General features: G+C 35.9%; 6 protein-coding genes and 1 pseudogene across 7 annotated transcripts; 4 read left to right on the forward strand and 3 right to left on the reverse strand.

The window, feature by feature from the left end:
* Window positions 1-746: 746 nt before the first annotated feature.
* LOC142633702 (uncharacterized) lies at window positions 747-1,604 on the reverse strand. Its single transcript, XM_075807947.1, has 2 exons — window positions 1,077-1,604; window positions 747-974 (listed from the first exon to the last, which is right to left on the reverse strand). The coding sequence occupies exons 1-2, from the start codon at window positions 1,602-1,604 to the stop codon at window positions 747-749; spliced, it is 756 nt and encodes a 251-aa protein (XP_075664062.1).
* A 2,091-nt stretch (window positions 1,605-3,695) lies between these two features.
* LOC142622343 (uncharacterized) lies at window positions 3,696-21,070 on the reverse strand. The gene is made up of 4 exons (XM_075795792.1): window positions 20,941-21,070; window positions 20,300-20,781; window positions 15,479-16,082; window positions 3,696-4,323 (listed from the first exon to the last, which is right to left on the reverse strand). Exons 1-4 carry the CDS (start codon window positions 21,022-21,024, stop codon window positions 3,865-3,867), a joined length of 1,629 nt encoding a protein of 542 aa, XP_075651907.1. The 5' UTR covers window positions 21,025-21,070; the 3' UTR covers window positions 3,696-3,864.
* Window positions 21,071-25,741: 4,671 nt separating this feature from the next.
* LOC142644505 (uncharacterized) lies at window positions 25,742-28,810 on the forward strand. The gene is made up of 5 exons (XM_075819096.1): window positions 25,742-26,017; window positions 26,159-26,208; window positions 27,352-27,478; window positions 27,571-27,678; window positions 28,022-28,810. Exons 1-5 carry the CDS (start codon window positions 25,855-25,857, stop codon window positions 28,636-28,638), a joined length of 1,065 nt encoding a protein of 354 aa, XP_075675211.1. The 5' UTR covers window positions 25,742-25,854; the 3' UTR covers window positions 28,639-28,810.
* A 2,750-nt stretch (window positions 28,811-31,560) lies between these two features.
* Window positions 31,561-36,842, forward strand: LOC142616101 (uncharacterized). The gene is made up of 5 exons (XM_075788987.1): window positions 31,561-32,077; window positions 32,214-32,263; window positions 35,227-35,350; window positions 35,449-35,556; window positions 35,962-36,842. The coding sequence occupies exons 1-5, from the start codon at window positions 31,903-31,905 to the stop codon at window positions 36,576-36,578; spliced, it is 1,074 nt and encodes a 357-aa protein (XP_075645102.1). The 5' UTR covers window positions 31,561-31,902; the 3' UTR covers window positions 36,579-36,842.
* A 2,612-nt stretch (window positions 36,843-39,454) lies between these two features.
* Window positions 39,455-42,118, forward strand: LOC142633723 (uncharacterized; annotated as a pseudogene).
* Window positions 42,119-47,674: 5,556 nt separating this feature from the next.
* Window positions 47,675-54,904, forward strand: LOC142622618 (uncharacterized). 2 transcript variants are annotated; one of them, XM_075796131.1, is made up of 10 exons: window positions 47,675-47,813; window positions 47,989-48,249; window positions 48,862-49,028; window positions 49,756-49,854; window positions 49,993-50,061; window positions 50,130-50,270; window positions 50,370-50,459; window positions 51,240-51,407; window positions 54,331-54,409; window positions 54,515-54,904. In XM_075796131.1, exons 1-10 carry the CDS (start codon window positions 47,738-47,740, stop codon window positions 54,640-54,642), a joined length of 1,278 nt encoding a protein of 425 aa, XP_075652246.1. In that variant the 5' UTR covers window positions 47,675-47,737; the 3' UTR covers window positions 54,643-54,904. The 2 variants fall into 2 exon arrangements, with proteins under 2 accessions (XP_075652246.1, XP_075652247.1); XM_075796132.1 differs by lacking the exons at window positions 54,331-54,409; window positions 54,515-54,904 and adding an exon at window positions 53,333-53,472.
* Window positions 54,905-68,500: 13,596 nt separating this feature from the next.
* On the reverse strand, window positions 68,501-69,460 carry LOC142633730 (uncharacterized). Its single transcript, XM_075807984.1, has 2 exons — window positions 69,143-69,460; window positions 68,501-69,031 (listed from the first exon to the last, which is right to left on the reverse strand). The coding sequence occupies exons 1-2, from the start codon at window positions 69,458-69,460 to the stop codon at window positions 68,501-68,503; spliced, it is 849 nt and encodes a 282-aa protein (XP_075664099.1).
* Between the last annotated feature and the right edge of the window lie 2,009 nt (window positions 69,461-71,469).

A 71,469-nucleotide genomic window follows, 5' to 3' on the forward strand; every position in this document is an offset into this window, starting at 1 on the left:
ATCATCCTTTGATAGGTAGCTCCTACGTTTTTCAAACCAAAGAGCATTACCTTATAATGGTAGTTTCCTGTGGGAGTGAAAAATGCAGTCTTCTCCTAGTTCTCCACAGCTAAAGGTATTTGGTGGTAACCTTGGAAAGCGTCAAGAAAACTCATCCGAGGATGTCCAACAGTAGCGTCCACCAATTGATCAATCCGAGGCATTGGGAAAGAGTCTTTCGGGCAAGCTTTATTTAAATCTGTGAAGTTCACACAAACTCTCCATTTCCCATTTTTCTTTTTCACCACTACCGTATGGGCTAGCCATTCAGGATAAAAAACTTCTTTGATAGCACCCGCCTTTTTGAGTTTCAGCACTTTCTCTTTCACAGCCTCGGAACGCTTTTTGGAGGACCGCCGAGGTGGTTGCCTCCTTGGTACCACAGCTGGATTGACCTTTAAATGATGACAAATGAAACTCGGATCAACCCTAAGGGCCTCATAAGCATTCCATGCAAATACATCCATGTTTTTCCTCAAAAACAAAATCAGCTCTACCTTCTCCTCCTGTGGCAATTGAACCCCTACCTGAAAGAACTTCTCAAGGTCGTCATCTATGAGAATCTTCTCCAATTCCTCACATGCAGGTTCATCTACCTTGGCTGCGCCAAAAGACTTTAATTGCTATACCTCTTCGCTAGCCGAAGATGAGGATTCCGGCTCAGGTTGACGCAGAATTGCAGCCGTGACACACTGTCGAGCCACAGACTAACTCCCAAGTAGCTCCACCACTTGGTCTCCAGAATGAAATTTAACTTTGACATGCAAGGTTGAGGAAATAGCTCCCAACGCATGTAGCCAAGGTCTTGCCACAATAGCCGTGTAGGGAGAGTAGGCATCCACTACGATGAAATCTACGTTTACCACCTCTGGTCCTGATTGCACAGGCAGTCTAATTTGCCCTTTTGGAACGACAGTCTTTCCCTCGAAGCTTATCTAGGGTGAGTCATACGCCGTAAGATCTTCAAGCTTTAATTTTAAACCTCTAAACAGGTCAGGGTACATAATATCTGTACCACTGCCTTGATCGACCATCACCCTCTTCACATCATAATCCTCTATTCTCAGGGTTACCACCAAGGCATCCTCATGAGGCTGGATTGTCCCCATTTTGTCCTCCTTCGAGAAACCCAAAACCGGTAGGATATTTGCCTTAATTCTTTTTGGCTGATCCTTTGACTCTTCGGCCAAAGTCCGAGCCACTAACATCACCCTAAAAGGAGCTAAGCTAGTCCTTCTAGGTGCCGCGAAAATTACATTGATTGTACCTAAAGGAGGCCTTGACGAAGGGCCCCCGTGGTTTGCCACTCCTGATTGGTTTCCTTGCCTATTAGGCTGATACAGGAATTTCTTTAGCTTTCCCTCCTTAACCAACTGCTCCAAATGATTCCATAGAATGCGACAATCCTCAGTGGTGTGACCCCTCTCCTGGTGATAATGGCAATGGAGTTTTTGGTTGCGTCGCAAAGGGTCCCCTGCTATCTTATTTGGCCATTTGAAGAAAGACTCATGCTTGATTTTCTCCAATAGCTGTTGTACTGGTTCTTTGAAAACAGTGTTAACCATATGTGGGGGCATATAACTAGCTTATCTGGAAAAATCTCTTGCAGGCCTATTGTTGTTGTATCTGTCCGACCTGAAATCCCTCATTTCTTGTGGGATAACCTTCATCTTACCCTTTCCCAGCTGCTGATCTTCCTCAACCCTTTTGTACTCGTCGATGTAATCCATGAGCCGGTGCACGCTTCTGACAAGTTTCTTTGTTAAAGACTTCCTCAAGTCATGCTCCGTCGGTAGGCCGACCTTGAAGGTCCTTATCGCCACATCATCGAAGTCTCCGTCAATTTCATTGAACATCTCCCAATACCTATCCAAATACATTCTCAGGGTTTCCCTATCCCTTATGGTCATGGATAATAATGAATCCAATAGCCGAGGAACTCTACTGCATGTGATGAAGCGGGAACCAAATGCTCTAGTAAGCTCTTTGAAAGAACTAATAGAGCCTGCCCTAAAGCCATCAAACCATCTCATGGCCACGGGCCCCAAGCTAGAGGGAAAGATCTTGCACACCAAGGTCTCATTCCTGGAATGTACTGCCATTCTCTGGCTGAAATGGCTCACGTGTTCCACAGGATCCGTCCAGCCATTGTAAATAGTGAAGGCCGGTTGTGTGAAGCGTCGAGGTAACCTTCCTTCCTCCAGTCTGCGCGTGAAGGGTGACTTGGAGATTTGGTGCAACGCCCTACCCATCGCATCATTTCCCAAGCCCTTCGAAGAGAAGTCCCTGCCATACCTCCCATGCAAGTTGTCCTCCTCGGAAGAAAAAGATTCACTTGGGGGAGTCTTGGACCTCTGCCTGTATTTGTCATCCTTAGATCCCTCCGAAGAGGGGTCGAATTCCGAAGGAGTTCGCCTTCACCTTTCGTGACGCAACTTTCTTTTCAGGCCGTCAATCTCCTTCTGCATGGCCTTGGTATTCCTCTCGTGAGGACCTCTACTTCCTCCTTGTGAATGACTCGTACTTCTGATAGTGTGCGTAGTATGTACACTACCTTCCCGGTTCTCTCTGTGATCAGGACGCAAGGAGTGATCCTCATACTGGGAGCCTACAGACTCCGCACTGCGTTGTGGTCCTGAGTCCACCATGATGTTCTAAACCTCCTCAAAGACTAAATTTTTACAGACGGCGCCAATTGTAAGGACATAAGTCAAACCTTCAATCCATAATTGAATGGGAATGGGCTTAAAAGACCCTTTGCAATAAATTTGTAGAGAGTGGGCTTGAAATCTAGATTTTGAAGGTGGTTCAAACAATTAAAAATAAACGAGCCTCGGGCCCAATGGCACAAACAAGGAATCAACTATAAGAATATAAATGAAAAATCTCTTCCTTGGACACAATCTGAAGATAGTTTATAGTATTGCTTCTCAAGGGTGATTACAATTATAGATCGTTAGATTATCATATACTATTATCTTTCTTCTCCAAAGAAAGAGCCTCCCTCTTCCGAAGGACTTTTCCTTTCTTTATACTCCCTCTTCCCCCTCTCTATCATCCTCCACCTCATGGTTATAACGCTGGCTTTGGATACTTGTCCCATCAAATTTTTCCAAATTCGTCTAGGATTAGGGACCAAGTTTCAAAACCCATGCTTAGGTCTCCTTCCTCCATTAATGTAGTCAGTATATCAATTGCAGAGTTTTTAATGTGTGGGCGGTGGTAGCAGTTTTACCTTAGATATTCCACCGCCCTTCTACTGTCTTCCACGTGTACTATATCTTCCCGTAGCCATAAGATTGTTTATAACATAGCTTTGAGGATATTAAACCTCCTACCTATGGCCTCGGCTTTAATATCCGAGGACTAATATCTTCCTCGAACTCAATTGTTCACTCTTTTATCACATCTTTACCTGGCATTTCCTTTAAAAGGTACACTAATGTACTCCTAGTTCGTTTGATGTCCTCGGATTGAATTTTTAGCCCAATAGACTTTGTTAGGCCATCCTTTATAAATTACTGGGCCCAACGTCCCTACAATTGGCTACAATAACATTTTGAAAAAATATTTTAAAATAACTGGTGGTTGTAGCATTACTCCTTATTAGTTTGATCATTTTCCCAAAAGCACCATTACAAAGAAATTAAGTAGCACCAAATGTCCAACAAATCCATATGTTTCTATAAATCCATCAGGTCATAAATCATATATATGGTCCACATTTTCTTTCTTATCTGGGTTCTGGGACTGTCGAAGACAATAGCAAGTTTCATGCCTCATAAAAGTTTTATTCGTATGTTTTTATATTTACTCAATGAGTAATCACTTGAGGCAAAAGGCATAGAGTGATGTTCCAGCAGTGTAAGATGGACTAAAGCTACCCAACCCTAAACTGTATCCATTGCCAACATAGACACATCCATCGCTCACTGACATGCCTCCGAACACAGTGGCACCAGTTTCATAAGACCATAAGATATCTCCAGTTTTAGCATTCAATGCATAAATGGGTCCTTTTGGATTTGTGGATCCAGCAAAAAGCACATGATTAGCCACAGTAACAGGACCGGAGGCGGTAGCGTTACTTGGATCGGCCGTGGACCATAGGATTTCACCACTATGAGCATTCATTGCCACCCATCCACCAGCTTTTGTGGTTGCCTGAGACGGTTTGAGAGTGAAGTTCATACCATCAGAGTTGATAATGTTGGTGTACACCCTTTTGTTGTCAGTGGCCGATCCCCAGCTACCTCCTCCACTAAGGCCACCAGGTCCAGCTTCCTGCAACAAAATCATAATTAGAAACTGGATAAGGAAGATTAATTGTATACTTCGTATCATTTAAAAATGGTGCTAGTGACATTTTATTTAACCTTTTTGGTTAAAAAGGCATCCTATAAGCTAAAGGTTCAACGGTATAAGATTAGAGTTTTATTAGGGATATTACAATTTTATTACATAAGTTTTACAAATTTTTGATACCAACTAAAAAAATAATTCAAATTCCATCAATAATAATAATAATTCATATATTTATTTGTATATTATGTTTTTTTTTATACAATTTATATGTTATGTTATTGAAATGATGCTAATCATATTTATTATTATGGGTTGTGTTAATGGGTACCTTAAGGTGCTCGTTAACAACACATTTTGGGTAATTTTTTGTGTAATGTTTTTAACTTTTGACAATTTTTCAGTTTTTAGCAAATTTTTTTACAGTTTTTTTTCCTCTTTTTAAGTTAAACACAAAAGAGGAAATGTTAACCAGCACCGCACGGTGCTGGTTAACATTTCCCTATTATTATATATATTGTCAGGTTTTTTTTTTTTTTTTTTAATGGTAAAATTTGTTATAACTTTAACATTTTCTTTAAGATTAATGTCATTTAAGAGCATCCGTAGCAGCTGGTGCAAAAATTATGCCATTTTGCCACACCAAATGCCTACTTTATTATTTTACCACATCATTTTATAACATCTCATTTATCATATGTTTTATAATTCAATTCTATACATTAAAATAATATTTACTACATATTAAAATACATTATTTTGGTTTACCACATCTGTTCGTACCGTTGCAAATTTGCAACGGTACGAACACAAAATAGTATATGTGCCAAATATATGCAACATCTGCTAGGGAGCTATCTTTTGTGTTTGGTGTGGGATATGTGCCAAATATTTAGCATTTGACACATATCCCACATCTACTATGGGTGCTCTAATGCTATATATATATATATATATATATATATATATATATATATATATATATATATATATATATAAAAGATGAAGAAAAACCCCCATAGTTAACCTCAATCTCCATTCTTTTTCACACTCCCTAGTCTCACGGTCTATAGACTGTCACTTTTATATACATACATACATACATACATATATATATATATATATATATACATACATATATATGCTCCTGATACTGACTAAAGCATCCTGACTCAAGCAAATCAGGATAAGATTTCAGTACGGTTACTATTCAATATCAGCACCAGCCACTAATATGAACAGTACCCGCATTATCAACAGTACCAGCGCCCAGCAGATTCCTCGACAGGAAAAGCAAGGGGACAAAGCACTGTAGCATGAACAGTGAAAGTTTTACTGTTCACAGACAATCATTCCGAGATACTATTGCTTTCGGTGGAAACAGCTTTCACCTAAGTAAAAGCAATTTACCCTCCGGATTTTCAGCAATCATCCAGCAGCATCCAAGGCTCCCTCCAGTCTATATAAGGCAGCCTCATCTCCATTCATCGGCAGGTCCAATTTTGTGAGATAACAAGGTCCAGTCTTGAGAGCACCGGCAACTCCAAAATCCCTCACAGCAATAGTTTAGGTTTACTTTACTTGCAACAGCATAGCCTTAGTCGGCTATTTCTTTTGTAATATCTTCCGCACATTGGCCTCAACCGGCCTTAGCCTGTAACTTACCCCCTTTTGGTATCAGAGCCAAGTTTGGCCCAGTCGGATTGTAAGTTACTGTTTATCATATAATCAAGTTGGTCGGCACTGCCGCCATAGTTATCCAGATTATTTTTGGCATTATAATTATTTTGAATTATTTTCATATCTCCCATACCCCATATTTGGTTTTACATCTATTTCATGATAACTCTTCCGTTCCGATTCATTTTATTCTTCGTCTGCTATTACTTCATTATTTCCAATTACATCTGTAAATGGTAGGCTGAGCCTCCTTCTAACCATTCTATTTGTTCTTCTGTGATTACTTGTTCAAGTTAACCTTTACTTCCCTGTTGTCCCGATTCTTCATATTCCTGTTTTTAGCCCCTAAAGTTTGTTGCAGATTTATATACCTGTGAGATTTGTTACCAAAGTCTGTTGGTTGCTCCGTTTTCTAAAGAGGCCGAAAATCTTCCTAGGTTTGGTTTGGTCAGCCCGTTGAAGCCGAGAGAAGGCGTGTAAGGGTGGTCCCCATTATTGGAGGAGAGTCCGGCGAAAAGGAGTTTACAGATCAGGTGTCTATCCCATAGTTGTATATTTGTGCTTCAGATCTAAAGGTTAGATCCAGAAGTTTGAGGATAAAGGTGACTAGGTTGTAATCGTTGATTTAAACTCTTAACCCCAGAATCATGAATAGTTTGTTCAGAAGTTACTCATCCACCAGCAGTAGATGTTCTCAACCCACATCCATACCAGATATCCCAGCAGACGTAGGAGTAGTTAATTCGGAGTCTTTTGAGCTATCTGACTTAGATTTAGACATAGGAGATTGGAATATACCTAAAGTTTCCACTAGCCAATTCTATAAGTCTTCATGGTCTTTTAAAACAGCTTTTAGAACAGATTACCATGTCAAGACCATAGAACAAGTCTATGGAATCAACAAGGAGTACGAAACGTGCTACTTGTTATCACCCTCAGCTATCCAAAGACACAAGAACAAAGGACATAATTTCCTGCACATAGGATTAGTCCAAGTTGGAGTGAAACCACTCACCAGACGAGGTTTGAACAGCTCAATCCTCATGGCCCTTAGAGATGCTCGTCACATCAGATTCGACGATAGCCTCCTAGGAACCATAGAAACCAGTCTTAGTGACGGTCCCATCCATTTTAACTGTTTTCCAGATTTTAGTATCTACCTCCATGACAAAACAGTTATCAAAGCCCTCACCCTAAATATCAAGACACATGGAACCCTCATGACACAGGGAACCAGTCAGATCGCCTTGATATACAGAGTATACTACAAGTGCATGAGAACGAACATGAATATCGGAGCACTTGATAGGAGACAGAAGGGTGAAACAACCCTCATCCAGACTACTGACCCCAGAGCTAAAGTTAGGGTACCTAGAACCCTCAAATGGTCAGATGTCACTTTCCCAGCCAATTGGATGTTAGAGAATGAGAACCATACTCTACAGATCCAAAACCCAACCCAGAATCCAGATCTAGAATTTGTCCAGCAACTAGCCGACGGCACGGTTAGGTTAAGTTTCGACAGATCTAGGCTTAGCACTCCTCTAGACTATGAGTGTAGGCAACCCCTGGATATATCCCAGTTTAGATCTACAGCAGATCTAAAACAGTCACCTGTCTACCTTAGAGACAGACCAGTATCCCAGTGTAGTTCAACCAGACCTCTAGGATCACCATTCCCAAGGTCTAGAAGAGATATAGGTGTTCAGCTTCAGGGAGTTAGAACCAATTCCCAACTCACCACACCTTGCTACACAGCCAAAAAGGATTCGATTGTCGATGAAGAAGACAATCAATCTCCACCATCCCCATCTGGAACTGATATGGAACAGCCTCCAGATCAGCAAGAGGATTCTCTGAACCTTTTGGTTCTTAACAGAGAATTCGCTCCTGACCTAGAAGAGTTAGGCAAGGAGTTTAGTTCTGAGGAAAACAGGACTAAAAGAGCAGCCTACAAAGCCAACTATACCAATGAGCAAAAACAAAAAGTATTTGATTCATGGAAGGCATTCATGAGGGAAATGTCCCGTAATGTCCCCTTTTTCATATACTTCGAAAGGTATTTTGGCCAGCAAAAGCAGTTCTGTGTTCTCACCAGAACATGGACCATAGAAGGACCCAACGCAACTAAGGAAGTTGTTAGGTCTAGTCACCCACCCCTAGAAGCCATAACCTTCAACCATCGGAGAACGGAGATAATAGCCTCTCCTTTCAAAGCAGTCACCGATAGACATCAACCAGTTGACAAGGTTATTGAGCAAAACAACTATACCAACCAGTGTCTAGATGTTATAGGAAAACAGCTTGACAGGATAGAAGATAGGATCGAAAACAAAGTTATCCTCCAGCCAGGAAACTCTAGTGAACCGATCCAAGCTTTAGAAAAGCCTTTAGTCAAGTTACCTAAAACTAGACACACCAGTCTCAGTCATCCTAAGGATAAGTCAGCCTTAGAGATAGTCAACCAGAAATTGGATGAACTTGTGAAGAGGGAACCAGCCACCCCTTCATCAGTTAAAGTTCTAGAGGTCCAATTTTGTGAGATAACAAGGTCCAGTCTTGAGAGCACCGGCAACTCCAAAATCCCTCACAGCAATAGTCTAGGTTTACTATACTTGTAACAGCATAGCCTCAGTCGGCTATTTTCTTTTATAATATCTTCCGTATACTGGCCTCAACCGGCCTTTAGTTTGGTAGCTTACCCCCCTTTTGGTCTCAGAGCCAAGTTTGGCCCGGTCGGATTGTAAGTTACTATTTATCATATAAATCAAGTTGGTCGGCACTGCCGCCATAGTTATCCAGCTTATTTTTGGCATTATAATTATTTTGAATTATTTTTATATCTCCCATACCCCATATTTGTTGTGCATCCATTTCATGATAACTCTTCCGTTCCCTTTTATTTATTTCTTCGTCTGCTATTATTTCATCATTTTCTATTACATCTGCAAATGGTAGGCTGAGCCTCCTTCTAACCATTCTATTCGTTCTTCTGTGATTACTTGTTCAAATTAACCTTTACTTCCCTGTTGTCCCGATTCTTCATATTCCTGTTTTTAGCCCCTAAAGTTTGTTGCAGATTTATATACCTGTGAGATTTGTTACCAAAGTCTGTTGGTTGCTCCGTTTTCTAAAGAGGCCGAAAATCTTCCTGGTTTTGGTTTGGTCAGCCCGTTGAAGCCGAGAGAAGGCGTGTAAGGGTGGTCCCCATTATTGGAAGAGAGTCCGGCAGAAGGTTTACACAGTTGGTGTCTATCCCATCGTTGTAGTTGTGCTTCAGATCTAAAGGTTAGATCCAGAAGTTTGAGGATAAAGGTGACTAGGTTGTAATCGTTGATTTAAACTCTTAACCCCAGAATCATGAATAGTTTGTTCAGAAGTTTCTCATCCACTAGCAGTAGATGTTCTCAACCCACATCCATTCCAGATATCCCAGCAGATGTAGGAGTAGTTAATTCGGAGTCTTTTGAGCTATCTGACTTAGATTTAGACATAGGAGATTGGAATATCCCTAAAGTTTCCACTAGCCAATTCTATAAGTCTTCATGGTCTTTTAAAACAGCTTTTAGAACAGACTACCATGTTAAGACCATAGAACAAGTCTATGGAATCAACAAGGAGTACGAAACGTGCTACTTGTTATCACCCTCAGCTATCCAAAGACATAAAGATAATGGACATAACTTCCTACACATAGGATTAGTCCAAGTTGGAGTGAAACCACTCACCAGAAGAGGTTTGAACAGCTCAATCCTCATGGCCCTTAGAGATGCTCGTCACATTAGGTTCGATGACAGCCTCTTAGGAACCATAGAAACCAGTCTTAGCGACGGTCCCATCCATTTTAACTGTTTTCCAGATTTTAGTATCTATCTCCATGACAAAACAGTTATCAAAGCCCTCACCCTCAATATCAAGACACATGGAACCCTCATGACACAGGGAACCAGTCAGATCGCCTTGATATACAGAGTATACTACAAGTGCATGAGAACGAACATGAATATCGGAGCACTTGATAGGAGGCAGAAGGATGAAACAACCCTCATCCAGACTACTGACCCCAGAGCTAAAGTTAGGGTACCTAGAACCCTCAAATGGTCAGATGTCACTTTCCCAGCCAATTGGATGTTAGAGAATGAGAATCATGCTCTACAGATCCAAAACCCAGCCCAGAATCCAGATCTAGAGTTTGTCCAACAACTAGCCGACGGCACGGTTAGGTTAAGTTTCGACAGATCTAGGCTTAGCACTCCTCTAGACTATGAGTGTAGGCAACCCCTGGACATATCCCAGTTTAGATCTACAGCAGATCTAAAACAGTCACCTGTCTACCATAGAGACAGACCAGCATCCCAGTGTAGCTCAACCAGACCTTTAGGATCACCATTCCCTAGGTCTAGAAGAGATATAGGTGTTCAGCTTCAGGGAGTTAGAACCAATTCCCAACTCACCACACCTTGCTACACAGCCAAAAAGGATTCGATTGTCGAAGAAGAAGACGGTCAATCTCCCCCATCCCCATCTGGAACTGATATGGAACAGCCTCCAGATCATCAAGAGGAATCTCTGAACCTTTTGGTTTTAAATAGAGAGTTCGCCCCTGACCTAGAAGAATTAGGTAAGGAGTTTAGTTCTGAGGAAAACAGGACTAAAAGAGAAGCCTACAAAGCCAATTATACCAGAGATCAAAAGGAAAAAGTATTTGATTTTTGGACGGCATTCATGAGGGAAATATCCCGTAATGTCCCCTTTTTCATATACTTCGAAAGGTATTTTGGCCAGCAAAAGCAGTTATGTGTTCTCACCAGAACTTGGACTTTAGAAGGACCCAACCCAGTTAAAGATACGGTTAGCAGTCCAACTCCTAAGCAGCCTCTTGTCAAGTCTCCTGCAATCAACTTCAGTTACCCTAAGGACAAAACAGCCTTAGAAATAGTTGCCCAGAAACTTGAAGAGCTAGCAAAGAAACCAGCCGTTCCTTTATCAAAATGTACAAGTCAAATTAAGGTGTTAAAAATCCGTACAACCTCTAGCAGTTCCTCCTCTGACACAGATGATGAAACCCTAGAAGCCAAATGGAAACGCCTAAGATTGAAAAGACCTGAAAGACATGCTAGCAGAGTCCACCGACCCATTTCCAAAGCTTACAAGGAAACTAAGAAGAATAAGCCTGGAAAATGTCATGGTTGTGGCAAGCGTGACCATTTCAAAAGAGATTGTAAGTTCAAAACCTCTCACCTAAAAATAGGTGACCCCATTACCAAGCCTCAGGAGCCTAGCCTAACCCACCAGCCTTCGGTTCAGAAACCAAGTGACCATCAACCCAAGGTAGATTTGGACCAATCCCACGATAGGTCCACCAAGCCCAAGAAGGAAGTCAATATCAACGACCTCCATAGAGAAACCAAAGAAACAGGGTGTGAAATTAGGACCTTAAGGCAAAATCTTAAAGCCCTCCAGGAAACTCAACCCTTTGGAAGCACTTCTCATCAAAGCAATGAAGAAAGTCCTTCAGATGATGAAGTTAGTCACATAGCTAACCCTACAGCTGATCTCATCTATGAACCCAGTAAAAGATTGTTCTTAGATACTATCACCAGGATTAACTTCCATAAATGGCATTCCAAAGTCAGGATTGTCATTAGCAAAGATTTTGAATTCGAGGTCATAGCCTTAATTGATTCAGGTGCTGATCTCAACTGCATCCAAGAAGGTATCATTCCCTCCAAGTACTTTAAAAAGTCTAGAGAACGTTTGACATCCGCAAGTGGCGGAAAAATGCAGATTGAATTCAAACTTCCTAAAGCCCATGTTTGCCAAGATAACATGTGTTTCAAAACCACATTTGTTCTTGTCAAAAATATGACAGACAAGGTCATTTTAGGAAATCCTTTCCTTTGCATCCTTTACCCTTTCACTGTGGATAGTAAAGGAATCACTACCCAACCTTTTGGCCAAACCATCAAGTTTAGGTTTATCAGCGAACCTGTTCCTAGAAACATTAGCACCATCCAAGCTAATGCAGTCTCCAAAACGTTAAACCTGATTTGTGCCAAGTCCATACATCTCAAGTACCTTCAGGAGGAAATAAGATACAAGAAAGTTGAGGACCAACTAACTTGCAAAACCCTCCAAGAAGAGATCAGAAAGTTTGAGGAAAAACTTAAGCAGGAAGTCTGCTCTGATCTACCCACAGCTTTTTGGCATAGAAAGAGACACGAGGTAGCTCCCCCATATGTCAAAGATTTCAGTGAAAAGGATATCCCTACCAAAGCTCGGCCTATCCAAATGAACCAGGAACTTTTGGATACTTGCAAAGCTGAAATAGAGGACCTCCTTAAGAAAGGAATCATCAGGAAATCTAGATCACCATGGTCTTGTCCAGCCTTTTATGTCCAGAAAAATGCTGAGATTGAGAGAGGTGTCCCTAGGTTAGTTATCAACTACAAGCCCCTTAACAAAGTCTTAGAATGGGTAAGGTACCCAATTCCCAACAAAAAGGACTTAGTTAACAGGCTTAGCAAAGCAGTTGTCTTCAGCAAGTTTGATATGAAAAGTGGATTTTGGCAAATACAAATCAGAGAGCCTGATAGGTATAAAACAGCCTTCACCACACCCTTTGGTCATTATGAGTGGAATGTGATGCCTTTCGGTCTCAAAAATGCACCTTCTGAGTTCCAAAATATCATGAATGAGATTTTTAATCCATTCTCCAGCCATGCCATTGTGTACATCGACGATGTACTCATTTTCTCAGAATCTTTGGAAAAACATCAGAAGCACTTAAGAGCATTCCTCAATACCATCAAACTCAATGGTCTTGTTGTTTCAGCCCCCAAGATCAAACTTTTCCAAACTAGAGTTCGTTTCTTAGGTTTTGATATTTACCATGGTGTTATCAAACCCATAGACAGAGCTATCCAGTTTGCAGACAAGTTTCCAGATGAAATCCTAGATAAAACTCAGCTTCAGAGATTTCTAGGTTCTCTCAATTACATCTCAGATTTCTATCAAAATCTCAGGCAGCAATGCAAACTCCTTTTTGATAGACTTCGAACCAATCCATCCCCATGGACTCCAGCTCATACCTTAGTTGTCCAGCATATCAAACAGTATGTCAAAACCCTTCCTTGTTTAGGAATCCCTGCTGACAATTCCTTCAAGATTGTCCAGACTGATGCCTCAAACATAGGTTACGGTGGCATCCTTCTCCAGCGTGCTAGTCCCAATTCCCCTGAACAGATAGTTTGTTTCCATTCGGGAATATGGACTCCCACCCAGATTAATTATAGTACTATCAAAAAAGAAATATTATCTATAGTACTATGCATTTCAAAGTTTCAAAGTGATCTTTTAAATCAAAAGTTTTTAATCAGGATTGATTGCAAATCTGCAAAACATGTTTTAGAAAAAGATGTTCAAAACATTGCATCAAAACAGATTTTTGCACGATGGCAAGCCATCCTTTCAGTTTTTGACTTTGATTTAGAATTCATTGAAGGACGCCAGAACAGCATCCCTGATTTCCTAACCCGTGAATTTTTGCAGAGTCACAGCCAAGATGTCCGGGAAAAAACCCGTACAACAACCCCAACCCCCTAAAACCTCTAAACAGCAAAACCCTGTTGGTTCCAGCCAATCACAAACCACAGGAAAGATTGTTCCAATCACCCCCAGTCAAATCGTCCCTAGACAGAATAACCTTGCCTCACCATCAAGCATTGCCAATCGTTATTTGGTTTCATCAATCCCAAAACCAAATTATGAGAAGCCACCATACGGTCAGCCCAGCTACAGCTTAGCCTTAGCATCCCCAGCACCCAAAGCAAGCAACCCTTATCAGATAGAAGAACATTTTAGCCATATCCAAACCCAGAGGCCTTCTTTCTATCCAACACAGAAAGGAGGACAGTCCTCTTATGTCAAAAAGACCTTTACCCAGCATATCTCTTATATTGAACCCCACTTGGTTCATATAGCAGATCCGCTAGCCCTAGCCATGGAAGTTTTGCCACCAAACTGGCATTTCTTACCCAAACACCCAGAGAAAAATATCCAGTTCTATAAGAGCATCCTCTCCCAGGAAAAGTCTGCTCTGATAGAAAACATCTACAGCAAAGGGGACCCCCCAGTAGTCCTCTATCACAAGTTCATCATCACAGGTTTTATCAGTAGTAAAGAATGGGGACAGCATCCTTCTTTGTTAAGGATCCTCAAAAGCTACAAATCTCCATCAGGCTCAGTACTCCATTACAGTTATTATGACTACATGGATGCCTTTGAAAAAGTACTCTTCTTCCAGAACCAGAAATTTAACCATTCATGGTTCTTAATGTTTAGCAAAGATTTTGACAGCCAAACCTCCTCCTGGTTCCTTAAGTGGTGGGAAATGTTTGGATCCATCCCCCAGATCTTCCCTGAACCATTACAAGATGCTTTGAGGTACTTTGATTCAAGGTGCAGCTCTTCTAGGCACAGGTCCCAGTTCCCAATAATCTTGGTCTTCTCTCAGAGGTACAAAGTCCACTGGATTAGTATGTGGAAGTATGCAATTAACAGCAACCTCCTAGACCGAGAATTCTCAGTTAAATGGTGGGACAGCCTGAGGATAAAGCTAATCATCAGCCAGGTTTATAAAGATTATCCTCCTGAAGTCCGGAGACCTATTGCCCACAGGACAAGATCTCAATCTAGCTTAGATTCTGTCCAGCTTGTTGGAAAATCCAGCAAGGAGTTAAAAGAATTAGCCCAGCAACTAATGGCTCATTCTCAGCAGCTAGAGTCAGAAGAACAGGTCTCTCCTACTGCTTCTGAAGGCTCAGTTAACCACAGTCCAATTGACCCTTTCCAGGATTCCCAAGATCCTTACAGCGGGTATAATTTGGATAGTGATTAAAAAAGGCATCCTGACTCAGCAACTCAGGATAAGATAGCAATCCGGTTACTATTCAATATCAGCACCAGCCACTGATATGAACAGTACCCGCATTATCAACAGTACCAGCGCCCAGCAGATTCCTCGACAGGAAAAGCAAGGGGACAAAGCACTGTAGCATGAACAGTGAAAGTTTTACTGTTCACAGACAATCATTCCGAGACACTATTGCTTTCGGTGGAAACAGCTTTCACCTAAGTAAAAGCAATTTACCCTCCGGATTTTCAGCAATCATCCAGCAGCATCCAAGGCTCCCTCCAGTCTATATAAGGCAGCCTCATCTCCATTCATCAGCAGGTCCAATTTTGTGAGATAACAAGGTCCAGTCTTGAGAGCACCGGCAACTCCAAAATCCCTCACAGCAATAGTTTAGGTTTACTTTACTTGCAACAGCATAGCCTCAGTCGGCTATTTCTTTTGTAATATCTTCCGCACATTGGCCTCAACCGGCCTTAGCCTGTAACTTATAAAAGTGGCCGGGGGAGGGTCTGTTAGAGTTTAGATATCAAGTAAACTTACCGTACTCCATATGAGGCTGCCATTGTTGCGGTCCAAAGCCCATGCAAATCCACTCTTTTGAACAGCAACGATTACATCTAGTTTGGTATTATTATTATTATTTATGCTAACTATCAATGGTGCCTCTCCGAAATCAGCATCTGGGTTTGGACCCGAAGGACAATTAGGAGTCGAAAGATTGTTACATGCCAAGAACCATACATCATAGCCTCCTAGTTGGTGATACCATTTGATCTTTCCAGAGTCTAGATCAAGAGCCAAAACTGAATCAAAATGGTTATCTGGCTCGATACATTGGTCTGGGTGAGTTGGTACAGTTTGATTATTCTCTTTTGCTTGACATTGGCTTACATTTAAAGGAACTGAGTATAGATTTCCAGTGGCAATGTAAACATGTTTCCTTGGAATATCAATGGAAGGGCTACTTCCCCAAATAGCAGCTCCAGCATATCCTCCAAGTTTGCCATAGTTATCGGGCAACATAAAGGTTTGCCACAAGACGGTGCCATAACGAACATCTAACTTGGAAAAGCTGCCACGGAAGGTGCAACATTGTTCAACACTAAGAGCTTCTTCTAGTGAAGATGTACCAACATAGAAACCCCTACAAAAATCAGGTCACATACATCAGGGTTGCAATTTTTATCCATATCCATGAACCTATCCATTACCCACCTAATTTGGAAAAGTCTTAACCCAACCCATTTGAATATTTGGGTTAAATGGGTAAAGACCCATTAGGTTATTCAACTATATGGGTCTTACTAGATAAGCCCACTAAAACTCATCTAAAATTTAAATAAACAACATAAAATCTAAATTTATAGAAAATGACTAAAATACCCCTAAAACCTTAAAAATGACCAAAATACCCCAAAAACCTAAAAATTACCAAAATACCTCAAAACCTAAAAATGACCAAAATACCCCCAAAACCTAAAAATGAACAAAATACCCCCAAAAACCATAAAATGACCAAAATACCCCTGAACCCCAAAAAATGACCAAAATACACCAGAAACCTAAAAATGACCAAAATACCCCCAAAACTCAAAAAATGACTAAAATACGCCCGAAATCTAAAAATGACCAAAATTCCCCCAAAACTCAAAAAATGACCAAAATACCCCTTAAAACCCCAAAAATGACCAAAATAATCTCAAAACCTAAAAAATGATCGATAAAAACCCCTAAAACCTAAATTATGACCAAAATACCCCTAAACATGTAAGATGACCAAAATACACCTGAAACATCTAAAATTACCAAAATAGAGGTTTAGGGTATTTTCAATGTTTTGGGGATATTTTCGACAAATTAAAGGTTCTAAGAGTATTTTAGTCATTTTATAGGTTTTGAAGGAATTTTGGTAATTTTTTAGGTTTCGAGAGAATTTCAGTAATTTTTTTGGTTTCGGGGTTATTTTGATAATTTTTTAGATTCTAAGGGTATTTTAGTCATTTTTTAGGTTATGAGGGCATTTTTGTCATCTTTTAGGTTTTAGGATTGTTTCAATAATTTTTAAATTTTTTGGTTATTTCAATAAATTTGTAGGGTTTAGAATTATTTTGATAATTTTAAGGTTTTAGGGTATTTCGGTAATTTTTTAGGTTTTGGGAGTATTTTGGGTTTTGGGGGGGTAGTTTGGTCATTTTTTGGGTTTCGGGGTAGTTTGGTCATTTTTTGGGTTTTGCGGGTATTTTGGTAATTTTTAAGTTGTGAGGATATTTTGGACATTTTAGAGGTTTTGGGGGGTATTTTGCTCATTTTAAATATTTTGGAGGTATTTTGGTCATTTTAGTGGTTTTTAAACATATTTGGTGAATTTAGAGATATCGGGGGTATTTTGGTTATTTTAGAGGTTTCATGGGTATTTTGCTCATTTTAGAGATTTCGCGAATATTTTGGTCATTTTAGTGGTTTTTAAGGGTCTGTTTGGTTGTATTATTTAAACAACAGTTTTCGTTATTTAAACAACACAATACATATCTCCACAACACTTTTTAAAACTTCAAAACATTTTGGAACAATTTATAAAATTTTGATATAAATGACAGAAATAAATAACATTTGGTTCACTATACATTATCCTTAATTTTGTAACTCATCTGTGTTACCATCTTGAATTTTTATTTAGAGATACGATCGATAGGAATTAAACATATAAAAAATTTGTTATGTCCACAATATTTTCTTAACACTTTCCAATAAATTTTAAATGACATGTTGTTATTAAGGGTGGACAAAAAGATAATTTAAAAAATAGAGTCAAAAGACCCTCAAAAAAAATTATAGATTCAAAAACACTCTCAAACATATAACATCTACTTTTCTACTTTATAATAATTGAATTTGAATTAAATATACTAGCCTTTGAGCACGCATGTGAGTGCGTGCTCGGAGACTCTTCTATTTTTTGGGTAAAGATTAATAATTTGCATTTATTATAATTTAGAATTTTTACTTTTTCCAATAAAAAAAAAATCTAAAGGTGTGATGAATACATGTGATGAGTTTTGTAGATTGGAGGAGTTTTAAAACTAACAAAAGAGTGATCCTATTTTTTAGGAAATTAGTGATTAAATGTAGGAATTTAAACCAAAGTAAAAGTAGAAGTTTATTAGAAATAGTAAGGCATTTCAACGTAGATGTAAGAATTTATTATTTTTGTCAATTTACTATTTTAACCCCATTTTTAAGTTTTAGGTAGGGGTATTTTTGACAATAAAAAAAGCAATAACTAACTTTCTTTTTCCAATTTACTATTTTAACCCCATTTTTAAATTTTTGGTTAAATAATTTAGGGGTATTTTGGACAGGAAAAAAAACAATAACTAATTTTCTGAATTCTCTTAATATATACAGAAGATAACATCTTGAATTTGAATATAGATGTTTTATCCAATGATAAGATACTTATCAGTTATCACATATCAATAATTATCAAACCGTATTCTTTAGTAAAAAAATAATTATCAAACTGACTTCTTTCTCAAAAAAAAAAAAAAAAAATTGATCATACCGACTTTATTTATCTTCTATTGACTAAAATAAAATATCTACTTTTTTTTTTTTTTTAATATAAAAAAGAGAAGAAAGAAGTAAAAGTGTACTCAAATTCTACCCTAAAACACAATATCCCCCGGGTCCCTCGGGGCCAATCTTCTTGTTTGGAAATGGAAATAACTTGCACGTTAAGTAAACGTATAAAATATTTAAGAGCATGCTGTGTGTGATTAATACTTTGATAAGTCTGCTTTCAAGTTGACTTTCCGTAAAACTCTACTACAGACCAAATCAATCGAATCCTTTGGTCCACACCCAATTTTTCTACTTGTTTCAGCTTCTTTATTATTATTATTATTATTATTATTATTATTATTATTATTCTTTTGCTATCTTATCATTGCTAAAAAATTCAGCCTGGCTTTGAGTTTTCATGGGGAATGGATAACGAAATTTTAGCAAGGAGAGCTTAATGCGGTAATGCCAACTCAACCACGCAAATACACCAATCGATGTTCAATATTTTCAGACTAGACTTAAGAGAATGAGAGGCAAATCAAGCAAGGTATGTATTTTACATTGATTGTATGATTTTTTTTTTTTTTTTTGCTAAATTGCAAATTACACCCCAAACTAGTTTGAGGGTATTTAAATTTTACGTTCTAAAATTTTAGAATTATAATTTTACTCTTTTGAAGTTTGGGGTATTTGGATTTATACCCTGAAATATCAAAACTTGAATTTTATCCTCTAAGCTTGGGAGTGTTTAGGGTGTAAAATTCAAACACCTCTAAAATTTAGGGGGTAAAATCCAAATTCTGAAATGTTAGGATGTAAAATCCAAACACACCCAAACTTTAGGGGGTAAAATTTAAATTCTGAAACGTTAGGGTAGAAAATCCAAACATTCCAAATTTTAGAAGTGTAATTTGCATTTTACTATTTTTTTATGCAAGATAGAAATTCTAATCTAGTCTAATATAAGTGTATATAGGTGTGAAGTTCTCTCATAGAGACTTGAACCCTAATCCTTTTTTCCCAATACCCCACAAACACTTATATTTGTGGATGATTGAAATGCTGGTAAGCTTGGAGCCTTAGACACGTAATTGAAATAACTTATTTTGAAACTTAATAGTCATAACTTATTTCTTTCATTTCAAAACACACACACACACACACACACACAGATAACTCACCATGTTAATATGTACTAGCTTCATCGCACGCGCCTCATCACACAGCAATTCACAATGTATATAGTTGATAAAGTACAATACACAATATAATTCAATTGAGAAAATAGTATATAAATTTCGTTCAAAGACTTACCAATTTTGATAGGAAAATGCCTTACCATTGAGAAGAATTCGGTATATAAAACAGTGAGTGCAGAAGAAGATAGTATCAGTTGGAAATAAGATAAAAGAATGAAGAAGAAACTGAAGGAATATTGTGGGTTTGTGTGGATTCCACAAAGTTAGAAAGGGAAAGAGAGAAATAACTGAAAGGGGAAGTTTTTTTTTTTTTTTTTACAGGAAGTTGTAATTAGTTTTTGTGTGGATTTGTCTTTTTTTTTTTTTTTTTTTGTGTTTTTGATATAACGTGGGAATATTTTATTACCTAAATTATACAAACAAATATGTCATATCAATAATACAAAAGTATAATTCAAGTATTTATTTATTATGTGATTGAAATGAAACTATGTTCTTTAATTTCTACTTCAGTTTATAGGCATGTTGGAATAAAATCTATAGTAATTTTAGTATTTAATTTCTAGTCATATATATGCTTTATAAATGATTTACTAACCCTTTGTAATAAGTTCCTGACATGGTGATTAGTCCAGCGGCATGGCTGTCAAGCTGGGTTGACCAAACAAGCTTCCCAGTTGATCTTTCAACGGCAATAACCACAGCTGGTCCATAGATTCCAATGATCAGGAGGTCATCAGCTATAGTTGGTGTTGATCTTGATACTGTCCAATTGACCTTAGGCACAAACCCAGTTGCATTAAGGCCAGTTAACTCTTGCAAGTTCTTCTCCCAAACAAGAGACCCATCAGACTCTTTGATTGCATAGATATAGCCATTCCAGCTTGGAAAATAAAGAGTGCCATTGAAAATTGCTGGTGTTGCTGTTATATCTTTGCCTGCATAGAATTTCCACTTTAGACTTAGTTTGGAAACAGTTGTGGGGCTGATTTTGGTCTCCTTGTTTGCGTATCTTCTATTACGCAAATCCCCACCATGATTCAACCAATTTTGTATTCCCTTTGGTCTCTTCCCATGCCACTAAAACCAACCAAAATTGAAACTTGGGGTTAATTATTTTGACATCGAAACTAGTGATAGTTTTATATGGATGCATGCATTAATTGCCAAAAAGGAAAATTCTATCCATTGATGCATGTGTGCGTGTTTGTACATGTGATGGAGACAGATGTATATTACATTGGAATCTGCAGAAGCTGTGAAGGTTAGGAGACAAAAGACACAGAGGAGAAAGAGAATGCCATTGAATCTATGAGTTGCCATATTTAAGTGAGCCTAATTTGTTCTTAGTGTATGGACTCGGGGATTACATATTTATAATGGGCAATTTTAAGCTCTTTCAACTTTGACTACGAATGAAGCGTACTTATCTGTTTAGTGTTCTTATTCCCTAGCTAAAAGATATCCTATTCCAAAAAAGCAATGACACTATCCAGCGTCAACTCAATTATTGGTGAAGTTATTGTCAAATAAAGCAATCTATTAAAATTATTCTATTATCTTTACTCTTCCAAGTTCCAACTAATAATGCCTCTAGAGAATATACCATTTGAACAAGAGGCATTAGTTTAAAAAAAAAATCCATTTATTTATTTATTGTTCAATATAGTGTATGACAATTAAACATCTAGCAATAAGTCTATAACTAGATAGCCATTTGACGATTTTATCTTAGATACGTGACACACGATTTTATTCTCAAAATATGTATGGTGCGTCCCATACTTTGACATACATGACATAGAGGATGACCAAGCACCAAGCTGTACCTAAAGAAAATTCAATTTGAAAAAAGTCTCAAGATATATCATACATTCTTTTTTAGAGATCTTTGAAAACAATGTACACTTGGGGACATAGATGGTTAAATCCGTTTTAAATATTAGAAACATTTTCTTTGTTTTCTAGTATCAAATTTCAAACTTAAAGCGTATATATATATATAGAGGATGAAAAAAGTCTATCCACCCGTTTATTTTATATTTATAATTATACTTAAGTCAAGTCTATTGTCTTCTCAAAAAAAAAAAAACAAAACTTACTTTAAAGTTAAGTTCAAAAGTACTATTTAACTACAATTAAGTATCAATTAAAAGTTGCTAGACCTCTACATTCAATCATAATTGACCTATAGTAATTATTCAATTCAAACAAAATTTAATCGAAGGAGAGAAAATTTAACATTTTCATTAGTATTAAAAATATCTTATTAATTAAGTAAATTTATTGGATTTGTCAATAACTATTCTAAACTTGTGTTGTGTCCGGACACTTATAAAAAACTCCTAATACATCATGAAATTCACTCAGCTCATCTCGCTAGCTGTCTCTGGGCTGTAGGGGGTCTTATCCGAACTTATGGGCATATCTAATGGCAAACTTTTTATTGGGCTAAGAGATTCACAACATTCCTTCTCAAAAAAAAAAAAAGATTCACAACATATAAACCATGGAAGGTGGAATGTTCCCATGTCCTCAATGGTTGGTACATGGCCCAAATTGGTCAAGCTATCGTTTTATTATTCATACTATTCTTGATCCAGTTTTTTAATTTTTTTTTTTTACAAGATAGAAATTCCACTCTAACTCAATCTAAGCGTATATGTATGTGAAACTTTCTCTTGAAGACTTGAACATCGGGTCTTGCCTCCTCACAAACACTTATACTTGTGGAGTGACTATTGTGCTAATGGTGCGATAGTTCTAATTTTTATATATGCATGTGTTTGTTTTTTTAATCTTTTTTTTGGGGGGCGGGGTAAACTCTAGATGTATCCACTGGGAGACACAGGAAGGCACCATTGGACCATTAAAATCGGTGACGAGTCAATTTTCTGATCAAGAGAGAAGAAATGTCTGACTAAAACCAATCAGAAAGAAAAGAAAATGTACTACTACCAACTTGGTAAGTTGATCTTCATAATGGACCTCTTCTTTGGAGATGATGTAATCTAGCAGGACAATTCCTTTGGGCAACATTTTATATATTTATTTATTTATTTTTAAATTTTAGCAAGGCAACATTGTTTCTGTTTAATGTTTGTTTGTTTGTTTATTTTTTCTAACAACATCCAAAATAAACAGGTTCAATCTAGTGATATTCTATCTTCATAAAACGTATCTAGTGGATACCATTTGCCACACCTCTCATCTTTATTATATCATAAAAAGGAATAGTTATGTCACAGTTAGTGATAGCTCAGATTTATCTAGCAAATAGTTAATATAGGCTATCACACATATGCAAAATACATATTCAAACAATCTAAACCAATCAATTTAAATTCACACAATCTAAGCCAAGCCACGTTATCGTAATTTATGACCTCTGGATTATGTGCTTTGGTTTGCCAATGTCCATAAAACAAAATGTAAAATTAAGAGGGAGTTTTTGGAAAGTTGGACTGTGATTTGGTTTTGCCGACTTCTTGTTTTTTTTTTTTTTTTGAGAAAGAGAAAGAGATTTTCAACGTATGATATTCATTCTTGATAATAGTTTTTTATCATCAGATCAAGACACCAAATGGCTTTTGGTGTAAGCGGAAATTAAATCTCAAATCTCTTATTCCATTATATGGATACACACAAGCAAAACCAATTTAATAACTGTATTAAAACGCTTCCATCATATCAGAATTAATTTATTAAGTAGGTTGATTCGACATACGAGCCATGTAACACAATAAATAGTTTTTTGTTGGGTTGATAGTAACACATACATAATAGAATTGGTCAGGCCATTTCACGACCCATCAGACTCTTTAATAAATATGTTATAGTGAGTTGGCATAGTCCAAGCCCATTTCATTTTGTTTAATAAAAATGACCAAAAAATTGACAAGATTAACATTTTTTTCCATATTTAAAAAGCACATACACAATAATCATTATAACATTTAAATTTCGTACAATTATAATGTCATAATAACATCAATTACTGTCCTAACCGCATACAATCAAAAAGTTCTTCACACCTTCCAGACTTGGTCAGGTCAAACATTCAACTTCTCCAAATCATCTACTTATTTTAGCAAAAATTTGAGGGAAGATTAATGTAAGTACTAAAGTCCAAATATCTTGAGCTTCCTATGTTCTTTAACAGGCGTGAAAGGGTTATAATATTAAATACGATTCATGGCAGTCTTTCAATTTGGGTGGATAAAGGTCAATTTTGACGCAGTAGTTCGACCTCAACATACTTTTATTAGTAGCTATTAGTTGTAATGGCAAAGGTCACATTATGAATGTTTGTTCAAAGACCTAGCCCAATAAAAACTCCTATATGGAGTGAAGCATTAGCGGCCCTTTCGGTTGGGACTTGGGACTTGACTATTGCCAGGGTTTTAAGTACTTTTTCTTTTTTTTTGCTGAATGCCAAGGTTAATTTAAGTACCTAGCTTTTGAAGAGGATGCTTGGGGAATTATTGTTGCTATAAATGAAAGGATGCTAGAGTTGTTCAAGTTAGGCATGGTATAATTTTAAGGAATGTCACGTAACCGAATAACCTTTTATTAAATTAATAATTTAAAATTTTGATTATGTATTTTTTATATTTTTAATGTGCATGCCAAATTTCATGTCATTTGAACTTTATTTACTATTTAATCTATAATTCCATCTTTTATGCAGAGTTTTAAATAATAAAAACTTGAAATTTAAACATTAGATTGATCACATAATTATTGATATTTGATTGTTTTGAAATTTTGCAAATATGGAGAATATACGAAGATATTGTAATCTAAAGATGAATTTATCAAAATCTACATTCAATAAAAAAAATATCAAGTGGTTTTTAATTGGATTAGTAATTTGAAAATTTCACTATTTGATTATATATTTTATATGTTCTTAAGACGCATATCAAATTTCGTGCCAAAGGAATTTTATTTATCATTTAATCCATTAACCCATTTTTGATGCATAATTTTAAGGACAAAGTTTAGCTACAAAATTGGTTGTATCTAAGGTTATAACCTATTCAATAAAAATAAATATTACTACATATTTTGAAAATCTAACCGTTGAATTACATATTCTTTACACTCTTAATACACATGTCAAATTTTATATCAATCTGATATTATATATTATATAATCTATAAGTCTATATTTTATATATAATTTTAAACTACAAAAATTAGTAATTTAAACAATTTATTGATGGCATAGCTATTGATTTTTAACTTTTTAGAAATTTTGTAAGCATGGAAGATATAAGAAGAAGATGTAATCCAATGGTAGAATTCTTAAAATTCACCTCCAATAAAAAGATATTGAATAATGTAGTAGCCTTAACCTACAACCAATTTTATTGCTAAACTTTGTCCTAATTTTAAACAATAAATTTTTTTTTTATACAAGATAAAAATTCAACTTTAGTCTAATTCAAGTGTATACGTGTGTAAAACTACCTTCTGTAAACTTGAATCCTAGCTTTTGTCCTCATACCTCACAAACACTTATATTTGTAAAGTGACTATCACACCAAGGTATACAATGATAAACTATAAAAATTTGAGTTTCAAACATTTAATTGATAATATAATTATCAATATTTGATTTTCTTGAAATTTTAAAAGTAAAATCCATTTACAAAATTTGAGCATAATTATGTTGGCATCTTGACCACAAAAAAAAAAACAAAAATCTAGAAATTTGACTTTTTTGGGACCCCTTGAGGAAATTAATGGATCTTGTGGACCACAAACAAGGCTAAAGTAACAACGCTTGACTATAAAGTATCTTCTTTACACGTCATGCCTTTACCTAGTCAAACTATTCGCTTTAGAAATTCCAACTCCTATATGAGCAAATTGTTGCATTTCTCTAGACCAAACCAGTCTTTGAATTATTATTATTTCAGTCCCTGTCAGCTTAAACCAATCCTATTCGTACCTTTCATCTCTTTCTAGCACATACAGTATCCTAACTTTGTACATGTATATATTCCTATCAACCCTTCAGCTATCTGGTCCAAAAAAAAAAAAAAAAAACCCTTCAGCTATTTATTAGGAGAAAAAAAAAAAAAGATTTTCTCCAAAAAAAAAAAAAAAAAAGAGAGAAAAAAGAAAAGACCACTGTCTGAAAACATGGCCAAGATCATTGTGCTATGCTGTTTAATCATTCTTGCTGCGATTGGGTCTGTCAATGCGCAAAAAATTGGGTTCTATGAGCTGAAAAAGGATAATATCACTTTGAAATTCACCAACTGGGGTGCAGCTATTGTCTCCGTCATTCTTCCTGACAGAAATGGTATGTATATTATATTATATTATTCTGGTTTTTCTGTTTAGCTTTTTACTTTTGGCTCTTCTTCCTCAAAATTTTGTTTCTCATGCTATACATTATTATTCTCCATCTCTAATTTAGTATAGCATTTGTGTTTCTTTTCAGGAAAGCTGGCTGATGTTGCTCTTGGGTTTGATTCAATTCAGGAGTACGAGGTAAGAGATTTTGGTTCATATATATCCTGCAATGTTTTATAATTTGTCTTTCTAGCTTAGTTTTCTGGTACCAAAATCTCACATGAACACATTTTCAAGTTCTGCAAAACAAGTTTTTGCCTTTTTGCTTAATCTCTCTAACAAATCCCAATCAAAATTCAGACAGAAATGTGATTGCCACATTAGCTCTAGATTTTGTTGTTTGTAAGTACTTTTCTCGTAGATAAGCTGATCCAATTTGACCCCAGTTTTGTTGAGGTGACCGTCCTGTATATTTCCGAGCTCCAATCAAGGAGCTTAAATTCCACAAAGACCTTAATAAAAGGAAAAGTTTGAAATTGTGTATTTTGAGGGCCATTTGTTTCGCTTAACCTTACATCATGTATAATGTTATCTAATGACCAAATTATCTGCAAAACTTTAAAATGATCAAAATTTTAAAATTATTATTATTTTTTAAAAAGCTCATTCTCAGTATCATTAACTCCCTTAAAAAAAATAAATTTGTTTTTTTTAATATTTATGCTCAATTTGACGTTATTTTTAGATATATATATATATATATATATATATATATATATTATTTAATAAAATATTAAATGCACTTTTTAGCTTCCGTCCTTGGGCCATTCTATAACAAAACTTTTTTCTTACTATGAGAGGACAATATTGACATTTTCTTTTCTTTTTTTGTTAAAGTTATCTAAAAGTTCTTTTTTTTTTTTTGGGGGGTTGAAAAAAGTCCCTTTCGTTTTTATGTCATTTGCAATTACGCCTTACCTTTCGGGATATTTCACCTAATTCTTGTCTTTGAAAAACTTTTTTTTTTCCTTCTTCTTTTTTTATAAGTTTTTGGGTCAAGAATTTTGTAATGTAACTGGTTGCAGTTCTTAATTACCTCTTGGCATCACTTATGAATCCCTCTTCCTCTTGCAATTGGAGCATCCTGTTGTTCTCTCAATATTAATTGACAGTGCAGAGGTCTTATGCTAAACTCTATCGCATGCCGCTATATATTGTTCTTTTTTTTTTTTTTTTTTATGAACGCCACTATATATTGTTCTTATTTTTTCTAATTTGTTCTTTTTTGTATTTTTAATTCTCACACAAAACTGATATCTTGGTGCAAATTTTAATCTGTAGACGAATAAAAGAAACTTTGGCGCCGTTGTTGGACGAGTTGCTAACAGAATTAAAGGCGCTCAGTTTACTTTGAATGGAACGGTTTATAAATTAATTGTTAATGATGGACCAAATAACACAATTCATGGTACATTATTCTTATTTTAGTAGCATTTTTTCCTGGAAAATTATGGTTTTTTTTTTCCCAATTCCCATAATAAAATACTTTTTTGATCATAGGTGGTCCTCAAGGATTTGCTCATGTTGTTTGGAACGTGACAGCCCATAGTAATGTAGGTCATACTCCTTACATTGTTTTCACCTATCACAGCATTGATGGTGATCAAGGTATGTTCAATCATTAATTATTTTCACTAAACTCTAGATTCTTATATCAATTATTTTGATATGACTATAAATCCTTAACAGACTAATCAGAGTAGTCGTTTAAATGTATTCTTTTTCGTTATCTTATTTTATCCGAAATCATATTCTTTGCTAGTTCTTTAATTGACATGATTTTTTTTTTACTTTTTATATTGGTTTTATATGACTTTGACACTTCCATGTGTAAATAAGAATGTAGAAAGTGATGAACTTCTTTGTTGTATAGACAATCTCAAATGATAAACTGGTGAGCAATTCTTTGGTTGAAATATTAAGAACCGCACTTGACATGAATATTCTGCAGGATTTCCTGGTGATCTCCTTGTCACTGTCAGATATGCACTCATTGGACACAACAAATTTAGTATCACAATGAAAGCCGTAGCTCTAAACAAGCCTACTCCAGTGAATCTGGCACAACATGCATACTGGAACCTAGGCGGCCATGACAGTGGAGATATTCTGTCTAATGTGATCCAGATATTTGGATCCCAGATCACAGCTCTTGATAGCGAACTTATTCCCACCGGAAAATTTGAACCAGTGAAAGGAACACCTTATGATTTCCTTGAACCGCGCCCAATTAAAAGCAAGATCAATGGGCTAGCCAAAGGTTATGATATCAACTATGTGCTTGATGGTGGTGTTGGCAACAAGTTGAAAAGGGTAGCAGTGGTTCATGATCCAAAGTCAGGAAGGGTGTTGGAGCTGTCAGCAAGTGCTCCTGGTGTGCAGTTTTTTACAGCGAACTCTCTAAATATGACGGGAAAAGGAGGATTTGGGTACAAACCACATGCAGGACTATGTTTGGAGACTCAAGCATTCCCTAACTCAGTCAACCAACCCAATTTCCCTTCCACTATTGTGAGCCCTGGAAAGCCTTATGAGCATAACATGCTTTTCAAGTTTTCAACCAATTAAACCTCCATCTGATTAGACCAATGTAATAAGGTTTGTAAACGACTAAATTTCAATTTTGAAATAAAATCAAACAAGTAAAATAGTTTTACAACTGTGAATTTGTATTGATCAATATGTAATACAATTCTCTGTAATTACGAAAAAGTGATCATTTATGTTAATAGAAACAAAAGGGTGTATGGTAGGTATCCATGATATATGAATGTTAATGGGATTCTGAGGAGAAGGTAAATGTATAAAACTTAAGAAGAAGAATTTCGTGGCACGGTCAATGTCTTTTTGTCATATCATTTATAAGGTTATGTTTTAGTTATTAAAAATAAGAGAATTTTGACCTAATCAAATGGACCATAGAGTAAAAGAAAACAGTATTCCAAGGAAGATAATTAGTAGTGGTAATAGCAGTAGCAGTAGTAGTACAATTCATTTTACACCAGGTATGTATTGGAGTATGAAAAAAAATTGTTTTTTAGAGCAATGTGGGGAAACGTAAGCCAAATCTGTGTAGCAAAAAAGCAATCCCACAAGATATGGATTGGACTTTCCAATTCGTTGCAGCGCGGACATGATTGTTGAGGGAGGGTAGAAAAGGCGAATATGATGGATCGTGTAGGAGCTTTATTATGAGCACATTTCCAGATAAAAAGTATGATTTTGGGAGGAATTTTGAGTTTCCAAATCCATGTCCAAGATTCAGATTGTCCTAAAACATCATTAGTGCTCAATCTTTGTGATAAAAGGTAAGCTGATTTTACTGAACAGATTCCTGAATGGTGCCTCCATATTAATTTGTTGATCTTGGACTGAATTTGATTGTGTATAAGATAGGGAATGGCTTGAATAAAAGTGGCAATTTCCGTAGGCAATTGCATACTAATATAGCAGAGATCCCAGTGATTGTTTTCAGTGATAACAGCTGCTACTGTGAGGTCAATTTCATGTTGCTTGAGGGGACCTTGAATTTTTTTTTTTTTTTTTGAGAAAATGAGGGGACCTTGAATAAGATATCTAATTGGACCCAAAATAAGGTATATATGATTTTGTGAGGCTGTGTCTACCCACAAAAAGTGGCGAAGAGCCCTATCTATTTGATCAGATATACCTCTTGGTAAAAAGGGTAGTTTGCATCTGATAATAAACTATTGGTGAGTAAGGGCATGCCCAAGTATTTTCCTAAGTCAGTTACTATTGGCATCGGGAGTTGGTCAGCAATAGTATGTTGAGTATGAGCTGGTGTATTTCTAGAGAAGAAGATTTTAGGTTTTTCTTTACTGCATATTTGTCCCAAAATGGTGCAGAAGTCATTAAATATGTTGATGAGCGTGGCATGCGCGTCTTGAGTTGTAGCATGAGAGAATAAAATAACGTCTCAATAACTTTGCTACTTTTGCCCCACACCATCATGGGCTCTAATACTACTTGTCAAGGAGATAAACAAATTAGGAAGCTTTCTTAAATAATTAATATAACATATAGAGACACACTTTAACCCAAAGGCCTAAGCCCTATGGATATGTGCTCGATTATGTTATATTAATACTCATTCTTTTCATAATTATTCAATGTAGAACTTTACTCACATATGTATACTTAACAATAAGGTGACAAGGTTATTGAGATTCTTTTTACAGTGGGAGTGGGAGTGGGGTGTATGTACTTAAAGCCCTTTCGCAAATAGAGCAGGGCGGGTCCCTTTCATAGTTGAAGCGGGGATGGTATATTTTACCAAGAAAGCCATAAAGCCCACTTGAAAAAGGCCCAACAAAGGAGCATTATTGTCAATGGTGCTAGACAAAAGATGATGTGCGAAGTTCCCATGGAGGATAAAAGACGTGCGGGGTTGACACGTGAAAACCCATGGATGATACACCAGTGAAGGGAAAGACCCATTAGGTAAGGGGGAGCGAGTAGGACTTGTTCATAACCCACAGAGAGATCTTGAAGCCCACAGAGAGGTAAAGACTCACACGTGTGGGGAAGATTGTTGGGTATACATGTGTGAGTGAAGTTCCATATTGAATAATGATGAGAAGAATGAATAACTAATATAACATAATTGAGCACATACCCAAAATAAGTTTTTATATATTATATTAATTATTCAAGAAAACTTCCCAACGTGTTTATCTCCCCAACAGAGTTGTTTTGTATGAAGGGATTGATCTAATATGAGGGATAGGTGATTTAAACAAAGGATAAATAGATATGGAAATAATGGATCTCTTATAGTTACAAAAAGATTCATTAATTATTATTATTATTGTTATTGTTGTTGTTGTTGTTTCTAAGCCAAGCACTTTCATTTGTGGGATTAGAAAACTCTAGAACATCTATGGTGCGTTTGTATAAATTGTTAGAATATTATGTTTTGAGTTTAAAATGAGTATTTGTAAAAATAAAAAATAAAAAATAAAAAAATAAATAAAAAATAAAAATAAAAAGCTATTAAGAGTTGTGGTTGCAAAATAAAGTTTTGGGTTTTAAAAAAACTTTGTTAATCTCCCAAAAAGTTTAACCAAACCGGCCTATAGTTTAATATAGTTATAGAAAGATTCATTACTTTATTTGTTTCTAAACCAAGGATTTCCATTTCATGGGATTAGGAAACTTTAGAATTTTTAGTGCAGTCCTACATTTCTGTCAATTATTTAATAAATGCTAAAATTTTACCAGTCCATATATAGTTAAATAATTAAAACATAGAAAAATCCAGTTTACTCCATTCAATATTTTAAAATTGTTTTACACTTGCAAGTAGAATTATTTTAAGAATTTTAGATGATGTTGCTTAATCCTCACTTGGGCTGTCTAGTGGCAGTGACTGCATGTGAAACAAAGACCCGGACCATAAGGCTAAGATCAGTGAAGTAATCCTCTTTGAGTTCTCTTTTAATTGGCATCTTGACCAAAATCTAGAAACTTGATTTTCACGGGACCCTTTGAGGAAAAAAAAAAAGGATCTAGTGGCTCACAACAGGCTAAAGTAACAGCACATGGCTTTCAAGCATCTTCTCACATTATGCCTTTACCAAGTCAAATTATTGGGTCTAGCAATTCCAAGTTGAGCAAACTGTAGCATTTCTTTGACTAACATTAGTCTTTAAATTATTGTTTCAATCCTTACCAGCTTAAACAATCAAATTTTACACCTTTCATCTCTTTCTAGCACAAACTATATCCTATCTTAATTTGTGCATCTATATAAACCTATCAAACATTCAGCTATTCATTCAGAGTAAAAAGAAAAGACCACTGTCTGAAAACATGGCCAAGATCATTGTGCTATGCTACTTAATCATCCTTGCAGCATTTGGGTCTGTCAATGGCTCTTCAAAAAAGCAAGAAGTTGGGTTCTATGAGCTGAAGAAGGGTGATATCTCCATGAAATTTACCAACTGGGGTGCAGCTATTGTCTCCCTTATTCTTCCAGACAAACATGGTATGTTTTTCCTCATTATAATGTTGGTTTTTCTGATCAGTAGCTTTTCACTTTTGCTCCTTCCTCAAAATTTTGTTTCTCATGATACATATTATTCTCCATCTTTAATTTGTATAGTATTTGTGTTTCTTTTCAGGAAAGCTGGCTGATATTGTTCTTGGGTTTGATTCAACTAAGGAGTACCAGGTAGAGTTTTTGCTTCATATCCTGCAGATGTTTTATATTTTGTCTTTCTAGCTTACATTTGTGGTACCAAAATCTCATATGATCATAAAAATGTGTTCTTGATGTTTTATATCTTGTATTTTTATGACTTGAAAACGTGTTCACGTTTTCAAGTCATAAAAATACACTATACAAAACAAAATTTTGCCTTTTTGCTTAATCTCTCTCACAAATCCCAATCAAAGTTCAAACTTATGTGATGCTCATATTAGCTGTAGTGTTTTTGTCGTTTGTAAGTACTATTATTATTATTATTATTTTTTTATGAAAGTTTGTAAGTACTATTCTTGTAGATAAGATAAAGCTTATCCAATGCCGACCAATGGTAATATTCATTGTAATGTGTTACACAAGTTGTGTTTAGGTGACCGTCCTGTATATCCAAGCTCCATAAAAGGAGCTTAAATTCCACATAGACCTTAATAAAAGGAAAAGTTCAAAATTGATGCATACTTAAGGGTAGGATGTAGTGAAGAAACTTGTAGTTTAATCGCATAATTCAATCCCCTTCTTAGAAAAAGTATGGTCGGAAATCGGAATTACCCAACTACTACTACTATTATTATTATTATTATTTAAAAAAAAATTTATTTTTAGAAAAAAATGTATAAAAATATTTTTTAATAAGATATTACGGTCACTCCTAACAAAAACCTTTTTTCTTATGGTGACGAGTACAATATTGACATTTTGTTAAAATTATCTAAAAGTTTTTTTTGTTGAAAAAAGCCCCTTTCCTTTTTTTTTATTTAAATTTTTTATGTCGTATTACATTTTTCCTTTTGGATCTTTTCACCTAACCATCATTTTCAAACAACTTTTTTATGTTTAATGTTTTTAAAGTTTTGTGTTAAGAGCTGCAGTTTAATTAATTGATATTTTTCAATTTTTTTTAATGAAAACTTTCAAAGTTTAAATCACTCGCTCCCAATTAACTAATTGGTGTTTTGATCTAATGGTAATGAATAATCATCTAAAGCATACATTAAGTGAAAATTGTCTCTAAAAAATAATGATTCAAATGAATTTCTACCAATTAAGCAATAATGTCAATAATAAATGATTAATTCAATCATCTTCATTACTAAATTATAATAATGATTGCAAACAATTTGTTATTTGTTTGGCAAGATTAACTCTTTAACTTGTCAGATGCTGTAGTATAGATGAAGGATGTTCCACCATCAAATTTTTTTTTTGTTTAAGCTGATTTAGCCTTTTTGTTTGAATTAATATATAAGCAGATTTTCTTCTAAAAAAAAAAGAAAAATGTTTTTTTCTCAAAAGGTGTGATAGCCATTTAGCCATGTAGGAACTAGGAACCTTGCCAAAAGTACGTCATTATAAAAAGGATTTTGTTAATATGTGCTCTTAGAACACATAATAATTAATTATTTTTAGAAATTTTTTTTTGAGAATTGAAAAAGTATTGACAATTTTTTTTAATTTTCGAGAAAATTTTACCAAAAATAGATGGCTTAATATGTGCTCTAACCAAACCCTTATAATTTTTTTTTTCGCTGAATAACATTATAAAAAAAAGTTGAAGGCGTAGAAACCTAGATATGGTATGTGCTGTACCTATCTCTATCACACGACATTATAAAATGCCGCCTCCAAATTCTATTTATTTATATGAAATAAGGATCACCATGCTCGAGAGTATCCATCGATAACTTTTTGCTATGGGTTTCCTAAATGAACTGTAGGTCAATATTACATTTAAAAAATTGATTACTAACGGTAGAATATGGTTGAGATGTTTCTTATAGGAAAATAAGGGTCAAAATTAAAAGAGAAATGATATGTCCACAACTTTTTCACAATATTTTTACAACAAATCCTAAGTGGCAGGATGTTACTGGTTGTTATTGTTGGGGCAAAAAAGTAATCTTAGTGTTATATTCAAATTTGAACCAATAACAACTAACCACCTATGATTTGTTGTAAAAATATTGTAAAAATGTTGTGGACGTAGCACCTCTCAAATTAAAAAATAAAGTGGAGAAAATAATGGCAGAGGGAATTGAATAATAAATGTATGTATATTATTTCATATGTAAATGTATGTATATTATTTCATATGGCATGTGATTCTTATTTCTATGTATATGCAAGGTACGTTGTCACTTGGTTCGAAAAGTTTTTATATGTATTATTTTTATTCAGAATTTTTTTATCCTCATTTTTAAAATTAATTAAGTTTAGTCTTTGTTCCATTAAAATAAGTTTTTGGTCTTTGCTCCATTAAAATAAGTTCGTTTGTTTTTAATTATAAAATTATATCAAACCAATAAAAGTAAATTCATCCTAACACAAGGGGAACATATTTTTAACTCTAAAATTTCTTGTGGACTCCTAGGAGCTGTTTGAATCTATTCCAATTTAAGCTGGTGGAGAATGTTCACAGAAAAATTTCAATTAGTTGTGTAATAGTAACTCATAATACGTCCATAAATAATAAAAAAATAATAAAAACAAAACCCTCATAACTCATGCAATTACTTAGATGTTTCATGGTTCCCATGTGAATTCACTATTTTAATAGTGAGAGCTATCCTTGGTCACATGTAATTGCTAGGTCTTAAACTTTACCGTGATAGATCTGATCACTTCACCGATTCACTAACCAAAGTAGTCATGATTTTTTTTTCTTTTGATTTATAAAAAAAAAGAAATTAAGATTTTGAAATTGGGTTTTGCCTGCATAAAATTTTCTTAAATAATAATACATACATTACTTATGACTTCCTCTTCCTCCTGCAATTAGAGCATCCTGTTGTTCTTTCAATTGATAGTGCAGGGTCTTATGCTAAACTCTATAAATGCCACTATATATTGTTCTTATTTTTGCTAATTTGTTCTCTTTGTATTTTTAACTCTCACACAAAACTGATATCTTGGACCAACTTTTTAATCTTTAGACGAATGCACCAAGCTTTGGTGCTGTTGTTGGACGAGTTGCTAACAGAATTGGAGGCGCTCAGTTTACTTTGAATGGAACGCATTATAAACTAATTGCTAATGATGGGAACAACACACTTCATGGTACATTATTCTTATTTTAGTAGCATTTTTCCCTGGAAATAATGTTTTTTTTTATAAAAAATTCTAATTTCCATAATAAAAGACTTTTTTGATCGTAGGTGGACCCAAAGGATTTGGTCATGTTGTTTGGAAGGTGAAAAAGCATAGTAATGAAGGTCATACTCCTCACATTGTTTTCACCTATTACAGCGTTGATGGTGATCAAGGTATGTAAAATCATTAATTATTCGCACTAAACTTTTCTCCATTAGTGTACTCTAGATTCTTATATCAATTACTTTCATCCTTCTTCAACAAATACCAATCAAGTTTTAGTCCCAAAATTTTAGAGTGAGCTATCGATCCCCAACGAACTAGTCAGAGTAGTTGGTCACATATATTCTTTTTCACCATCCTAGTTTATTCAAAATCATATTCTTTGTTATTTCTTTAATAGATATGTCATTTTTTTTTACTACTTTTATTGGAAATATTTGACTTTGATACTTCTATGTGTAAATAAGAATGTACAAAGTGATGACCTTTGTTATATAGACAATCTCAAATGATAAGCTGAAGAGCAATCCTTTGGTTGAAAATTTAAGAACCCCACTTGCTTCAATGTTCTACAGGATTTCCTGGTGCTCTCATTGCCACTGTCCGATATGCACTCATTGGTAACAACCAATTGAGTATCACAATGAAAGCCAAAGCTCTAAACAAGCCTACTCCGGTGAATCTGGCCCAGCATGCATACTGGAACCTAAATGGCCATAACAGCGGAGATATCCTGTCTAATGTGATCCAGATATTTGGATCCCAGATCACACTTCTTGATAGCCATCTTATTCCCACTGGAAAATTTGAATCAGTGAAAGGAACACCCTATGATTTCCTCAAACCACACCCGATTAAAAGCAAGATCAATGGGCTAGCTAATGGTTATGATATCAACTATGTGCTTGATGATGGTGTTGGCTACAAGTTGAAGAGGGCAGCAGTGGTACATGATCCGAAGTCAGGAAGGGTGTTGGAGCTGTCCACAAATGCTCCTGGTGTGCAGTTCTATACGTCTAACACTCTGGATATTAAGGGAAAAGGAGGATTTGAGTATAAACCATTTGCAGCACTATGTTTGGAGACTCAAGCATTCCCTGACTCAGTCAACCACCCAAATTTCCCTTCCACTATTGTAAGCCCTGGAAAGCCTTACAAGCATTACATGCTCTTCAAGTTTTCTACTAATTAAACCTCCATCTGATTAGCCATGTGTAATAAGGTTAATCTCTTAAATGGAAACATTAGAGTTCGAGTATCAAAGCTCTTACATTTTGTGGTTAAAGTAGTTGTAATAATTGGCTGAAGGAATAATTTTTGAGGTAGCTAGAGGCACTTTTAGGCTCTGGTGATCAGCACCGAGATTACTCTAATTTGGTGTAACTTTGTAATCTTCCTTTAGTCAACTCTTCAGGCCAATGCCTGAATAATATATTTTTTTGTGTTGTTGCACAAAGGCTCATGCGTTTGTAACTTTTAACTTGTGTCTTTCTGTCACTCCCTAACAAAAACCTTTTTTCTTATAGTGACGAGGACAATATTGACATTTTCTTTTTTTTTTGGTTAAAGTTATATAAAGGCATGTTTGTTTCGAGGTAAAGTATGGTTAATGGAAAACTTTAGAGAGAAAATGAAAAGGAAAACCTTTTTAGAGTATGTTTGATTGGTAAAGAGGAAGGAAAATAAATTGTAAAGTCCAAGTGTTTTCTCCCCAAGACCAAAAAGTTCTCTCTCCAAAATAGAGAGAAAATTGAAGAGAAAAATTGGTCATTATTTTTGGACAAAAATACCCATGTGCAATTGCACATTGGCCACTTTGCTTTTCTTCACAATTTTTTTTCCCTCCTGGACATAGCCTGCCTCCTTTTTTTATTTTTTATTTCTTTTTTATTTACTGGGCAGGCGTTGCCTGACTTTTTTTTTTTTTTTTCGATTTACAGGGCAGGCTTGTTTAGTATTTTTTTTTTTTGCTTTCTTTTATTTATTTATTTATTTTTTTGGGTTTAGATGTGATTTTTTTATGGACATGATTTTTATTTTTTAATAAATTTAGGTGATTGATATATTTTTTTTTTTGGTTGTTTTTCATTTTTTCCATCTCTCCATTTTTCCATACCTAACTAAATAAAAAGAAGGAAAATTAAAATATTTTCTATTCTCTCACTTTTCCATCCTCTCACTATTTTCTATTCTCCCAATTTTTTTACCCCCTCCAACCGATCCTAAAAGTTTTTTTTTTTTTTTGTTGAATAAAGTATCTTTCATTTTTTTTTTTTATGTCATATTACTCCTTTCCTTTTGGATCTTTTCATCTAACCATCATTTTTGAACAACATTTTTTATGTTTTATTTTTGTAAGCTTTGTGTCAAGAGCTTTGCAATTCAATTAGTTGATACCTCCTTGTATTTTCAATGAAAACCTTTAAAATTCAAATCACCTACCGCCAACTAACCAATTAGTGTTTTGGTTTAATGCTAATGAGCAATTATCTAGAGCAAACATCACAAATTAAAACTATCTCTAAAAAAAAAATGATCCAATTAGTGTATTTCTACAAATTAGGCAATAATGTCAATAATAAATGATTAATTAATCATTTTCATTAGAAAATTATAATAATGATTACAAAAACTTGTGATTATAGCATGGGGGGTAATGGCCAATTACTAAAATAGTTTTTTCAAAAGGTATGTTAGGCAATTAGCCATGTACGCTGTAGCAACTAGCTAGCAACCTAGCCAAGAGGACATTATAAAACAAGTTGAAGGGGTAGAAAGTAGAATCCTAGATCATACCATTGCTGTACGGATTAGGAAGGACCTATCTCTATCACCCAACTAATTTCTCGTGCCCACTCTATATAAATTAATATTTCATATCACACATCCTACATGCACATTCCATGTAATATTTTTTTCACATGAGAGTGAATCTTATAAGTGTGAAACTCACTTATGTGCGAGTAATGTTGCATGCAATCCTCATATAAAATACAACCTTTAATTTTTTTTTTTTTAAAGAAATATGGATCGCCATGCAGAGTGTATTGATCGATAATTTTTTGCTATGGGTTTCCTAATTGAACTGAAGGCCAATATTGCATTTAAAAGATTGATTACTAACAGTAGAATATGCTTGGGATGGCTCTCATAGGAAAGTACGGGTAAAAAAAGAAAGTGTAAAAAATGATGGCAGATGGAATTGAATAACAAATAAATAAATAATAAATATATATATATATATATATATATATTATTTCATATGACATGTGATTCTTATTTCTATGCATATGCATGGTTGCCACTTGGTTCAAAAGTTTTTAAATGTATTATTTTTAATCAGATTTTTCTTATCCTGGTTTTATTACATTAATTAAGTTTAGTCTTCGTTCCATTAAAACAAGTTTATGGTCTTTGTTTGTTTTTTCTCCCCTTGATAGGATGCATTTGTCTAACAGGGTTTAAGTACTTTTTAAGTTGAACAAAACTAAGGTACAGTGTCTTAGATGCTGTTCCTTAGCTTAGATTCCCCTCTTAAAATTCAGCCATGTAGCTACTTAACTTAAAAATACACTTCCATCTCATGAGAAAAAATCAACATGATAGAATCTTAAAAGGGGAACCTAATGAACAGCACCTAAGTACTGTAGTTAAGTCTTGCTCTTCTAAGTATAATTGTATTTTAATTATTATAAAACTGAAATTTCTAACTTTTATTTGACTTTTTTAACTCCCTTAAAGCTTGACACATAAGCTTTGCACCCTCCACAATTTTACACATCAGCAATATTAAAAAATAATAATAATAATAATGAAACTTTCCTTCTCCCCAACAAACAAAACCCAATCAATTTAAAAATTCTTTTGAAAATATTAGTACTATTTTTTTTAAAAAATCTCTTAAGTAGTTTTCATGTGAATTGGACAGGTTAGCAACTAGTTTAAACAAAATAAACTAATAAAAATATATAATATATTCATCCTAACAAAAGGGCAACATATTTTTAAGGAAAATGCTAGACACAAAAAAATTCACAACTTTAACTATAATTCATCACGTGGCAAGTTATGAGTATTAAAGGTAAAATGGTGAGTATACACCTCCACCATAAGTTGTGGACTTTTTTGTGTCACTAGCATTGTTTGAATATATTCAAATCTAAGCTAGTGCAGAATATAGTCATTGAAAATTTTCAATTATGTTGATGATTTTCGCTGGTTCACGGTTCCCACGGGAACTCACTATTTTAATTGTGAGAGCTTTCCTTGGTCGCATGTATTTTCTAGGCCTTAAACTTTCGATGACAGATCTGATCACTTCACCGATTCACTAACCAAAGTAATCATGAATTTTTTTTTAAAAAAAATTATAAACAAAAAAAATGAAATTACGATTTTGAAATTGTTTTGCCTACATAAAATTTTCTTAAATAATAATGCATACTTTCACTTATGACTTCCTCTTCCTCCTTCAATTAGAGCATCCGGTTGTACTATTAATAGATAGTGCAGGGTCTTATATATGCTAAACTCTATAACATGCCACTATATATTGCTCTTATTTTTGCTAATTAATTTGTTCTTTTTGTATTTATAACTTGTGGGGGGCAAAAAGATCCTGATGGGAACGTGGGCTTTTTGGGCCGTGTTAAGGAAGGCCGACCTGATCCTGGGTTTAGAACTTGTTAGTACTACGGGTCGGCCCATACGCCGAGGATCCGAGGATCCAGCCGAGGGTGAATTTCTCTTCGAACGGACACCGGAGAACCCGGGACTTCATGATAAAGGTTAGGGAATGACACGGTCAAGACCGATGGTTAAAGGGGGGAAACCCTTGAATGTCCTAGAAGCACCGATGTTAAGGAAATACCAAAGATAAAGGCTGTCACCTCCACATTAAAGACCCTGCACCTACCACCCTGGCCGCATTTATGGGGAAGTGACACCTGAACAGTAGAAGAGAAACTTCTGGTTACTATTCAAAGGCACTGAGAAGGGAAATATCTAGGCTAAGGGGGAGGTGGGGCAACACGTGTACAAAGTGTTCAAAAGAGGAGTATTTAAGGAGCAACTTAGAACAAAAAGAGGGATCCCTTCTTTGTAATCTAAAGAGAAAGAGAGAATATAAGAACATCTCTCGGCTTACGTCCGAGCAGGTTGTTTTACAATATTCCTTGTTGTTTTCAAGTGTTTGCAATCTTTGACTTGTCATTTAATCCTCAAACACTTCTAACCTGGGTTTCAAGCCCACACTCTACAAATTCATATTGTTTAAGGCTCATTGGGCCTGAGCCCGTAACTGTTCTTGGGGCCAGGTGCATTTGTGCACTTACATAACTCACACAAAACTGATATCTTGGTGCAAATTTTAATCTTTAGACGAATTTCCCAATGTTCGGTGCTGTTGTTGGACGAGTTGCTAACAGAATTGGAGGCGCTCAGTTTACTTTGAATGGAACACTTTATAAACTAATTGCTAATGATGGGAATACAGTATAACACACTTCATGGTACATTATTCTTATTTTTGTAGAATTTTTTCCTGGAAATTAATTTTTCTTTCTAATTCCCATATTAAAATACTTTTTTTTCCATAATAGGTGGTCCCAAAGGATTTGCTCATGTTGTTTGGAAGGTGAAAAGCATAGTAATAAAGGTCATACTCCTCACATTGTTTTCACCAATTACAGTTTTGATGGAGATCAAGGTATGTAAAATCATTAATTTTTTGCACTAAACTTTTCTCCATTATTGTACTCTAGATTCTTATATCAATTACTTTCATCCCTCTACAACAAATACCAACCAAGTTTTAATTCCAAAATTTTAAAGTTGGCTATAGATTCTCAACAAACTAATCAAAGTAGCCGATCATATATAGTTTTTTTCACCATCCTAGTTTATTTGAACTCATATTCTTGTTACTTCTTTATTTTGACATATCCTTTTTTTTTTCTACTTTTATTGATGATATTTGACTTTGATACTTCTATGTGTAAATAGGAATGTAGAACGTAATGAAGTTTGTTATATAGACAATGTTCTCAAATGATAAGCTGATGAGCAATCCTTTGGTTGAAAATTTAAGAACCCCACTTGCTTCAATGTTTTGCAGGATTTCCTGGTGCTGTCCTTGCCACTGTCAGATATGCACTCATTGGGAACATCCAATTGAGTATCACAATGAAAGCCAAAGCTCTAAACAAGCCTACTCCAGTGAATCTGATGCAGCATGCATACTGGAACCTAGATGACCATAACAGTGGAGATATCCTATCTAATGTGGTCCAGATATTTGGATCCCAAATCACACTTATTAATTGCGATCTTGTTCCCACCTAAAAATTTGGATCCGTGAAAGGAACGCCTTATGATTTCCTCGAAACGAACTCGATTAAAAGCAAAATCAATGGGCTAGCTAATGGTTATGATATTAATTATGTGCTTGATGGTGGTGTTGGCCACAGGTTGAAGAGGGCCGCAGTGGTGCATGATCTGAAGTCAGGAAGGGTGTTGGAGCTATCCACAAGTGCTCCTGGTATGCAGTTCTATACATCTAACACTCTGGATATTAAGGGAAAAGGAGGATTTGAGTACAAACCACGTGCAGCCCTATGTTTGGAGACTCAAGCATTCCCTGACTCAGTCAACCACCCCAATTTCCCTTCCACAATTGTGAGCCCTGGAAAGTCATACAAGCATTACATGCTCTTCAAGTTTTCAACTAATTAAACCTCCAACTGATTAGTCATATGCAATAAGGTTAATCTCTTAAGTGGAAACATTAGATGTTTGAATTATCATAGCTCTTACATTTTGTGGTTGTAGTAGTTGTAATATTTGGTTGAAGGAATTTTGAGGTTGAGACTTTTAGGCTCTTGTTGTGATCATCACCAAGATTACTCTAGCTTTGGTGTAACTTTAGTCAACTCTTCCGGCCAATGCCTCAATAATGTTTTTTTTGTTTTTGTTGTACAGACTCATAGAGGCTAGTGCGCGTGTTTATAGAGAGTTTTAACTTATGACGTCCGTTCTTGATTATAACTCTTTATCATCAGACCAAGACACCAATTGGTTTTTTATGCAGTTAGAGATTGAACCCTAAATCTCTTATTCAACCATCAAAGACTTTACCATTTGAACTAATTGGAACCCATGATAATTGCTATATCTTGGTTCAAATTCTTGTTAAAACTTCTTCATAATAATTCATTTGATCCAAGTAACTACTTAACGGCAGTTTCAATTTTGGCACTAGTAAAGTTCTCAATGATGATGTTTAAGAACTTGTTTTTCTCTAGTTTATTAAATCTTTTTTTAAGATAAGTCTATTAAATCTAAGTAAATTACTTGGATTTAAAATTTTGGACAAATTTTTTCTCCATGATAATCACAATTATATATTCTAGCCAGGATAAATGAGAATTTTTATATTGGATTAATATTTCTTTTTAAAAAAAAAGAGTAACAAAAAATAGGTTCAGTTAACAGGTGCCCTTAAAACATTTATTAATGGACCATTATAAGAAATTTTTTATATCACTTTTAGGAGAAATATAAATAATTATCAAAAAATTAATTACTTTTTTATTTTCTCAAAAAATGTTTCTATATATATATATTTACTCAATGCTATTAGGAAATCTATTAATTTTCTTATAAAAATATTAGCCTTAGCTGCACTTTATATACAAATTTACATCAATTTGACCCACCTTTATTGGACAAAATTACCTCTGCTTCCTTCGTTTTCATGTGCGAAGAAATCAAATCAATAAACTTTAATTTATACGTTGAAGCTTTGAACCTGTGGCCCTTTTCTGACACTAAAAACATGCCACAATGATTATCAATTCAATCAGTGGCCCAAAGTCACCTACTATGCCACGCTTGTTTGTTTCCCATAATGGAAGTGGTATTTGAACCAAATGACCACTTCCACCGCGAAGAAACTTTGCAAACAAAACAATGATGATGGTTATATGATATAAGAAGTCCACACTTTTTACAAACGACGTTACTTCCTGATTAATGCAATGCCATATGTCTAAAGAACAAGTTAAGATATATTTCATACCGTGATATTTTAATATTCGAAATTTTTGTGTCTTCTAAACCTTATTTCAAATTGTTCACAAATATTAATGATAACATATGTGTACACTTTCAGGTTAGGGATGGCAATGGGGCGAGGCGGGGCCAAAAGATGGGGTCTTTGTCCCTGCCCCGCATGGTTTTGTCTTGCCTCATTTTCGCCCCGCTCTTCATGATGGGGAAAACTTTCTCACCTCATCCCCGTCCCTTAAGGCCTCGCGAAACCCCATCATCCTGTAAAACTCTACTTTTTGTTAATTTGCTCTACAACTAGTACAATTTTTTAATGAAACCTATTTCATTGATAAAAATATACTTGAAATTACAACTAAATTTATCCCATCAAATCAAATCAATTTTTAGAAAAAATTGAATAATATATCCAAGTGTTTAACAAGACAATCATAATAAAAAAAAAAAAAAAAAACTCATAGTATAACACAAAAAAATAAAGCCAGAGAACCACATTAGGTAAAATAAAATAAGCTAATATAGATATGTTTGTTTAAATATTAGGGTTTTAAGTATAAAAAATTTATAATTATAACTTTTAGCAACGCGAGGTGGGGTAGGGGCGGGGAGGGGGGGGGGGACTGGGTGGATCTAAAAAGTCTAAACCCATCCCCGCCCCACCACCTTTGCAGGGCGGAAAAAACTCGGGTAGGGCGAAGCGGGGAAGGGTGGGTTAAGCAGGGTGGAGAAAATTGTCATCCCTAATTCAGGTAAACCCCTAACATATGTATCTTTCTTTATTTAAAAAAAAAAATGCATTAAACTACATGTTCTTCAAAAGAAAAAAAAAAAAAAGAAGCATTACATGTGTATTTTTCTGTATAAAGAATGCAACTAGGAACTAAATATTTTGTGGAGACTTAAATATTGCCTACTAGGGATAAGACCCATCATTTTTTAGGTGGTATTTTGTATAATGGGAGATATATAAGATCTTTCTCACATAAAATTAGGGGTGGCAAGATTAGACACGACCCTTAAACCTAACCTGACACGACACGACACTACATGACACGAAATTAGCAGGTTATGGATTGAGACTTAATGGGTTAGTGATATATTCAGGTCGACATGACTAATTCGTTTAATAAACGGGTTGAGTTAGTGTCCAATTTATGAGATCATTTTAACCTATTTGACCTGTTTAATTAATTAACATTTTACCAATATACCCTTCAAACCTTAGGTATATAAACTTATTAGTTTTTATGGTTTATTTTCTTTGACATTTTATGATTGATTATTTGTGATATTGAGATATGTTTTAGTTTTGAATTATTATTTGTGATGCAGTTATTCGTTAGTTCTGAATTTTTTATTAAATTGTTTTTTTTTTCATAATTCATATCAATTTGGTTAATACTATTTTTTTTATATAAAATTTGATAAACAGGTCGACATGACTGACCCATTTAATAAATGGGTAGTCTTAATGTTGAGGAATCCTGATCTATTTAATAAACATGTTAGGTGAGTGTTGACCCACATAGTTGGATACTAATGAGTCGACGCAACACAAACCCAACACACGAACACGAATTGTCATCCCTACATAAAATAGGTCTCATATAGTCATATAGTCATATTTATGGGTCTACCTCTTTGTGAGAGATATGTACTAGGTGTATGTTTGGGTACACCTTATATCCGATAGTTTATTTGCATAGTATGAGACAACAAGCTAAAAGCTAAGATATTTTTGAAAAGCTAAAAGTTAGATATTTGAAGTAGACTTAAAACAAAAAGCTGTAACCAAATGGATATGCACTGGTTACATGATATAAAGATTCCAAAATGTAAGACCCTTCTCATGTAAGAGAGACCCATCTTATGTGAGAAAGATATTATATATTCCCCAATACAAAAATGACTAATTAATTAATCAATTAAAAATTTAAAAAATACCAAGTTTACAACCAACTTTTTTTGGGAGCAAAAAGGAAATATTTAGTACTAGGTTTTTTTTCCTTCATACATTTTTCTTTAAATAAAAAAAAAGTTTTGATCCTATGACCAATGCATAGGGATGACCATGAGGTGAGTTTGGGTTAGGTTTCCTTGAATTCGAAAACCAAAACCCGAAACCTTGATCCTTGCCTCACCGCAATCTTTGTCTCGAGTTTTTGCCCAATGCGAGTACTCCAACTTGCCCCAAACCCAATTTTAACAAACACTCCCTCCGACTTAATCACATCTTGTTAAATGTTCAATGATAGAAAAGAATGCAGTGACCAAAATAAAAAATACTCAAAATCACAAATCCATTCAAAAAGGAGCAAATGCTAATTACAAATTCAAATTTTAGTGGCATTATCATGGCTTGCATGACTCCTTGTTTTTAAATGAAAATACACCAAAATAGAAAAATAGGAAAAATCAATATTTACAAAAAATTTGGAGCAACCAATGGGCAATGAGCTATGAATAAGCATGCATTTGGATTGCATTTTGAAGAAAAGATTTTTGCGTTTTGCTGGAAAATTGGTGGGTCCCATGTTACTGTTTATATACTTTTTGGTACTATTCATCACTTTTTGGTACTATTTATGGGCCCCACTGTACTATTTCAACTAATTTTTACCTTTATTTACAGTACTTTCAGCAGTAAGTTTTCCGTTTCAGTAAAATAAACGGTATCCAAACATACCATAAGTGATCCTCGGGTTCCCATATCCCGTGTTTCAATCATGCATTAACAGTCCTTCATCTCTCCAAATTTGGCACTCATAAGCCACAAATTCCCGTAATGTTGCAATGAGATTTTGAGAATCAATTACAAAAACACCAATCCTATTTAGGAATCTCCCTCATTCATTCTTTTTTTTTTTTTTTGGGTGCTCGTGTACTAAAGGGTTTTGGCCGTCCCTAAGATTAATCCTAGTAATGATTAGCAACAAATCTGGGCCCATACCCTACATGTAGGGATAAGGGAGATTCTTAGTTGAGATTGAAAATTTTGTAATTAATTATCAATGTCTCATTATGGCATTGTGGAAAATTGTGACTTGAGTACCAAATTTGGAAAGAGAGACTATTAACGCAAGATTGAAGCACAGGATAGGGGAGGTTGAAGAGCACTCATTCGTAGGTTATTATTTAGAAAAATTATTGTGTACTATCATAGTACCATAAATGTGTACTTCTTCCTCTCACATGAATGGTGGGTCTCACTAATTAAATTCATGGTGGAACCCATCATTCATGTGAGAGGAGAGAGTATGCATTTATAATACTCTGGGAGTACCTAATAATTTTTCTATTACCCATTAGGATCTCCTTTTTATCCAAACTTTTGTGATTGTTAATTTGTCCTTTTTCCTTTTTGGTTTATTTTCATTTGAAAATTTTACAAGGAATCATACAACTAATGACACTGAATTAAAAATTTTCAATTTGTAATTAATATTTACTCCTTTATAGATGAACTTACCATTTTCAGGTATTTTGATTTTGGTCGCCAAACACTTTTCCATTAGGGAACATTTTACAAGATGGGCTTATGTTGAAAAATGTGTTTGTTAAAATCAGGTTTGGGGCAATCCGCTCCAAACATGCCTCGTGACCGTCCTAAGTTAATGTATATATTTTAAAAATACATTAATCATTCATTTTTTTAAAAATTATAAAAAATATTTGTGGAGTGTGGGGGGTAAGGACCGGGGTTCAAGTCTCTAGGAGGGAGTTTCACATACATATACACTTAGATTAGGTTAGAGTAGAAATTCTATATTGTATAAAAAAATATATATAAAAAAAAATGAAAAAACAGTTAAAAAAATTAATCACTTTTACATTTTTCAATAAAAATTTTCTTACCATGTTTATTAATGAATGAGTCAGTAAAACTTATTTACTCTAAGAGAAATGATATATCTACAATATTTTCACAATATTTTTACAACAAATCCTAAGTGACAAGTTATTATTAGTTATTATTGTTAAGGCAAAAAAATAATCTTAGTGTTAGGTTCAAATTTGAACTAATAACAACTAACCACCTATGATTTGTTGTGAAAATATTATAAAAATATTATAAACGTAACGTCACTCTTGTTCTAAATGGTTCAAGCCGGTGCCTCTCACGTAGTTGTGCCTGATATAGCAGGCCTTCGTTGGCCACTGACCCAACTTTACCAAATCTCACTTGAGAGGAAAAAAAAAAAAAAAAAACCCTTCGAATCAAACATCAAAACTGTTTGTAAGTATGTTCCCCACCTCCTCCAACCCAAACATTCGTTCTGAGAAATGGTTGTGTATTTTTCAGCTCCTTTGGTCCAAACCCTCACACTCACACACCTCCCCTACTTGACTCTCAATTCAGGTACCTTCCATTGCTCAACATTTAGTTTTTTCTGAACTCTATCAAGCTGCATGTTGATTGAGTAAATCCCATCTACCTATACTATAATTTTCAAGTTTCTCAACTTTCCCACTTCCTATCTCTCTTTTTAATGATAGTTTCGAGTACTTTTGGTTAAACTGAATAGTATTGGCAGATACGTGGAACCTTTTCAGATCAAATTCTTGGGTCAAGCGTCGTTCAGGGAATGCTAACAGTAATTGTAAGGAAACCCAATTAGGCCAAAGTTGTAGTTTTGCAATGTGTGCTTCTCATTCCTCTTCTGGGTCGTACCAAAATTCAAAGAGGGTATGGATTTGGACACAAAGCAAAGAGGTCATGACGGCTTCTGTGGAGAGAGGATGGAATACTTTCGTTTTCTCGTCCAAGCATCGACAACTTGCCAATGAGTGGTCTTGTAAGCTCCTTAGGATCCTCCTCTTGTTCTTCTTTGTATCTCTAGATTACAATCGGCTTATAGTTTTTTCGTGTGTAGTTTTGTGCTCTATGCTTCTTGGATAGACACCAGCAAGAGAAAAGATGGGTATTTTGTGACTTATTGTTGGAATAATGGTGGTTAAATGATTAATTCACACACACTTTAGGCTTTTAGGAAAACTGGTAGAAAAGATGGGTGTTTTGTGACTCACTGTTAAAATAATGATAGTTAAATGATTAAATTCACACACTTTAAGCCTTTAGGACAATTGGTAGTTTATGATGGTATTAGAGTAGCAGTTGAACCCTCTATCCACTCTACTTTCCATTTAAAAATTTAAAAATCTCATGTTGGGTCCCACCTATTAAGAGAGAGATAGGGCATGTGAGGGAGAGTTTTAAAATAATAGTGGTTAAAAGATTAAATTCACCACGTTTTGAATAGCTTAAAATTTTAGGATGTGGTAATTTATCACCAATGTGTGGATGTTGGTGATTTTCATTATATTTTTTTCAAAGCATGAGTCTTTTTGCTTGTTGGTGTTGTGAATTATGGAATCTTAGATTGTAAATTTGGTTGTGAGGTTTACAGCAATTGCGTTGATATGTCCTCTTTATGTTGAAGAGGGAGGGATTTTTGATAATGAGAATAGAAGGGTTGCCACAATTTTTGAGATTTCAAATCCGCAAGAATTACTGCAGCTAAAACCAGCAAAAGGAGAGGGGGAGAATGTTGTTATCAATTTACTAGATTGGCAGGTATGCCTGTTGCTGACCACTGAAGATAATTTATATCATATCAAATTTGTTTCTTTTATGTTCTTATATTGGCAGTCAAGTACTGCATGTCAACTATCTCAGTTGTATGATTTGAGCTAGAATGAAATGAAGTTTACCATTGTCTTAAAATATCAATGGCTGGTGATAACTCCTTCTTGTTAGTACTGGTAATAAGAACATTGAAATCTTGTTATGGCTGAAAAGTCTTGGCCACTTGCTTACTGACTTGAATGCTACCCTGGATTGATGAGAGAGTACGATAATCATCTGGAATTCATTAATAGATGATACTTTGTTGAATTTCATTTTTCGTAGCTAAGTGTGAGTTGAATTAATTGAATTAACTGAAAGTTTACTTTATGTCAATGATTTTAGTGAAAACTTTTGGGATTTGCCTTACATGCATTAGGACACTAGATGGCTTTAGTGTTTTCTTCCATTGCTTCTAACTTCCTGTTCATCAATCTGCACAATTCATATACAAAGGCATCATGGAAAGGGGGTGGCTTTAAATCGCCCTTTCAATATTACAGTCATGACAGCACATGTGCGTTATATGATAACAGTCATAAATTGTTTTGAGCAGCAATCGCTTACATAATCTTTGTAGCACTTTCTGTCACAATTATTCAATGAACCTATCTTGATTCCTGCTCCTTTAAAATGCAATGCTACTTGTCACTTGGTCCTATTTACTTTTTCTTAGGCGATTCCAGCAGAGAATATTGTTGCAGCATTTCAAGACAGTAAAACAATAGTGTTTGCCATATCAAAAACTCCCTCTGAAGCTCAAATGTTCCTTGAGGTACAATTAAGATTCTTTAACATTAGGGCTACAATGAACTTCACATTTTTGAAGGACTTCTTAGATAATCTAATTTGTTAATTTTTCTTTTTAGATGCATCCTAAGATCCTTTTCATATTTATTCTTCTTGTTTGTAGGCCCTAGAGCAAGGCCTAGGTGGTGTTATTTTAGAAGTTGAGGATGTGGAAGCTGTTCTTGAGCTAAAGGTAATACATTTTTGGTTGGGACTTGTGGAGTAGTGAAGCATTGCTTCTTATCATATAAAAATTATCAGGACTATTTTGACAGAAGAGATGAAGTGAGCAATCTTTTGAGCCTGACCAAAGCGACTGTAACTCGAGTTCAAGTAGCTGGAATGGGGGATCGAGTTTGTGTAGATCTCTGTAGCCTTATGAGACCTGGTGAAGGGCTTCTGGTATGCTTCCACGTTCTCATCTGTAATTCTACAATTATGATTTATTATTGTGCCAATTGAATGGGATGCATTCATTCTTATGGTCCACTTATTTCTCAGGTTGGATCCTTTGCTAGAGGATTATTCCTTGTGCACTCAGAATGTTTGGAGTCAAATTACATTGCCAGCAGACCTTTTCGTGTCAATGCAGTAAGTTTTGGCTTTGGATTTTTTAGAGTTGATATTATGATGAAGGTCTTCTTGTAAATCTTGGCAAGCACTCTAATCCCAAAGGTTTGCTACATCAGTTGCCAGTTTGATAGTGAAGCAAATGGTGTCCCAGTTCAGCACATCCAATTTACAATTTTTTTTTTGCTTATTAATCTTAAGCATTGTCTCAAAAACCTTAAAGCAGCTCTTTGGAATCATTCAAAGGCAAAGTTGTTCCATTTCCTATGTCATTGTTAATTGTAATGTTTTTCATACAATTCTTTACAAGTCAGTTGTTTTCTTAGATGTACATTGCATACTATTCAATTCAAATACTGTGGAAGTCTAGATAAAAATAAATATATATATATATATATATATTTTTTTTTTTCCATTCTTTGCAAAATCCAACTACCGTATATTCCCCACCAATTCTGTATATAATTTGGAATTGTGAAATGACTCTGTCAACTCAGCATGTGACATCTACAAAGCTTGTGTTTTGAAGGCTGGCATGGGTGTTGAATCTTGTTCCCTATTTTTTTTCTTTATGTTGGTGTATAAGGCATGCAACCATGAACAACCAGCTCTTTTCCAGGAATAAAAGAAGTTTGTTACTGCCATTTGGGAAATTAGAAAAAAAAAATATTTAGGCAACAAATTCATGTTCCAGTCTTCCAGTCACCAAAGTACTGGAAGGTTGTCAGAGCCATTTTTTTGGATCTACTGTTCTTGTATTCTTATGCAGCTGTATTTACCAAGTATATTGAAATTTTACAGGGACCAGTACATGCCTATGTTTCTGTTCCAGGAGGAAAGACTTCCTATCTTTCTGAGTTGAAGGCAGGAAAAGAGGTGATAGTGGTTGATCAAAAAGGTCAACAGCGAACTGCAATAGTTGGGCGTGTGAAGATAGAGACCAGACCACTGATTCTTGTGGAGGCAAAGGTTGGTTTTAAATTCTGTAAGGAAGAAAGAAATTGGTCTTCTGATAATATTTCTAATCCAATGACTGTTCATTTTGGTTGGTGCTATTTCACATGCGGTAGAACTTTAGTAAAATTGTTCCCAACTGCCTATGATAGCATTAATTGTTCGACAATTATTACCAAGTACATTTGCAAAATGCATTGAGACCCCTAATACAGCTTACTACCAATTTTAATTAACGATTCAATATTAAGCCCGGGTAGTTAATTAATTTAAGCACAACATTAATCATGGATAAACAAGTAGAAGATAAACATCAGATGATTTTTGAATGTCAGATGATTTTTGCATATAAAGGTGTTTTGTTGCCATCTTCCATGTGGCTAATAAAATTGAAAAGATGCAAAGGGATTTCCTGTGGGGAGATAGCAAGATTCATTTGGTAGGATGGGACAAAGTTTGTGCGCCTATAGCCAATGGTGGCTTAGGGATAAGGAAACTCACTACCTTTAATAAAGCTTTATTGGGGAAATGGTTGTGGCGGTTTGGTAAGGAAGAGGGTCGTTTATGGAGGCGGGTAGTAGCTTCAAAATATGGGGAAGATTGGGGGGATGGACCTCAAAGCTGGTTAGGGGAGCTCATGGGTGTGGTTTGTGGAGAAGCATCCGCATGGGTTGGGAGGATTTCAGCAAAAATTGTCAGTTTGTGGTTGGGTTGGGGAATAGGGTGAGGTTTTGGCAGGATGGGTGGTATGGGGATCAACCTTTTCAATTGGCTTTTCCTAGGCTGTATGGCATTGCCATTGATAAGGCGGCTTCTGTTGAAGCTTCTTTGCATAGGTAGGGGGCGGAGGATAGAAGATTTTGGAATGTTCGGTTTAGTAGATTTTTTAATGATTGGGAGATGGATGAAGGGCTGCGGTTTCTTCGTATGTTGGGTGCTATAATCCCTCCTATGGATGTTGGAGACCGGATGAGTTGGAAATTGAAGCCTAATGGGGCTTTTGACATCCGGTCGTACTATAACAAATTAAGAAATTCTCCTTCAACTATCTTTCCTTGGAAAGCTATTTGGAAAGTAAAGGCCCCTAGGCGAGTTTCTTTTTTTGTTTGGTGTGTAGCTTGGAATAAGATCCTAACGGGAGACAATCTGAGATTGAGGAGATTGGTTTTTGTGGATTAGTGCATTATGTGCCGTCATTGTGGAGAGACGGTAGATCACTTTCTTCTTCATTGTGAGGTGGCCTATCGGTTATGGAGCTTTGTTTTTATAACTTTTGGCTTGGCTTGGGTTATGCCTAGTTCGATTCCAGACTTGCTTTTTGGATGGTGGAATTGGCTGGGGAAGCATTCGTCTCAGATCTGGAATTTAGTCCCGTTGTGCATCTTTTGGTGTATTTGGAAGGAGCGGAACCGGAGGACTTTTGAGGACTTGGATAACTCTAGTGATCAGTTGCTTGCTTCTTTTTGTGGAACTCTATTTGATTGGTCTCGGGCGTGGGGACTCACGTCTAGTGATTCCCTCCCCTCTTTTCTTTGTTCCCTTCTCCTATTGTAATTTCTTTGTTGTTTGGTTTTCTCTCTTGTTTCTCTTTGTTTTCTTTTTCTTGTATTTCTGGGTTGCTATGTGTTTTTCAGGCATAGAGTAACCTTCGTATATATATCATTCTTACTTATCAAAAAAAAAAAAAATTACAACCTTAATCATGGTATAGGCTTTTCAATGTTTTCTGTTGGCATCTTCCTTAGTATATTAGAGCTTGATTTTTCGTATATAAAGGTAAGGGGTTTGAGGTAAGATTGGCCACAAAAGCTTCCTTGAAAGCCCAAGTCAGTGCTTTCCTTAAAGGGATCACTTGACTGAATGACTGGCAAAAGTTTCTGTCCAACTTATTATTATATTGGTTTGACTGATTATGAAGTTCTATTGACTGAATTTTGCAGACTTGCACAGTGAACAACAATCTTTAGTCTTCAACTTCAACTACACCATACAAACACAGTTGAAAATTGTTCAATGATTACAAGCAAACCTTGTCATGGAATTAACCAACACCAACAATCCTAACAACATCCATGCCATGCGGGGTACCTTAGATACATTTTCTCTAAAGTAGTACGCAAAAGTGCAGAAACTGACATAGGAAGTGGTCAAGTAAACATTTATATATTTTTCTATCAAAGCAATGTCATCAAGATAGTATGTTGTGATTTAGGTGGTCAAGAACAAAAAGTGGATAACATTTAATGACAGAACTGCAGTATAGTTTGCTGGTAGGTTGTGGAAGATTAAATTAATAATGTCGAGCTATATCTGATAAAAAAGAGTTTCTGTATAGAAGAGTGGCAATAACTTGCTGATATTTAATCTAAGAGATTGCTTACTATTATAATGGTTTGCAGTTTATTTAGAGTAAATAGGGAGTATCGTATCCAAGAGTGTGATTAATTGTACTTATAAAAAGAAAAAGAAAAAAAGAGTGTGATTAATTGCATATTTTCAGTAAATCTAGAAATAGCTTTCTTTAAACCATGCGATCCCTGAAAAGTATTAATTCATTAAGTGAAAGAATGTATGGGGAATCTGATAAGACTGAAAGATGTATAGCTTCAGTGTGTATGGAGGGATGAAGTTACTATTTTTCACTTGAACCTTTGCAACTTCTGAATTGAGCTCTTCTATGTTTTTTTGTCAAAATAATCCAGGAAAAGGAACGTCATATGATTTGATACATCTTTAGTCTTTATGTTGGCCTCAGCCTCAGAAGGAAATTTTTTTTGGTTTGCCACTGCCTGTCATTTAAATTGAGCTTATTTCTAGTACCTCCCAAATTTAAGTGCTCAGTTAGAAGTTGTCACTTGTATAAATAATTAAACAGAGCTATTTTCTTATGCTAATTCACAGCCTATTCGTAATTTATATTAAACTTGGTCTATTGCAGAGAGATCTAGATGCTCAAACTATTTACAGCATCCTTCTACAGAATGCAGAAACAGTTGCCCTTGTCTGTCCCTGCCAAGGTATAAGACTATAGCAACAGGTTTCTTGTAGTGTGAAAGTTATCTGTTTCAATATTTGTATCCATTATATGATCAGAGTTGAAATTTTCTGCTCATCCTTTGTAGAAACTGGGCATCAAAAGACAGCAATCCCTGTGACATCACTTAAAGTTGGAGATGAAGTTATGCTGAGAGTACAAGGAGGGGCCCGCCATACGGGAATAGAAATTCAAGAATTTATTGTTGAGAATTGAGCAAGCAAGATTACTAATTTGTAAGTGAAATTTGTTCATGAATACTTGCAGATACGATGCAAATAGAGATAACCGACAATGTTGGAGTCTTACATATGCACTTGACTGAGATAATGAGATAAATTTCCTCAAGGACTTGCATTTGTATTAACTAGCTGATATACCGATCATCGATGTGCGGTGCTTTTTGATAAATTTTCTAAGAAGTTATTTATGATCCATTCATGAATACTATTATTATTAGTCATAGTTAATCTTTGAAGTTTTGTAGTAAACCAAATTCAAACTAAACACATTGGGGGGAAAAATTTCTCCAATTCATGCAACCAATAAATGTCATTAGATCACAGTTCACATTATCACTTACAAGCTGTTGATTCTTTAGTGTTTTTCTTGTATGATTTATGTTTTATATATAGATTCTATAGTGTTAATTTCTACGTTTCTTATGCCACTACAGTCTCTATATCAACACTTACAAATTTTAAGACAATGAAAGTAGCTTTTCATTGATTTCAAAATTGATAGGAGAGATAAAATTAAGGCACAGTAACATTTTAATTGAAGAAAAGTTTGATTTTCAAAGATCGTATTTTTTATTTATTTATACATGATAGAATTTTTACTCTAGCTTAATTTAAGTATATATATGTGTAAAGCTCCCTGTTGGAAACTTAAACTCCGGCCCTTGCTATAAAAATTGCTAGAATTTTCATGATACAATAATAGAAAAAATAATGCCATAGTGATACAATAATATCACAATGTAACCTCCAAATTTTAATTGAACTAAAAGCAACCAAAATACCAAAAATACTACAAATCCTTACCAAGTATATGCATGATATGAAAAACCAAAAATCTCAATTGGCATATAATGTGAAAAAATCAGCCTATATGCATTAGAATGCTATATCAGTAAAAATGAATACATAATATATAAACAAAATATATAAGACAAACATAATATTTTGGAAATTAACATACCTTTCAGAAAGGAAACCAAAGATATTGTGAGAGAAATTATGGAAGTTTAAATTTTAAGTCCAAAGAAAATGGAGATTTATTTTGAACAAACTAGAAGGTTGCCCGCGCATTGCGCGGATAATGCTGTAAGCTTTTATGTAAAATAGTTTTTGGAACTTTTTTACATATATTATAGCATAAATGGTGGATATTTTCATTGCTAAAATCACCTACAATTATAATAGAAACTTCGGAGCATGTAGGCATATTTTGTTGCATACCATCTATTGATCATAAACCAATTAATTGCAAGCATACATTATGCATATCAAACTCCTTCAACCTATCCCTTGTCATACGAAATGACTAACTAAGGCATTGATCTTATGAAGCATCTTCAATAATATTTTAACTATAGCAGTACTAAGGTTGCAAAGTGATTCATGTCTAGGCAAAGCAACAAACACACTTTGATATTGTCAAGGCTCTTGCGGACAACCATAGATGATACTTGACCAATAAATAAATAAATAAAGCAAGTAGTTTCAATGATGGTTGAGGTAGACATGATTCAACATATTTAACAATTTTTTTAACAAAGGTGTACCGGTATAATATATTTAACAATTTTTTAATACCATTTTGAGTTTATATAGATTCTAGGCTAACCTTCAATTAATGGAGATACCACATAATTTTTTCTACCCACTTAGTTCTTAATTTGTACCTTTGCAATTCTATTGTTTCTTTCTTTGTTCTTAGTTTTAACAATTGAGTTTCTATCATTTAGTAGGACATAGAATATGTGTAGATTGTGGAGATTATTTTAAAACTTTGCTACCATATAATACTTAACCCCTCAATAGGTAAAAGAAAATTATTCATCTAAAAATAATAACAACTTTCTTACCCGTAGCTAATTTAATTTGTTTCACTCATGTCAACTACATAGGCTGCTACATCATACAACCAAATAAAAATTTTAAATTTTCTGTCAAGCATTTTATCAAACACTATGGATTCAAAATAAAATATATAATAACTCTTGGGCTCTTTGGACTTCAAATCTCACAAAAGTTTTGCCTCCATTGGCGCTTTGAATGTGACCCAATCCATATAGATACATGAGTTTGTGCTCCGACTACATGTGGCATGGAAGAGCTTGATTTATTGATTAAGCTTCTTCCTCATTGATCTTTCTACTTGCCTAACAAAACCAGATTATTTACTCAACCTGTCTTTGCCTTAGGGTCTAAATAGTACCCAATTTTCTTAATCACATCCTCATGTAACATATTTAAATCACTCACCAAAAGCCAAATCATAAATTACAAAAAAGGTGTGGCTCAGTAAAAATCTTAATCAGTAAACAGTTCAAATGAAAAGAAACAAACCACCATCTAGTTTGATTATCAAAAACCCATTATCAAACAACAACAAAGAATGAACAAATTGAGTATTAGTATTTTGTACCTCTTAGGACTTAGATACTGAAGAAGGGTTTGATAAATTAGGAGCCGGTGGCTTTTTCTCCTTGGATTTGGTGACTTTAGTCCCTGGCCAAAATAGGTAAAGTTGAAGCTTCAATCTCTCTGAGTCTGTCTTCCCTCAAACATTGCAAATTGCAAACTCAATATTCCAAATAAAATTTTGAAAAAAAAAAATGAAAGAAAGAAATAAAGAGAGAGAGAGAGTTGGCAATATTTATTTACAAACACTAAGAAAGGAGCTTTTGTCCATGAACTCATAAAGGAATCGTTGATCCATCATCAATATATAATTTTCAAAAGAAATGGGCACGTAGTGCGCGTTTAATTGAAAGGGGAAGTGAAAGTTTTTTTTTGTTTTTGTTTTTGCTAGAAGAAGTGAAGAGTTAAGAGACAGAGAAAGAACTGAAGAGTTAAGATAGAGAATGAGTGAAATTTAAAAAATTTAAAGATGGGTTTGATCTCATTGGAAATTACTTGGAAAGTATAATATTATTGTAAAGGTGTAACAGTGAAAAGCTTGGTCTCACTTTGTCAGGTGCTTATCCATAGTGTGCATTTAAATTTGAATGGGAAAATGAGTTTTTTTTTTTTTTTTTTGTCCGGAAGAAGTGAAGAGTCTTTTTTTTTTTTTTTTTTTTTTCTTTTTGTAATGTTAGGAGAGAGGAAGAAATGAATTGATTTTTGATGAAGCAATAAGTGCTAAACATAAAAGCAGCATTGTTTTAATTTTTGAGGTTGGAAAAAATCATTTTATAATAAAGAGAATTGCAAAACACTCATATAGAGCGCCATATGGCAGAACCTCATGCACTCTCGCATGAGGTCTACTTTTTATATATATATATATATATATATATATATATATATATATATATATATATATATATATATATATTGATGTGAACACAAATAATCATATTACCCAATTCGTTAAATCTAAGGCTTTCAATTTTGCATTAAAGTTAGCTTATGCAAAAAATTGAAAAGTTTTCTTAATTCATCATTTTCCCATAACTTTTTTAATCCATTCATATTTATCCAAATCATTTAAAGTTATAAATGTATACAAGTTCTTTGAATTATATTAATACATTGAAATAAATGTATACAAGTTAATGAAAATATTTATTTTTTAATAAAATTTATTTATAACATTTTATGAATCATTAAAAAGAATATAAAATTTGAAAATTATTCTTTTAGTTTTAAATAAACTTTCTCAAACTTATTTTTTCTGCCTACAATCCAAAACACTGAAAAAAGTAACTAAAAAAATTAATAAAACTTAACTATGATTAATTGGACCAATTAAATTTGTTATTTATAATTTACTAAGGTTATTTTCTTTGCAGAAATTGTAATTTCGTCCACCCAAAATAAATGATCAAATAAACAATTATTAGTAGAATCTAAGAATTAAATTTCTATATATGCATTGTTATATAATAATAATAATAACAATAATAATAATTGTAAGCGCACAATTGCACCTAGCCCCAAGAACAGTTACGGGCTCAGGCCCAATGAGCCTTAAACAATATGAATTTGTAGAGTGTGGGCTTGAAACCCAGGTTAGAAGTGACTAAGGATTAAATGACAAGTCAAAGATTGCTAACACTTGAAAACAACAAGGAATATTGTAAATCAACCTCCTCGGATGTAAGCCGAGAGTTGTTCTTATATTATCTCTTTCTCTTTTTTCTTTTTCTTTTTGATTACAAAAAAGTCAGTCCCCCTTTTCTGTTCTAGGTTGCTCCTTAAATACTCTTCTTTTTGATACTTTGTACACGTGTTGCCCTAACTCCCCCTTAGCCTAGATATTTCTTTTCTCAGTGCCTTTGAATAGTAACCAGAAGTTTCCCTTCCACTGTTCAGGTGTCACTTCCCCATTAATGCGGCCAGGGTGGTAGGTGCAGGGTCTTTAATGTGGAGGTGGCAGCCTTTATCTTTGGTATGTCTCTAACATCGGTGCTTCTAGGACATTCAAGGGTTCCCCCCCTTTAACCATTGGTCTTGACCGTGTCACTCCCTAACCTTTACCATGAAGTCCCGGGTTCTCCGGTGTCCGTCCGAAGGGAAATTCACCATCGGCTAGATCCTCGGATCCTCGGCGTATGGGCTGACCCGTAGTACTAACAAATTCTAAACCCAAGAGCAAGTCGGCCTTCTTTAGCATGGCCCAAAGGCCCACCTTCCCATCAGGGTCTTTTTACTCCCCACAATAATAATAATAAAAGTAAAATTGCGAAAGATAAAATTTATTTATCATCCAATAAGTTTTGTTTAGCCAACTTTTGCTTTTCTCTAGATAAATGCCATTATAGACTACTTCTAATACAATTATTAAGAGTATTTTGTCCAACACAAATGATTAAAAAATAAACAAAAATGATTAAAGTCTCATAGTTTAACATCTAAATTGAGCACTATAAAAATCATGCTATCAAATACAATAACTACCAAATTAAATTATCCAAATTATGCTATGTAGTAAAATAATATTATATTTTTATATGTTATATTTAATCATTTATAATGGAATAGGATATCATTTAACAATCAAAGAAAGAGAAAAAAAAAAACACAACAATTAAAAAAAACAAAACTGAATCGCATTAACCTAAAGTAGATTAAAGAATATAAAAAATTATCAACCTAAAGCAAAGATGCAAGAAAATTAAAAAATAAAAATCTACCCAAAATTGTGTGTGCGCGCGTGTGTGAGAGAGAGAGAGAGAGAGAGAGAGAGAGAGAGAGAGAATATATATATATATATATATATATATTTTTTTTTTTGTAAGGGAAAACTATGCATAAAATGAAAGAGATAGTAACAAATTTATAGTAAGAAGGTGTGAATAAGAAGATACAAAAATAGAGGAAGATGAAGGGAAATATGAAGAATAATATTAATGTAGAGGGTAGTAGGGAGATGAGAAGGTGAGGGAAGAAGAAATGTTAGAGAAGTAGTGGAGAGATGAAAAAGTAAGGGAGGGAGAAAGGTTGGAGAAGTGTAAATATGAAATAAAAAAAATTAAAAAAAAAATTATAAGAAAATGGAAAGAAAAAAGATAATGATGTGACTCAACGTGAGCGCAGCAGTATTAAACGCTATGCTTCAACTATTAGTAATATATAGATATAGATATAAATTGATTGATGATTGTATTATTTAGCCAAATGTTCTACTTCAACTTTTATTGATAATAAAATCTAACATGTTTGTAAGTGCACAATTTGTATACGGACCCAACCGCGTAATGGGTCCAGGCCCAAAAAACCTTATACAATTAAATTTGTAGAGCGTGGGCTTGAAACCTAGGTTTTATGAATATTGAACAACTTGTATGTGAGCTAGATCGCCTTAATTTATACAATCAATGGATAAAAATAACAGAAAATCTCCTCGGACATAAGCCGAAGATGACCTGTATTGTTTTTCCTTCTTTAAACAATAAATTAAAACTCAAGGCGATGTGTACAGTGCTATTTCTCTTTTTCTTGTCTGATCCCCCTCTCTAATGCCTCTTTAGTTCTCTTATATCACTCTTTTTCATCACTTCCTCTTCTACATATAGCACAGATCACCCAATTAGATACTTGTTCCATTTACTATCCTCTCGAAGTTTTCAAAAAATAGCTGGAAGGTTGACCGCCACTCTTCAGAGGTCATTTCCCCATTAATGCGGTCAAAGAGGTAGGTGCAGAGCTTTTAATGAGGTGGTAGCAGATTTCTTCAAGATATTTCTCATTCGTTATTCCTTTCTATAGTTTTTTTTTTTTTTTTTTTTTTTTTTTGTAGAATATATTTCCACCCAACGGACCTTTCAAAATTTCCTTCCAAACATCCTAACACGTCGTACAATCTTCACCTGACCTGGCCGAGGAGATGCTCCTCCTCGGATAATCCCTATCAACCTCTCCAACAATAGTTTATTTGTGGGCTTTAAAGCTATGCTCGGACAGGTAAATACCCTCAAATCAGGCCCAAGGCCCCAAAGCGTATTTTGGCCATCCTACCCCTACAATAGCCTCTCAAAACTTCATTTTTCTCCCCAACCTAGAAGAAAATTTGAGTTTTGAACCAATGCTACAGCCTCCACATGCTTTCCAAATCATCACACGTGAGAGGGTCATTTCGCTTCTTTTAAACCGCTTCTAACGCTTCGAAATCTGTAACACTCGTATTAATGGCTGTAAGTTACACCTTGTTCTCCACGTTCAACGGTGAGATACGCATCCAACGGTTCAAATTCTTTCTCAAATTTGGGCGGGATAACTTCCATTCAATGCTGCCTCCCGTAGCCCAAAATACCCAGGGAACCGAAATTCAAACCATCACTTTAGAATTCAATCAAATCTCAAAATTTCCCATATTTTCTCCTTTCAAGAAGCTTGCGAAGGATTGTCTACCTACTTTACCGCAAGTTTCCAATCTTTCAAACTCATTCCTCCTCGACCCTTTCTCCCGGCCCCCTTTCTTATATCCTCCCTCTCCCCAAATCTTCATTTTTACCCCCACCCCATGCGTAGATTTAAGTGTCTAGTAGATACTGATTTCGATATGGAGGGTTTTCGGGCCAAATATCATATTCCTTAAGACGTAGGCTTAAGATATTGCCCTACAGAAGCCATAGCTAACGATAGGGAAGAAGGAGAAGTTGTCATTCCCATCATCGCATTTTTGGAAGGTGGGATGACACTTCCCATGAGAAACGTTACCAGTGAATACCTCCATAACCATAGACTATGCTCAGATCAATGTACACCCAACATATTTAGAATCTTAGGCTGTGTCGATGCTCTAAATGAGCAATTGTGTCTGAACCTCACATGGCACGACGTCGTTTACATGTTCGAATGCCATAAACTTAAAAATGTAGGATATTACCTCAAATCTAGATCAAGCATTGTTAGGCTTATATCTTGTCTCCCCAAATCTAATAAAGGTATGAAAGATGACTACCTAATCGCTTCTGGAATGTGGCACAACGGTCCTCATTGCCCAGTCAAAGGGGGGACCCCAGGTGTGACTCTATAGGAATTAGATTCCCTAACCTGTGACTTGATTCTTTTAACTTTACCATTTTTGATTACATTGCCTACTATTCTCTCTTCATTTGGCATTTATTGTTGATCTGACCATATTTATTTCCCTGGACATTTTTGTAGACAAACAACACGTACGGCTCCGTTTGAGCCTTTGTAGCGTCGCGGACCTCAATTGCGTTTTATGATCCGAGGTATTTGCGAGCGAAGACCTGCAGGTGAGGGTAGCCCATCTCATATTGGGATATGACCCTCTGTCAGACGACTTCCAAGATATCGGCAACGCGATCACCGCAGGTGACCAGAGACGCAGAAGGATAGACATTTCGAGACCGGGCTTTCTCTCTACTCACGAATTACCGGACGATCCTTTTATCATCTTGTACACACGCCCAATTAGAGTAGTCCCCTTTTCGATATGTCCTCAGGAAACAACCATCTGAGAAGAGTCAGCATCTTTGTACCTATCCCTTAAAGAGGAAATTGACCAGTTCCGTCTCAAGGAAGCCGAAAGACCTCTAGAGGGTCACGTTTTCATCCTCTTGGACGAAGAAAACGAACTTGTGAAGGGTTCTGGTAGAAAGGGCTTAGTAACAGCGCAAGTTGATACCAGTGCCGAGGAAGAAGAGATGTTTAGCTTAAGATCACTGATGTCCAAGAGGGGCACACAAGCTCCCAAAAAGGACGCAGTTGGATCTCAACCCCCTCCCAAGCTGCCACCACCTCTTCCTCTTTCCGACCCCAAGATTCCTGCCCTCGACCCCAAAAAGAAAAGGAAAAATGAGGCCGAGGAGACAGAAATGGCACAACAGAAGAAGCTAAAGCAACAACAACAACAAAAAGTTGCTAAGGGTGGAACGCGCGCCCTTTCCGTAGAGAGTGGGGAAAGCCATGGTCTAGCCGAGGTGCACCACACGCAGGCCAATTGGTCCCTTGTACTGGAACTAGATGGGGCTCCAATTTCTTGCCACTCCAGCATAAAGGAGTTCCAACGAGGACATGCCCACCACCTCGCTAATGCTCTGGAACAGCCTATCCTTTTACCAAAGGACATGGAGGCTTTGGAAAAGATGAGCTAGCCACACCTCTTCCTTTCCTTGAAAAGGGACTTAGCTTTGGTACGTGTTACCCAACCACTACTTCCTCGCTATATTATTCTTCTTTTTTATTATCTTTTCGCATAAAATCTTTCCAATAGTACTGTTCTATTGCTCTTGCCATGATGCATCTGTTCAACATCTCCATGCAGGCCATTCAAGAGGTTTTTGTTGCTAAGAAATGGGTGGAGGATAGTCGGAAGCAAGCCCAGGCTGAACTCCGGGTTAGAGTTGAAACTGAGAAAGCTTTAGGCTGTGCTGTGGTAGAGAAAGATGATCTGGCCAAAAAATTGGCAGACGAAAAGAAAGAGAGAAATAGTGCCGAGGCTAGACTCAAAACTACTAAGGCCTAAGTGGAGGGGCAATGCAAATTGCTGCGTCAGAAAGAAGAGGATCTATCTAAATCTCACTAGGAAAATTCAGACTTAAAAAATGAGCTTGCTCAGGCTAAGGAAGAGGCTCGTAGCCTTAATGAGACCATGGAGGCTGCCAAAAAGCCTTTTTACAATGAAGGGGTTGAGGTAACGGAAACCCAGCTGACCGAGGAGTTAGCAGAATTATGTAGGGATTACTGTCAACAAGTTTGGGCAGAAGCGCTAAATGTGGTGTGGCGAGAGTCTCGGCCATTTCTGAATGGAGAAAGGCCGAGAACATTTGGATTTCTCAGGACATCCGAGTGATTGAAGACCTTCCTCTCATTTCAACTACCTCCGAGACAGTGCCTTCGATACAGCCATCTCCAATTCAAGAACCTATTCAACCTCCTAAAGAATTTGCTGGTTTTGATAAAGAGAGGGAACAAGGCGACAAGGCCGAGGAGCGCCTGAGAGAACATGTTGAACAAGATGCTCCTCCACTAGGGGCGAAGGACAAAGGAAAACAAGTCCATGCCTCGTTCAAAGTTGAGCCTAAGTAGATAGGGGAGGAGGAAAAAAGGAAAGAGGCTGCAAAGAAATCCAAACAAGACCCTCCACCTAAACTCAAGGCATAGGCCATCTAGGACTTTTTCTTTATGTAGCTTTTTTTTTGTTTTTGTTTTTTTTTTTGTTTTTTGTTTTAGGACTTTTATTTTGATCCTTTTTAGAATTTCATTTCCAATGTATCCACTGACAGAATCAATGATAAATTCAAAATATTGCTCTTTAATTTATTGCCAATTTCCTTTACTGAAATATTTATCTCCTTTACCTTAATGTAAATTACATGCATAGCACCATTAACTTAATATCCCAATGTACAGGGAAATCTTTATAATGCCTCAGTCAATACTAGTAATCCGACATGAAACTACGCTCACGTTATCAACTTAAATCATCAGCAGATAACCTATGTATTGAAACAGTAATATTCGAAGTGCAACATCATACAGTTAAATATGTATGAATATGTCTGAACTTAAAACAAGAGAAATACAGTTTAAGACTTGATTTGATGTTTAATTTGGCCCAAGAATCCAAGCATATCCAAATTCATGTCTAATATATAGGAAGATAAACTGAAATGTTAATTTCCTCAAAGTAGATGATCTGAGGACCAGACGTAACTAAGGTTTTGTTTAACGCTTAATAAAATATCAATTTCCACGAGATATGTGGTTCGAGGAGCCAAGCATGACCAAGTTTCTGTTTGATACTTATAATAATGAACAACAATTACCACAACACAATAATAATTTGAACTAAGATGGCAGAGATGCCTTTCATTAATAATAGTACATTCGTAGGTTATTTACATTCCAAGGGCGTTGTACAACTTTTTCATCTAAGTCTGCTAGACGATATGCCCCTATGCCCGCTACAGAAGTGATTCGAATTGGTCCTTCCCAGGTAGGTCTTAGCTTTCCCCATGCTGGATTTTTGGCAGTACCCAAGACTTTCCTCAATACTAAGTCTCCAGGTGCAAGTGGCCTTAACTTCACATGAGTATCATACCCTCGTTTGAGATTATGTTGATAATAAGCTAGCTGAACCATGGCAGTCTCTCGCTGTTCCTCAACTAGATCCAGGCTTTTCTCCAGTAAACCATCGTTATTATTTGGAATGAAAGAGCTTGTCCTCAACGTTAGAAACCTAGTTTCCAAAGGGATCACGGCCTTAGCCCTATAAGTCATAGAGAATGGCGTTTCTCTTGTGGATCTTTGTGGCGTAGTTCGATATGTCCACAGAACATGTGGCAATTCTTCCACCCATCATCCCTTTGCATCATCCAGCATTTTCTTAAGTCCACTTACTATAACTTTGTTAATTGCCTTGGCTTGCCCATTTCCTTGCGGATAAGCTGGAGTGGAGTACCTATTCATGATACTTAGGTCACAACAGTATTTTCTGAAGGCCTTACTATCAAACTGCAAGCCATTGTCTGAAATAAGAGTATGAGGTGTTCCAAACCTAGTGACAATGTTCTTCCAAACAAACCTCTTTGCATCCACATCTCTAATGTTTGACAAAGGCTCAGCCTTAACCCACTTGGTAAAGTAATCGGTTCCTACGAGCAACCACCTTTTATTTTCCACAGCCTTTGGGAAAGGCCCTACGATATCCAATCCCCATTGAGCGAACGGCTAGGGACTAGACAAAAGGTTAAGTACACCACCGGGCTGATGGATGTTAGGAGCAATCCTTTGGCATTGGTCGCATTTTTTCGCATAAACCTGGGTCTCTCTTTGCATGTTGGGCCACCAATACCCCTAGGTAAGAGCCCTATGAGCCAAAGACCTTCCTCCTGTGTGACTCCCGCAAATCCCTTTGTGTAGTTCTTTCAAAAGTAACTTCGTCGCTTTTGGGTGTATACACAGCAAATATGGCCCAGAAAAAGAGTGTTTGTACAACTTTTAATCCTCGGACAGCCAGAATCGAGGTGCCTTCCTGCGTATTTTATCTGCTTCAAATCTCTCCTTGGGCAGGACATCACTCTTAAGAAAGGATATTATGGGGTCCATACAACTGGGTCCGAACCTAACTTGATGAATATGGAAGACATCGATAGCCGTCCGAGCAAGTTTCAACAAATCTTCAATAAGAATGACTCGGGGTAGACCCTCTGTCGAAGATGTTGCCAGTGTGGTCAATGAATCAGCATGCGTGGTCCCGCTTCTGGATATATACATCAAGGTAAAGGAATCAAATTTGGATTGTAAATATTTAACCTAGTCAGATACTCTTGCATTCTTGGATCTCTAGCCTCTAATGTCCCTACCACTTGGCCCACGAGTAATTGAGAATCTGAGAACATTTTGACTGATTTTCCCCCAATTTTCTGGACCATATCCATTCCGAACAGTAAAGCCTCATATCCCGCCTTATTGTTGGTAGTTGAGAATCCCGATCTCAGTGATTTCTCGAACGTAAGCCCCTCCGAAGACACAAGAACTAGTCCCACACCTGATCCTCTTTGATTCACTGCTCCATCAACATACACCTTCCAGGTCGGACGTTCTTTGCACAAAATTGTGCCAACTGATTTTTCATCCATGTGCAACCCCTTTACACATTCTTCTGAGGAAGGTTTAGCGAATTTTGCCACCAAATCAGCAAGGACCTGGCCTTTGACAGAGGTGCGAGGCATATATTTAATATCGAAAGCCCCTAGGATAGTTCCCCATTTTGCTATCCTCCCTGAGTAATCAGCACTTCGCAATACCGACTTGAGAGGGAGCTAAGTCAAAACAACAACTGTGTGGGATTGAAAATAGTGAGGAAGTTTATGTGTAGCATGCATTACGGCCAGAATCGCTTTCTCCAGTGGTAAATAACACACCTCAGCTTCATGCAAAGATTTGCTCACATAGTAAACTGGTCTCTGTACACGACTATCGTCCCGTATTAAAACCAAACTGACGGCATTTATGGCCACAGCTATATATGCAAATAGGATTTCATCTATCTTTGGCCGAGACATGATTAGTGGTCGAGAAAGGTACTCTTTAAGCTGTTGAAAAGCTAAAGCACACTCCTCGGTCCATTCGAATCTCTTCCACTTATAAGTAACTGGAAGAAAGCTGTTGAGAGCAGCGGTCATCCCAGTCAACTTCTGAACTTCCTTTGGATTCCGAGGTGGTTGCAAGCTGTTGATTGCCCTAACTTATGCCGAATTCACTTCTATTCCTCTATGAGTCTCCATGTAGCCTAGGAATTTACCAGAGCTTACACCAAAAGAACATTTAGAGGCATTAAGGCGCAATTTGTACTTTCTGAGCGTTTGAAAGGTGTCATCCAAATCTTTCACATGCGTAGGCACCATTTTGCTTTTCACCACCATGTTTTCCATATACACCTCAATAGTCTTTCTTAGCCGTGACTCAAACATCCTGGTCATCATCCTTTGATAGGTAGCCCCTGCGTTTTTTAAACCAAATGGCATCACCTTGTAATGATAATCCTTTGTAGGAGTAATGAAGGTTGTCTTCTCCTAATCATCTAGTGCCAAAGGTATTTGGTGATAGCCTTAGAAAGCATCCAAAAAACTCATCCGTGGATATCCAACCGTAGCATCCATCAACTGATCTATACGAGGCATTAGAAATGAATCCTTAGGACAAGCCTTGTTCAAGTTTGTGAAGTCCACGCATACTCTCCACTTCTCGTTCTTCTTTTTTACTACCACTGTATGTGATAACCATTCCGGATAAAAAACTTCTTTGATTGCCCCAGCCCTTTTGAGCTTGAGCAACGCTTCCTTGATAGCCTCGGCATGCTTCTTAGAGGAACGCTGAGGTGGTTGCCTCCTCGGAACAACAGTAAGATTGACGTTCAAATGATGGCAAATGAAACTTGGATCAACCTTAGGGGCTTCATAGGGATCCCAATCAAACACATCTATATTCTTTTTCAAAAACATAACCAACTCCATCTTCTCCTGATGTGGTAGCCGAACACTGACCTGAAATAATTTTTCAGGGTCATCACCAATAAGAAACTTTTCTAATTCTTCACATGTTGCCTCCTCTACTGTCACTGCATTGGGCGCATCCAGAGACATTAATTGCTATAAGTCCTCTGCAACCGAGGCCGAGGACTCTGGTTTAGCCTGATGTAAAACTGCAACCGATATACACTACCTCGCCACTGATTGGCTCCCAAGAATTTCTTCAATCAATCCCCTCGACGGGAACTTCACTTTGACATGTAGAGTTGAGGAAACAGCACCTAAAACATGCAAACAAGGCCTTGCCACGATGGCCGTATATAGGGAATAAGCGTTAACCACAATGAAATCCACGTCGATAGTTTCCAAACCTGACTGCACGGGCAAACAAATTTATCCCTTTGGTATGACGGCCTTTCCTTCAAAACTTATTAATGGGGAATCATAAGCTGTAAGATCCTTGAGCTTCAGATTAAGCCCCTTAAACAAGTCAAGGTACATAATATTCGTGCCACTACCCTGATCAACCATCACTCTCTTCACATCATAGCCCCTTATCCTTAATGTAACCACCAGAGCATCGTCATGCGGTTGAATGGTCCCAACCTTATCTTTATTCGAGAAGCCCAAAATCGGTGGAGTATCCCTTTTAATCCTCTTCGGCCTTGAGCCAGACTCCTTGGCGAGAATATGTGACACAGACATCACCCTAGTAGGACAGGAGCCAGTCCTGCCAGGAGCAGTGAAAATGACATTAATCGTTCCCAAGCGAGTTCGGGATGAGTTGTTACTCTGATTAATTGAACCTGAATGGCTTCCTTGTCCATTGGGCTGATACAAAAATTGCTTCAACTTTCCTTCACTAACCAACTGCTTCAAATGGTTCCATAGTGTCTGACAATTCTCAGTAGTATGACCTATGTCCTGATGATATTGACAAATGAGATTCTAATTTCGCTTCGTAGGATTTCTAGCCATCTTGCTGGGCCATTTGAAGTATGGTTCCTTCCGAATCTTCTCCAACAATTGGTGTACCGGTTCTCGGAATACAGTGTTAATTACTTGAGGAATGGTTGAACACGATTGACTAGCGAAATCTCTCCTCGGCCTATTGTTGTTGTATCTGTCCGACCTGATATCCCTCCTCTGCTGAGGGATAACTTTCACCTTCCCTTTTTCTTGCTGCTGATCTTCCTCGACCCGTTTGTACTCGTCAATATGGTCCATGAGCTGACGTACACTCTGTATAAGCTTTTTGGTTAGAGATTTCCTTAAGTCGTGATTAGTTGGAAGACCTACCTTAAAAGTGTTAATCACCACCTCTTCAAAATCGCCATCGATTTCATTAAACATCTCCTAGTATCTATCATACGTTTTCAAGGTCTTTCCCTCCCTCATGGCCATGGACAACAATGAGTCCAAAGGCTGAGGAACCCTACTGCAGGTAATGAATCAAGAGCCAAATGCCCTAGTGAGCTCCATGAAAGAATCAATAGAACCCGCCTTCAGGCCATTAAACCATCTCATCGCCACAGGTCCTAAGTTAGAAGAGAAGACTTTGCACATTAAAGTTTCATTCTTAGAGTGTACCACCATTCTCTGATTGAAATGACTCACGTGCTCCACTGGGTTTATTTTGCCATTATAGATGGTGAACGTGGGCTGAGTGAACCGTCGTGGAAGCCTTCCTTTTTCAATCCTGCGTGTGAAAGGTGACTTGGAGATTTGATGCAACGCCTTGCTCATAGCATCGTTTCCCAAGCCCTTGGAGGAAGACTTCTTATCCCTACAACCATGAAGATCGTCTTTCTCATACGAGAAAGTTTAGGAGGAGTTCTGGACCTTGGCCTGTAACTACTGCCTTGGGAGCCCTCGGAAGAAGGATCAGAAAGAGATGGTGTCCGCCTCCGTCTCGCACGGTGCAACTTCTTCTTAAGGTGATCAATCTCCTTCTACATGGCCTTCATATCATCCTCATGGGGGACTCTGCATCCACCACGCGAACGACTCCCACCAGTGTGCATTGTATGTACACTACCCTCTCGATCCCTTTCACGTTTAAGATGTTGAAAATGATCCTCACGCTGGGACCCCTGAAACTCTGCATGATGCAGATCTGAGCCTGCCATAGTATTCCAATTCCTTAAACACAAGGTCCCCACAGACGGCGCCAATCGTAAGTGCACAATTTGTACCCGGACCCAACCACGTGATGGGTTCAGGCCCAAAAAGCCTTATACAATCAAATTTGTAGAGTGTGGGCTTGAAACCTAGGTTTTATGGATATTGGACAACTGGTAGGTGAGCTAGATCGCCTCAATGGATAAAAATAACAGAAAATATCTTCGGACGTAAGCCGAGGATGACTTGTATTGCCTTTCCTTCTTTAAACAATAAATTAAAACTCAAGGTGATGTGTACAATGCTATTTCTCTTTTTCTTGTCCAATCCCCCTCTCTAATGCCTCTTTAGTTCTCTTATATCACTCTTTTTCCTCCTTTCCTCTTCCACGTGTAGCACAGATCGCCCAATTAGATACTTGTCCCATCCATCACCTTCTTGAAGTTTTCAAAAAATAGCTGGAAGGCTGACCACTACTGTTCAGAGGTTATTTCCCCATTAATGCGGCCAGAGAGGTAGGTGCAGAGCCTTTAATGCGGTGGTAGTAGCTTTCTTCAAGATATTTCTCATTCATTATTCCTGTCTATAGTTTTTTTTTTTTTTTTGTAGAATATATCTCCACCCAATGGACCTTCCAGAATTTCCTTCCAAACATCCTGACACGTCGTACAATCTTCACCTGACTTGGCCGAGGAGACGCCCCTCCTCGGATAATCCCTATCAACCTCTCCAACAATAGTTTATTTGTGGGCTTTAAAGCCCTGCTCGGACAGGTAAATACCCTCAAATCAGGCCCAAGGCCCCAAAGCGTATTTTGGCCATCCTGCCCCTACAATGTTTATTTTGAGTCAGTTTATTATCGTCCTTTTCTTTTAGCTTTCTAGGTTATTTGTTCATCTACAATTTTTTAAGGTCTCACTTCTTCTTCTTTTTTTTTTTCCTAAAAACAACCATACTTTAACTAAATTTAAATGAAGGCATTCAACGAAATGCCAAATAATTTTTTTTTTTAAAATAGTTGCTGTATTTAACTGAAATATTTACAGCTCTAGATTAGAACCCAAACTGGGATATTTCTATGGTCTTTTGAAGACAAGTGACTTGGATGTGGGCCATCAACCAAGTCCTCAGTTGAGCAGTTTGAAGGAGTGTAACGCAGTGTCAGAGCATGTGATGGGAATTGAACAAAGTTTCTCTCCAAATTAGTTTGGAGAAAAACTTTTCAAACTTCTCATATATTT

This window comes from Castanea sativa, chromosome 1 (assembly GCF_040712315.1).
Source record: "Castanea sativa cultivar Marrone di Chiusa Pesio chromosome 1, ASM4071231v1".
NCBI classification, from domain to species: Eukaryota; Viridiplantae; Streptophyta; class Magnoliopsida; order Fagales; family Fagaceae; genus Castanea; species Castanea sativa.

Coding starts and splice junctions, on each gene's coding strand:
- LOC142633702 (XM_075807947.1), bottom strand. CDS start 1,604: ATGGTTAACACTGTTTTCAAAGAACCAGTACAACAGCTATTGGAGAAA. Junction 975..1,076: donor AGGATTATGATGTGAAGAGG/GTGATGGTCGAT, acceptor GACTCACCCTAG/ATAAGCTTCGAGGGAAAGAC.
- LOC142622343 (XM_075795792.1), bottom strand. CDS start 21,024: ATGGCAACTCATAGATTCAATGGCATTCTCTTTCTCCTCTGTGTCTTT. Junction 20,782..20,940: donor CAGCTTCTGCAGATTCCAAT/GTAATATACATC, acceptor GGTTGGTTTTAG/TGGCATGGGAAGAGACCAAA. Junction 4,324..15,478: donor GCAGCCTCATATGGAGTACG/GTAAGTTTACTT, acceptor ATTTTGTTGCAG/GAAGCTGGACCTGGTGGCCT.
- LOC142644505 (XM_075819096.1), top strand. CDS start 25,855: ATGGCCAAGATCATTGTGCTATGCTGTTTAATCATTCTTGCTGCGATT. Junction 26,018..26,158: donor CATTCTTCCTGACAGAAATG/GTATGTATATTA, acceptor GTTTCTTTTCAG/GAAAGCTGGCTGATGTTGCT. Junction 27,479..27,570: donor ACCAAATAACACAATTCATG/GTACATTATTCT, acceptor TTTTGATCATAG/GTGGTCCTCAAGGATTTGCT.
- LOC142616101 (XM_075788987.1), top strand. CDS start 31,903: ATGGCCAAGATCATTGTGCTATGCTACTTAATCATCCTTGCAGCATTT. Junction 32,078..32,213: donor TATTCTTCCAGACAAACATG/GTATGTTTTTCC, acceptor GTTTCTTTTCAG/GAAAGCTGGCTGATATTGTT. Junction 32,264..35,226: donor ATTCAACTAAGGAGTACCAG/GTAGAGTTTTTG, acceptor TTTAATCTTTAG/ACGAATGCACCAAGCTTTGG.
- LOC142622618 (XM_075796131.1), top strand. CDS start 47,738: ATGGTTGTGTATTTTTCAGCTCCTTTGGTCCAAACCCTCACACTCACA. Junction 49,855..49,992: donor AAGCTCAAATGTTCCTTGAG/GTACAATTAAGA, acceptor TCTTGTTTGTAG/GCCCTAGAGCAAGGCCTAGG. Junction 51,408..54,330: donor TGATTCTTGTGGAGGCAAAG/GTTGGTTTTAAA, acceptor GGTCTATTGCAG/AGAGATCTAGATGCTCAAAC.
- LOC142633730 (XM_075807984.1), bottom strand. CDS start 69,460: ATGTTTAATGAAATCGATGGCGATTTTGAAGAGGTGGTGATTAACACT. Junction 69,032..69,142: donor ACACTGTATTCCGAGAACCG/GTACACCAATTG, acceptor CAATATCATCAG/GACATAGGTCATACTACTGA.